Here is a 72,089-nt window from a genome sequence, read left to right on the forward strand (position 1 = left end):
CTTTTACGTGAGTGCACAGAGTTGAATGCCAGGGCTGATTTAGAGTTCCAGTCCGTCCCTGAGCACAGGCACACATAATTATTACCTCAGTCAATTGATTATAATTTACCATCTGTGCACAAGCATGGATAGCCTTAAAACCTGGACTGTTAAGGACTGATTCTGGGAAATCCTGGTTTAATCTCATTCAGATCGGAAAATTATTGGCCAGCATAATTACTTATTGCTGATGTGTTTTATTTTATGCAATTTAAATTCCTATATTAACAGCGGTGTCATCGGGTCTGGTGACACTCGGTCGCGCCTGATAAGGTCGAAGTGGCCTAAACTAAAAGGGAAGAATGTCACATTGCAGCACCCGGCTCCTGTCACTGCACAGAAGCCTCCATTTTGGTGTCACCCCCTCCGAGGCTGACACTCGGTGTGGCCCACACCCCCCTTATAATGCCACTGTATTATCAAATGTATTTTTACAATAAATTTAGATCACATGTAAGAAATTCCCCTCTCTATCACCCTCTCCGCATTTACTGAAGTACTAAACAGAAGAGGCAATGGGTGCATATCAGGGGCGTTTCTAGAGAGGAGGGGGCCCGTGTGCAGTCTCCGACACAGGCTCTCTCCTCTCTGTCCGGCGGCCGGCAGCGTACTGAGCTGTGCATGGCCAGTGCTGGAGTTATAGACTCTGGACACTAGAGTGCGCCAGAGTCTATAGAGGATGTGCTGGTCACCGGGAAAATGACCGTAGCGGCCATTTTCCCTGTACTGCTCATGTGCAAACGATGGGAAAATGGCTGCGGCGGCCATTTTCCAGTCGTTTTACATCGCCGGACCCCTGCGCCGACATGGGACTCCGGAGAGGTAAGTAATTCTATGGGCGCAGGGTGTGCAGTGCGGGGCTCCCCTGGACCCAGGGGCCCGTGTTCCCCGCACACCCTTCACCTATTATAGATACGCCCCTGGTGCAGATTCAGCGCTGCATTTTGGCTGTGTAATATATTATTACCACTATTGAATGAAATGAGATGTTTCTGTTTACCTGCTGAAATACAGCCCGGTTTAGCTTCACTCATGGTATAAATTAATGAGGAGAGTGAGGGGACATTGGTGGGGGGCACTGTCTTTATTACATTGGACACCTTTGTAATACGTCCCATTAAAAGTAAATGATAAGGTCTGATCTGGGCTAGTGCAAACCTTAGCGGGGGATGTATCCAGCCTCCTATAGAGTGCAGAAGTTACAAATAGCAACCAATCAGCTTCCACCTATCATTTTATAGAATGTCCTTGATGAATGACAGCTATGAGCTAATTGGTTGCTCTGGGCAACATCTCCACTTTTTGGGAGGTTTATTACATATACATTATAATATATATATATATATATATACATATATATATATATAATACCATGTCCTTTTTGCAGAATGGAAATGGCTGTGCAACAGGTTTGGAAGAATATAAAAACAGTTAAAAAAAACAACATTTTTTTTTCCAACCTTGGTTAGAAAACATTAAAACATGGTTACTCGCTGTTTCTAATACATAGCAAAGTTTCACAGTATTTAATATAATGCAGAATATTTTTTAATTAAAACATGAGTGAAAATAAAAGTGGTTTAAACAAAAAAAGGTGGTTTTTTTTTGTTGTTTTTTTTTAAATTTCCAACCCTGCCGTGTAACCTTCAGCAAAGCAGGGAACATCGGTATAGATAGGTTTTTGTTAGTGTCTCACTGTTCTAAAATTTGTTTTCTGCTATATCTAACATGTCTAGTTTACCTGACATTGTATTGTTTGTGTAGTATTTATGTAATGTACTATTTTATCAATCTGTCAATACAAAATTTGTTAAAAAAAAAAAAAAGCAGGGAGCATCCCTAAAAATGTGGCCTCTACACCCCTGTATCTCTTTTTAATAATTTTTCCCCTGCAAGGCGACGCTCGCACCAGTGCGCCGGCACCTACTCCGTACCGTTCCTCCCAACATTACTCATCGCCCGATGCAACTTTCTATCGCTTTACAAAGGCTGCCATCTTCCTGTGTAAGCCTTGGGTGGAAACCTAGACAGATTGCGCAAATTGAAGAACGCAGCGCTACCCACGAACATTTTAAAGTGCACCTTGGCCATAGTGAGCATCATATATGACCTCCACAGTATGCCCACTGTAGGTTCCCCAGGCTGATCGCAACCCGGAGTCACTAAATGTGTGGGTGTTTGGTAGTCACATCACTATCAAAGCTTCGCCTTATCTGGTCAGCATGTCTCTTCTCCCTCCCGCCCTTTTCTTCCTACAGGACAGGTGTCCTGCGGAGATTACATTCTCTGTCACTGATTCATTTACACATGGAAGCTGTGTCACACATAAAGCCAATACTCTATTTGGGACATTTACATGTCTAATAGAATTCAATGTGTTACATTGTATCTGAAGGGCAGGTTGCTATGGTTACCTGCTTATTAAAGGCTCTTGTCCATGAAGATTTATTTCTGAATGAACGATGAAAACTTAATCTGAGCTGGGATTAACACCTTTCCCATAATAGACTATCAGCATTTTTTTTTTTAGTGCTTACTAATATGAAGTTTAAAATTGCACCTGAAAACACAGCTTCTATATAATACATCATACAAGAAGTGAGCGCACGGCAGACGTCGCAGAGAGTCTTAAATCACCACAGGTCTCATCTGATTGGCTTGCAGCCTTCTAGGTATTGTACAGACTGGTGGGTTTAGACAGGGCAAGATCAAGGTTGAAGGAGGAACTTTATGGGAAAGTAGATATTGCCCCTAGCGCTGCCAGATTACACTTTTTGGGATATCCTTACTTTTTTGTACTCTACAGGTTACTCCGGAAGAGACGAAACGCGTTGATATCCTTATCCTGTGTATGGCGGTTAAGAAGCACTTGGAGTCTCTTATATTTCTGTTCAGATAAACTATATTTGAGTGTAACTATTGTATATTTGCATTTTTGTCTAGTGTAATAAATGGTATTTGCTCTACTGTACTGTACGTGGTGCGCCATGATTCCTGGTTTCCAGCTCTTTGAGATCATCTATTAGTTATCTGGAAATATTTAAATATTTTCATCTGCTGTCTCAGGAATTATCAGATAAGTACATTTATATTTATTTTTGGTACGGGGACACCCATATTTATCGCATATTTTTATTTCGTTCACATTGGTGTTTTTTTGGAAGATTTTCTGCACTAGGTGGCGCCAGTTTGTTAATGCTTTCTCCTTTCTAGCACTTGATTTCAGTACTGTTTACATTACTCGGGTAACGGGAAATTTGCACTTTAGCATATAGTTTGCGCACTCCCACTTATTGGGCCTGATTCTGAGTCACATGTAAAAGGCCACTCAGCGACTTTGTGCAAATGTTGCTACAAACTTCCTCCCTTGTGTCCATCAGTGCAGTCAATTGTGCAAGGTCTGAGACCCCCACATTTAGCGGTCATGCGCGCTGTAATACTGATTGGTGCTTCCTTATATGCCGACATAAGTCGCACCATCGAAACTTGTACCAACCGTATGAAGGTGCAGTTTCGCCATCAAGTACAGCCTACTATGTGAGCAGCTGACACACCCGCGAGACTCCCATAATATGCCCACTGAGCGGCCCATATTTGCGTGCAACTACTAGCCAACTCCCATCAGTGTTCCGCCACCTGTCAAAGATTTTCACGCATGGCACCTTCTAGAAGATAATGGCTAGAATCTGATTGGTTGCTATGGGCAACAACTCTGATGGTGACACAGCAATTTTTCACCCAACGCACAGTGCTTAGCCCTGTCCCCTTCTCTGATTATCCTGCACCATTCACGTGTCCCCAGCTAGTGATGCTCATTGATGGCTCAAACGATCAGTGATTTTGCATCAATGATTTCCCACCATCAAAGTAAAGTACCGATGGCTCCATCGATGGTGACCCATTCGATGGCTATCCCTAGCTCCAATTCCACTGCTCTATTTTAAATACAACAAATAAAACTGAGCGCTAAGAATAGGGATTGAGAGATACTGTAGATAAGAAAATTGCAGTATCTAGATTCATGGAGAAAAAGAAAAGAAATAGAGAGGTGAAGTGAAATAGATATGTCAAATAATCAGAACGATAAATAAAATAACTGAAAAAGAATAAAATGAATGTAAAATCAAAAAATGAAAAGTATAAATAAAATAAAAAAATATAAATAAGAATAATGATAAAATAAAAGTATGTAAATTAATCTACAGCCTAAGTGACTCTGCTAGTGAAATTGAAGCAATTAAAAACGATTTTGCACTTATAGTGCTGATGTATGTTTATAGCCTTTTAGCAATGTGGGGAGTGGGCTCCGGAAGATAGACAGGCAGTCCTGCAAGTAACAGCCGTTACATGTGAGTTCTGTCCCTATCTTACCCTGTTCCAGGTCTCTTCTTTAGTTGCCGCAGCCTCCGGACGATATGCTGAGCACGTGGCGCCGTGCCTAATGATGACATCAGACGGAGTGCGCCCGCTGTCGCGGGGGTCTCTCGGACTTGTTCTAGCTCCGGCTAGTGTCTCCGCTTGTAGCTCCACTCTAAACCCAACGCGTTTCGCACCGCTCAGTGTGCTTTGTGAAGGATAATACTTGTATGTGCTATTGCTCTTTAAATAGGGTAAAAACTTTATTGAAAACCGGAAGTTCAGTTCCGGAAATTGTCATTATAGAGCGGCAAGCACATGGATAAAAGTTATGTTTAAAAAAGGTATTGCTTCAATTATTGGTATAACTATAAATATTGATAGTAAGTTCAAGAATAAAAATGAGGTGATGATAGGACAAATAAAATTTGGAAATGAATATAAATAAATATAAAAATAATAAAAAAAAAGAAAAGAAAAAAATGGTGATAAAATAGATATAATGCGTGAGTGTCAAGACGGGGGAATAAGTAGTGTTGCGGAAAAGAGAGAGAAAAATGATACACTGACGCATTCACCCTCTGCTAACGTCACTGCCCTGGCTCCCTGCTGTCCATGTGATTGACAGTTGCTTGTGCTGTTGTACCACTGCACCCAGCCTACTATTTTTTTAAAGGTCCCTAAAGTAAGTACCACATCTTACAGTTCTCCTGTATTTAGGATTAACTATAGATGCTTCAACATGGCCCCTTATTATACTCAATTAAACTCAGCGGCTAATTGACAGCCAGGACCTATTGAAATAGGTCCTGCTTCCCCGAGCGTAACGCTGATTTTTCCTCACAGCCTCAGAAGCAGCGAGGAAAAGACACGTTAAATGCTGCGTCTGGGGTTTCACGTGCGGGGAAACCAATAGTTCCAACAGTATACTTGGAATCTATGAAAACCCGGAGCTATCCCCCTGGGGATGCGCCTAGCTGAATAAGCCCCTAAGAGGCTGATTCAGAATTGGACACAGCGGGGTATCAGCAATCGTTCTCACAAGCTCTGTCCCGGAATTGCAAATTTTAATGCATTCATGTGATATTTTCTAACATCGCAACAAGCACTTAGTCACATTTATCGCATCACAACCGCATCTGAAATCCATATTGTGATAAATAGGCCCCTTAATGTGTTAAGGTCAGAATTAGTTTATTAACTAGACCTCACGATATGAAACTTTACTTGAAAAAAAAGTCATAAATCTACGTATGAGGTATTTACTCATACATGTGTATAAATCACTGTGTTACACTGACTAGGTTACCTATCTCCGCCTCAGGGCCGGCAACAGAAATCTTGGGGCCCGTTACACAGATATTTCTGGGCCCCCAGTAGTAATGCCACCATATTATGCCCCAGTAGTAATGCCCCTGTAGTGCCCCCATATTATGTCCCCAGTAATAAGGCCCCTGTAATGCCCCCTGTAGTGCCCCCATATTATGTCACCAGTAGTAAGGCCCCTGTAATGCCCCCTGTAGTGCCCCCCAGTAGTAATGCCCCTGTAATGCCCCCATATTATGCCCCAGTAGTAAGGCCCCTGTAGTGCCCCTATATTATGTCCCCAGTAGTAAGGCCCCTGTAGTGCCCCCATATTATGTCCCCAGTAGTAAGGCCCCTGTAATGCCCCCTGTAGTGGTCCCATATTATGCCCCCTGTAGTAAGGCAGGCCCCTGTAGTGCCCCCATATTATGCCCCCCAGTAGTAAGCCCCCCACCGACATACACACACAAGAAAAAAATAATACTTACCCTAAACCCCGCTCCAGTGCCTGCTGCCGTCCGTCCCCGGCGCCCGCTCCTCGGAACTATGGGAGTGACGTGATGACGTCACTCCCATAGTGCACTGTGGGACCTGGAAGCCGGAGCTCAGGAGTGAGCTCCGTCCTCCGGCTGCCGCTGGTGCGGGAGAGAAGGAGCCGGGCGCCTTCTGGTAACACAATCTCAGCGGGCGCCCGGCAAATGGAGGTTGCAAGTGGTGCGATCGCTGGGCCGGCGAGCCCCTTAAGCCGCCAGGCCCCATAGCAACCGCACACCCTGCACCCTCCGTAGTTACGCCACTGCCCTGAGCTCTCAGGGCCTCTCAGAACCTCCGGGCCCGGCACAGGTGTGCCCCTAGTCCCCCCCTGTCGCCGGGCCTGCTCCGCCTATCTGGTATCAGCAGACTCTGAGTGGGTGCTATGTTCCTTATATAACCTACTAAGAGCTAGAGAAGATTGCTCTGATTACCTGCGCTGTAATAGTGTAACCTATAAGCATTAATGGAAGTACACAACGTTTAGCTGTAACACATATTGTGTCTCATTCACAATCTTCTCTAGCTAATGCCTCTGCCACAAGTGTGTTCTCAGATGCTCTGCAAAAATATACAAATGTCGCAGACACCGGGCGATGTGTTGACCCCCCCCTTGCGGCTTTGCAAATCCGTGCATCTGCGCAGAATGGGGCAACATCCGCGTACAAAGATGCAGCATCGTGCGCAGAACAATGATCCCGCAAAATGGCCGCGGGAATTTAGACACCGGAGCTGTATTTCTTGCGTGCAGGATGTATTGCGCCCCTGAAACGGTTGCGACACTCCTGCATCCATTACCGCCACTTCCTGTTGCCTCCCCCAAATGCTCCCTGACTGTCAATCGCACTGTGAGTAAAAAGTCACTTCGAGCCACCATGGCAATGTACACTGACGCATGCGCATTGTGGCTTATATGCATGCGCAGTTTACTGTTAATCGCTCAACTCCATAAACACCATTATTCTGTAAAAAATAAATAAATAACATATATATATATATATATATATATAGTGATCTATGCAGGGTTGCCGACTTTTGATTTCTCCTCCCCGGGAGAAGCCTGGGGGGAGGAGAAGCAGGTGGGCGGAGTTGGGGCGGGGCTAGCCGGATCATCTCATTAAGCCCCGCGACCGCCGGATATTTACAAGAGGGGGCAGGGCCTAATGACACGATTCTCATAGAACAGCGTAATTAGGCCCCGCCCCCAAGACGCAGACCAGCCGATACACTGTAAAATTCGCTCCATTCTAGCCACTTCACTAGGAAGTGAACAGAAAGCGGGAGAAGTGCCTACCCTCCCGCGGTGCGGGGGGGTTACCAGAAAAATTGGGAGCCTCCCACGACTTCCGAGGGGGGGTGCTAGTCAAGTTTGGATTGATGTTGTAATTGTCCATCATTATAGTGGAAAAGTTATGATAACACTGTTTATCCTGCTCTATGACATATCTATCTGTTCGGGGTGTAAGTTCCTCTGCATCACAAGAACAACAGTTAATTAGGTCATTAAGCGGCATCTTTCTGTATTCTAGCAGCAGAAGATGATGATGCTTGGTACCTAATGACAATAATTAGTAGAGATGTAATGCCTCCCATCATAACTCAGCTACTGCTAAACGTATTGCTATAGCAATGACGATTACCTCCTTCCACGCTCCCCCTGCACCCAGCCTCTCCTCAGGGGGATACAGGCTTGTTTTGTGATTGGGATTTTCACATGTGTTCAGTAAAATAATTGCCTAGACCTGGGGGAAGGACACTGAACTATCACACACAAGAGTTGGAGGGGCTGAGTCACTAGTGGTGGGAAGGGGATGCATTCGTATCAGCGTGAGAGAGGGTCTTTTCAAGAGGGCACATTCGGTGAGTGACGGTGATTCAACAGTGTTAGAGCAGCTCGGCGTGGGAGCCAGGAAAGGCCAGTGTGAAGGACACTTATAATAATACATCTGATTAAAAGAGAAAACCATCTCATGATAATGTCATCTGCTGGACGACATTATAACTCTGCACTGGACTTGGATTAAAAGTTTTAGGGGTCGATGTATCAATTATCCGGCCGTAAAGTAATAAGAAATTATTTTTCAGCGGAATGTACTAAGAGAAGTTCATCCAGAACAACAGTTGCGGAAAAGAGCTGTCACGGCGATGTCTGACTTGCAAAGCTGGGGAGAGCAGGGGAATAGGAGAGAGCCACAGGAGGGGTCTGAAATGATCCCCTCCTGCTGGACTCATGCTTTTCCCTGAGGTTTATACATTTTAACAATATTGAAAGAACCGTCGTGCGCTACGGTTCCGGCGATATTATGTGATTAATTACAGGTGTGATGCACACAGCGGTACTTAAATATCGTAAAGAAAATGCATCCAGCAAAGCATTCCGGAGCTTGGTAAATCTGGCAGCTTTTACATCCCCCATAGATACCTATGGGGGCTGCGTCTACTGCAGGAAACTGAGGGGGTCACAGCAGAAATTGGAATTATCTGTGCAGTCCCTCCTTCATTAGGAGGGACTAATGGTTCCTGGTATCCCTGCAAATATTATTTTATAAATAGACCCCTTTAAATTAACGACTAAAGGTGCGTACACACTAAAAGATTTTTTTAACGATTTAACTATAACGATGTCGTTATCGTTAAATCATTTTAAAAATCTTTAATTTTTGGGGGGTGAACAATGAACGATAATCATTCAAGAGCCCTCCCATTTGTAGTTTATCATCCATTCTGACTGTCCAACAGAACGATTTTGGTTCAGAAAATTGTTCAAGTTGTACAGAATGAACGATGTCCATTCACTGTATGCATGTTTATGTTTACGTTCATGAAAATCGTTGAAAAAAATCGCTCATTAATTTAGTAACCAAGGATTTTTCTAAACGATTTTCGTTCACTTTTTCAAGGGAAAATCTGAATGAAAATCGTTGTATATTAACATCGTTATGTGTGAATGCATCTTAAAAAATAACCATTCGGATATCTCCCAGCTCTGCCTGTTGTGTTGTCTGATATACAATTCAGCTGGTGGGGTGCGCACACTGGAAACATGATTATAAAATCTAGCTGCATGCAAAGGCTTAACTACAGTCATCGCAGCTCATGGGTCCCGGCAGCACAGAGGACCCTGTCCCAAGGGACCAAATGTGCCGTAATCTGCAAACTTCATAGGACTGGATGCAAAATTCATTCAGGCAACGATGAGTGGAAATTTTTATTGTTGCAAAAGTTTACTCCATCTCCATATACAGTATATGTATTGTTTACTTGATATATTCGATTTTTGAGAACTTTGTTTTATATTGCCTATTTATGGATTGTAATCTGAAGAGGTCAATATTTATTCTGAGCATGCACTGTTTTGCACATTGATTTTGGAGTGCAAGTTGGCGGTCCATTGATTTATCCGGAAGTGATGTGTCTACATTTTGGAACCCTTTGTGCATTCCACAGCGAGACCCACTGGAACCGGAAGTGACGGAGTATTTACATCCGGTCACAGAAGAGAGACCAGTGGTGTCTCATCATCTTCAAGATGGGTTAGATTAAATTTGAGTTATTCCCCACTGAGAAAGGGGATCTAGGTTAATCCCCTGTTGGGTAAATGGGACATATTGAATCCTTTCCAGAATGGGTATTATATCGCGAAGCCAACCGGAAGTGACGTAAAGTCACAGTTTTTGTAGTGTTACACCGTACTTCAAGATTTATTTTAATTATGCAAGCGCTAATTTTAAAGGTAATAAATCTTGATCTCTTTTTGAAATATATATGTGTTGTATCATTAGAAGTATTAGAAGGTATTATAAATTTAATTAAGGACCCGCCTCCAAAGGCCTGGGATTGGCTAAAGGGGTTTCAATAGGGCCTCTCCACCATGTATTCATACACCTTGATAAAGACTGGACACAGTTGAAACGCGTCGGTGGAATAAGAAGACCACCATCATTGGGGACCCTTGGAAGGTTAACCATCTGAAGCCAGGAGGTGCTGTAAAACCCAGAATTTACCCCATCATGCTTTTTTTAACTGGTACGCGGTCATTTTTATTGGTGGAATTCAAATCTAGGTTTTAAATGTTGTCTAAGGCTCTGACCACAGCGCTCGCTCTGAATCAGGGCCCACCTCCATTAAAATGGAGCGTCCCCCTGGAAGCTCGTATAGCTGTGGTTCACCACCCACAGCATATACGAGCGTCCAACAAGATGGTCGCGATGGTCGTGACCATCGCGACCATCGGACTTGCGAGAGAAACCCTGTGGTCGGGTTTCTCAACCACAAGGCCAGGAGTGATTTTGGCTCTATCAGAGCCAAAATCACTCCCACTGACATCACTAGTGATGTCAGTGGGGCCGGCTTCAGACGGTAGGCGTTCCCATAGTAACGCCTCCGTCTGGGAGGCACGCCCACGGAACGCCCACCAAAGGAGGCGTGCTGTCAATCAACATCGACAGCACGCCCCCTTTGGTGCAAGACCCGGAGCGATGGAAAGTCCTTCGCTCGCCGGGTCTCGCGCATGCGAACGACGGAGCTCCCTCCGTCGTGCGCATGCGCAGTGGGGAACATCGACCCACTTGCGAGCGGACTGCCGCTCGCGAGTGGGTCTGAATGACCCCCTATGTGTATAAATTAAAAATACAGTTTTACACTATGGGAAGTTTCCATCTCTGATCTCTTTGAGGTTCAAGTGATGTTGGAACCGGTTTTCAAGGGCATATTCCTGAAGGAATGAAGATTTGCTTGATTTGGGATGAATACAAAGTCTGCTGATTTTCCGTCCAGTTTTCTGATTGTATATCCCAATATTGAGAGCGCTTATTCACTTACCTTTGTGTCGTATACTATTTATGGGGATGTTGCGGGATCCTTTCTGATTTTTAGCTACACCTGGGTCTTAGCACAGAAAATATTTATCTCTATAATGATATAATATGGACAATGATCTGATAAATTGGCTGTGTCTACCATTCAGCCTAACGCACCAGATTGCTATTAATGAGGGTGGTACTCTGCCCTGTTGGACACTGATTGAGGATGAATCAGAACTTTACGATGGCGCTCGCCTGCTAAATTTTGCCCTGGAACACAGACATTTTTTGGCTACGCCTCTGGCTGCCATAATGCATTTGTGCAAAATTGTACAGAACAAATAAAAAGGAATCTCTATATTTAACCCCTTCATTTTCAGCGAGTTTGCAGATTGATGGGGAATTCCTTTTAGTAAATGGGCCTTGGGTGAGGAAAAACAGGCAAAGGGGTAAATATAACAGCCTGCATGATGCCAGCATCGGTAAGTTCCCGGTGACTCAGTCTGATGTTTTAAAGGGGTAATAATTTCAATGGCAAAACCAAACTGGTTTTGCCGTTTAAATGATTGCCCCTTTAAAACATTGGGCAGGCTCACCAGAAACTTGCCTATGCCAGCAACTATCACATATACCCCAAAGTCACCAAAAATACTTCTATTGAATTCTTCTCATTAACACACTTTGCGCAGTCCCCAAAAAAAAGGAGTTACTACACCTCTTGTCATTTATTGCAAGTTTGCAAGCATTAAAAAATCACTTAAGCTGCATACACACGTAAAGATTTTCTGTCCAACCATCCAACTAGTTGATTGGTTGGAATGAAAATCTGGTAAGGAATGAAAGCAAATGACAATCAGCAATTTGCTCCCAAATGCCGGAAATGCCAGCGGTCAGAATCCCAATGCTGTCATCCTGACAGGGTTAGGCTACCGACACTAGTCAGTCAGTATCCTAACCCTCCCTCTCTCCCTACCCGTCCCCCTCTAGTGCCTAAACCTAAACTCCCCCTTTAGTGCCTAACACTAACCCTTGCCCCTAGTGCCTAACCCTAACCCCATCCCTCCTCCTAAGCCCGCTACTTACCATCAGGATGCCGGCGCTGGTATTCTGACAGGTGTCGGGATTCTGGCGCCAGCATCCTAAGCACTGGCATCCCGACTGTCGGGATTTTTAACGGATCCCTCCTCATCATGTCCCGCTTACTGAATTTGATTGTAACACAGCATTTTGAATTTTAAAAGGTGCATACACACACAACGATTTTTTTAACGATTCTCAATAACGATATCATTTATCGTTCAATCGTTGAAAAAATCATTCACTTTCTGAGTTAAAATGATGAACGATTATCGTTCATGCGCGTTCACGTTTGTAGTTCAGTCAGACTGACCAACTCAACGATTTTCAGTAAGGGAATATGCAAAAATCGTTTGTAGTTCAAAAAAAAAATCATTCATTACACTTTTAAAAAAATCTGACCGATAATCTGACAGAAAATCGTTCATAAAATCGTTGGTAACAAAAACATTGTGTGTGTATGCAGCTTAAATGTTCATCTTCAATAAATATCAATGTATGAAGCTGAAAAATTAGGACATTTCCATAACAAATATCTAAAATTTGAGCCCAATAGTTGAATGCATATATGTGACAATTGCTAAAAATTCTGTCCTATTTTTTTTTTTTCCATAACTTTCTAAGAAGTATAATTGGGGAGTTGGGGGGTCGGTTATCTAATCTGTGGGAACTCTGTTATTGTGGAGTACAAACTGCCATAGGTGGAGGTTGGGATTGTTTCAGCATTAGATCTTCACCTATTTAAACAGTGAATGCAGTAGCAATTGACGGAGGACGGACTTTGTGTTTAAAAAAACAAAACAAAAATCTCAAACATAAGCCACTAGCTCCAATAACTCGGGTTTTTGCACGTGAGGGCGCAGTAACCCAGGTCATTTTGCTGTGTGAAAGGGCAGGGTTGAAATAAGCCAACATGTCAACCCTGGTCACGGGAAGGGTTGAACGCGAGTCGATCCCGGCTCGTGAAGTCGATGCAACCCGGGTACCGTTCTCTGCATAGGAAGAGCCGGCCGGCGCTTGGAGATGAGATCATCTTGGAGAGGAGATCATCTCCAAGCGTCGGCTCATCACGCGATGCCGATGGAGTCATCGACCCAGCAATAGTGCCAAGTCGGGTCGCCTGTCTGGCAGGGGTCTCAGCCGGGTGGTGTCCGGGTTGGAAGCGTGAACATAATTCATTGTGCGACCAGGCAATCTAGTGGAAAAGGGGTACTAGATAGGTATCTCCCCTAACAACCAATACACAGAGGCACTGATTCAGAGCAAAAAGCAAGCGCTCGCTCTAAATCAGGGTGGGCGCCTGTTTTTTAACTTGCGGCCTCCTGGCCGCTCACATAGCTGTGGATGACCACCCGCATCGCGACCATCGGGCTTGCGACAAAACCCTTGCGGTAAGGTCTTGTGGCCGCAAGCCCCAGTGGACTTCCTGCTCTAATAGAGCAGGAAGTCCACCTATTGACATCACGAGTGATGTCAGTAGGGCCGCCCACAAATGTTTGCCCACCCACCCCGCCTACAAAACGGGAAGAGCTGTCGAGCAACATCGACAGCCACCCCGTTTGTTGCGAGTGCTTTTTGCGCTCACGCGTGCGCACTGGCCAACCATCGACCCGTTTGCGAGCGGGTCTGAAGCAGGCCCAGAGTTCTGAGCAGGATTTATGATGAAATGATGGTTTGAGAACAATGTAGGGGGTATGACAACCCCAACTATAAACCTGACAAAAGGACATTTGCACCCACAACAAACAAGGGAAATAATTCTTTATTTCCAGTAAAATTCGCTCTAGCAACACAATGTATAGCTTAACCCCTATACAGTCTGCTGCCAGCATTTACAGTTATAGCACATAGAATGAGTGTCTGAAACATTTAATTATTCTCAATTTCATATTAAAAAGGATGATGAAGCAAAACAGGGCGAGTTAAACCACGAACATAGCACAACAAATATATAAAACAAAAAAAACACAAGCATTTAAAATCAGTACAAAGAAAATCAAAAACATAAAAAAAAGTTGAACACATAAATAAGTTTAAATTACAGCAGCATCTCATTTCCTAGATTCCAAATACCCCGGCAGGCAAATGTGACACAGACACCACAGATCTGTGTAGTTTGCAGTCAAAGGTGCCCCAACACGTTTCATATCACGGATACAGGAATGGTCCAAAACCGGTTCCATTTGTGTTTGCGCTAGCTTTCAGACGCACAAATGATTGAAGATGACCAACTGCTAAATGACGTTGCACATAGATGTGGATAGCTTGTCTTCTAATCTTATATGATGGCTGGACATGGTTGTTATAGTAACCATAATACCACAGAAATCTGGCGCGGCTTCCCGACAATGTATCCTGACCTAAAAGTTCAGACTTTCTTAGACATTTAAAATAGAAGGTATTAATTTGCCTCATGCCGTGGTGCGAGTCCATTAGTCCGAGGTCATCCTACATTATAGAGCATTTGCCCTTCAGCTTCTCTGTCTTTTTCTGCTGTTTGGACTTTTTCCCGGCCACCTGAAGACTAACAGTTCTCCTCTTCTCCAAGTGTAGAAGTTCTTGGAACAGTTCCTGTACATTGTAGTTAAGTTTGGCAGAGGTTTCCATGAACGAACACTTCCACTTGTTGGCCAAACTGTTGCCTTCGCTGGTCTGGACCTCCCTCAAGGACTCGTCGCTCTTGTTGCCGACCAGCATGATTGGAATGTTTTGTGTGTCCCCTTTAATCTGGCAAATCTGCTCATATATTGGCTGAAGTTCCTCCATGGACTGTCTGCTTGTCACCGAGTAGACCAAGATGAACGCGTGGCCTTTGGAGATGGACAACCTTTGCATGGCAGGAAACTGGTGACTTCCGGTAGTGTCTGTGATCTGTAACGTGCAGACGTTCTTATCGCAGCTGATGACCTGTCTGTAGGTATCTTCTATAGTAGGGATATAGGTTTCCCTAAAAGTTCCCCGTACAAAACGAAGAACCAGGGAACTTTTCCCAACTCCTGCAGCACCGAACACCACCACCTGGTAGTGATTGCTTTGCTCTGGCATATTGCTTTTCGGGGAAGTGGACCTTAAAGGTTTAGAGGGCTTCCGGCTTGAGGACAGGTATCAGCTGCCGTTACATGCCGAGAGGAGACGGGCACCTGTTGAGGAGTATGGAAAACAGTCAATACAATGCGGAGGAAACAAACTATTTTGCAAAGACTTAAAACACTACCGGTTATTAAATACATATAACTGCAACATCATTTTATCTTCATAATTACTGAATAATATTTAAGAACAGTCCTATGATACTCGTGTCCTTACACTGATAGCGTGTTGCAAAGTGCTTGGAAGTGCTGGAGCTCGGATGTGACTGGTCCAGATGACCAGCTAGCTACATGCTTTGCTCAGAGCTCCATCTGTCAGTCTCAGCAGCATCTTCCTGAAAGGACTTGCAAAATGCACAAGTACAGGGATCCTACCTTGCCTGGGTACTCTGTCTTCTCCCAACGCTTCCTGCGGTCTGGAGGAGGTTTAATTGCTACAGCTCTCACAGACAGCTCAGCCGGATGAAATATAGAGCCCCCTCCCATTCCTCTGTGTTTTTTTCCTTCCATTATTGGTTTTGTATGACATCAGCAAGATTAGATTATTTGTGCCATCTAGTGGATGCCCAAAACTTTGTCTGCTCGTTCCTCTACTCCAGTTAACTGATTTTCGGAAGAAGCTGTTTTACAGCTTCTTGACTAGGACCCCCGACTACTGAGGAGTCCCCAGGGCCAGGATTTCCCAGACCTCTAGCGGACAATCAATACGGTGTTACATTATTACTAATACGGTTTTAGGCCAGTAATTGTGGAAAGGCCACATAGGTTTGACTCTACGGTGAGATCAAATCACATTGCACATAATTGTTTTCATGTTCACTGTCTGTATTAAAATGTGATTGTGTATATAAAACATGGGCTTAATTTTGACTAAATAATATCCAGATATTTTATTTATTTGTATTTTACAAATATGAGAACTTTTTTTTTCTTTTCTTTAGAAGTCAATTAACCTCGCAGTATGTTTTTGTGGTGTGTTGGGGAAGTCAGTGCTCCCAGAAGAAACCACGTAAACTTTGAGAGAAAATACAAACTCCACACATAAAATGCCTTGCTCAGGAATTGAACTCAGGGCTGCGAGGCTATCCGCTATGCCAACCGTGCAGTCCATATTTATACTTTCAGTGGCACGCCACAACCATAAGACGCAGCGTCCGAATGGCCACTCGCGGGAGGGTTCGTTTTAGGCTGCAGGTGGGGCCGATTAGGTTTAGGCACTGAGGGGGTGGGTTAGTTAGGAATAGGGTTAAATTGCAGGAAAAGAAAAAACGTCACGACTGTTTTTGTGTAGACCATTTGAACTTTTCGACCTTTTGTCTGTCGACTTTCTGTACTGTGGACCATCTGGTGTTGACCCATGACTGTCGAAACTTTATATCACACCCAATCTGCAGATCTTTACAATCGAAAAAATTAACAAAATATTGAACCAGGACTAGGTACTAACAAACACATGAGGAGGTAAGAGAGTGCTGCTTAGTATGTACATTTTCCTTATCGGTCGGTGGCTGCTACTGTGAACGGTTCTCTCTTTTCACCTGCATCCCACGATTAATAATATGGCTTTATAGCTCACCAACAACATATAAGGCTGGTACACACAGACATCAAAATACAATGATTGTACAAGAAGGCAAAACCTTGTACTTTTCTCCTGGCTTTTAATAGAGCAATGAAGGTGTGTTCTGCAAGCTCCCCTGCGGCATGACCATACCTCCATATCTGTCCCCATCCTTAAGGAATTGTCCCGATTCATAGACCTTGAAAGAGGCAGATTTTACTCAAAACTGGTGGTTCCTGGGCAGACGGGGCAGTTTGCTTGGATGCAGGGCACGGCTCATTTTATCCAAGCCTCATGTGCCCGTATGTTGGGGAGAGGTGTATAATATACTATGAATTTAGCAAGTTCACCCGTACAACTTCATACCTTTGTACCCAGCCTTAACGCTTGTGAATTTTGCAAAGTTAAAACGGATACAAAGTGAAGTGAGCAATTGTCATGAAGTTTTTGTTTACAGGTTAATTCGCCTAAAAGGGCTTTTTTCTTTATTTTTTAACCCCCCTTGTGGAGAACACTTAGTACATTTGATAGTGGAACGACAATTGCAGCTTCTAGTAGGGATGCATGTTCATCGACACATGCACTATACTAGTTATGGACTAAGAGTTTGATTCAGATCTGCACGCAACCGTCAATATTTACACAGATTGAGCGATTGTTAGCCATTACGCACACACACAGATTGTTATGCAAACAAGCTCGCACAGAGTGATTGACAGGGAGTCAGTGTTTGGGGGGGAGGTAATGGGGGGGTGGTTAAGCAAATGTAGACGTGTGACCATTTACACACGTTCTTGCTCGCAGTAGGAGAGCTCTCTGTGTCTGGAAAGCTGCCATTTGCATGCAGATCTGAATCAGGACCTCTGGGCAGTCGCCGATTACAGGCACTGTGCTAGTTCCTGGCTCTGGGCAGTCGCCGATTACAGGCACTGTGCTAGTGCCTGGCTCTGGGCAGTCGCCGATTACAGGCACTGTGCTAGTGCCTGGCTCTGGGCAGCCGCCGATTACAGGCACTGTGCTAGTGCCTGGCTCTGGGCAGCCGCCGATTACAGGCACTGTGCTAGTGCCTGGCTCTGGGCAGCCGCCGATTACAGGCACTGTGCTAGTGCCTGGCTCTGGGCAGTCGCCGATTACAGGCACTGTGCTAGTGCCTGGCTCTGGGCAGTCGCCGATTACAGGCACTGTGCTAGTGCCTGGCTCTGGGCAGTCGCCGATTACAGGCACTGTGCTAGTTCCTGGCTCTAGGCAGTCGGTGATTACCAGTCCAGGTGCTAGTTGCTGGCTCTGGGCAGTCGCTGATTACAGGCACTGTGCTAGTTCCTGGCTCTGGGCAGTCGCTGATTACAGGCACTGTGCTAGTTTTTGGCTCTGGGCAGTCGCTGATTACAGGCACTGTGCTAGTTTTTGGCTCTGGGCAGTCGCTGATTACAGGCACTGTGCTAGTTCCTGGCTCTGGGCAGTCGCTGATTACAGGCACTGTGCTAGTTCCTGGCTCTGGGCAGTCGCTGATTACAGGCACTGTGCTAGTTCCTGGCTCTGGGCAGTCGCTGATTACAGGCACTGTGCTAGTTCCTGGCTCTGGGCAGTCGCTGATTACAGGCACTGTGCTAGTTCCTGGCTCTGGGCAGTCGCTGATTACAGGCACTGTGCTAGTTCCTGGCTCTGGGCAGTCGCTGATTACCAGTCCAGGTGCTAGTTCCTGGCTCTGGGAAGTCGCTGATTACAGGCACTGTGCTAGTTCCTGGCTCTGGGCAGTCGCTGATTACCAGTCCAGGTGCTAGTTCCTGGCTCTGGGAAGTCACTGATTACAGGCACTGTGCTAGTTTCTGGCTCTGGGCAGTCGCTGATTACAGGCACTGTGCTAGTTCCTGGCTCTGGGCAGTCGCTGATTACAGGCACTGTGCTAGTTCCTGGCTCTGGGCAGTCGCTGATTACAGGCACTGTGCTAGTTCCTGGCTCTGGGCAGTCGCCGATTACAGGCACTGTGCTAGTTCCTGGCTCTGGGCAGTCGCTGATTACCAGTCCAGGTGCTAGCTGCTGGCTCTGGGCAGTTGCTGATTACAGGCATTGAGCTAGTTCCTGGCTCTGGGCAGTTGCTGATTACAGGCACTGTACTAGTTCCTGGCTCTGGACAGTCGGTGATTACCAGTCCAGGTGCTAGTTGCTGGCTCTGGGCAGTTGCTGATTACAGGCACTGTGCTAGTTCCTGGCTCTAAGCAGGCAGTCAGTGATTGCTGGCTCCAGGCAAAATTAATATATAAAAAACAAACAAAACTGTAGCCCTGTTTGCCAGTAAAGTTCTCCTGTAGTGATCAGGACAGGTAAGGGTATGTGAGGCCAAATAATCTTTATAATCTCACTTGTTATAGGTGAGCTGAAGTCTCCAACTCTGAAGTTCATAAATTAGAAACATAGAATTTACATATCCAGAAAAATGTAGATGAAAACTTAAGAACAATAATACTTTGAAGCAACAAATAATAATGGATGGGAAGACTATGGCTAAATGAAAACAAGACTATAAAAAGAAAAAAAAAAAAAAGTACAGTAATATTTCAAATTAAATCAAGCTAAGTTACAATGCAATACAAACAGTATAAAATTCTCCACACTAGCCAATGGGAAGAAGTGATAATCAGTGTAAAATAAAAATAGAGGAACTAATTCAGTGGGCGATTCAATTTTTTCTAGCTCCTGACTAAACTGCACAGGAGCTATTCAATGGTTTACGCGAACAGTCCCTTTCTGGTGCGAGAATGCACTGAATTAGCCGCGTTAAGTAGCCTTTCCCGTGCTAAGTGCTGGTCCGGCCGCAGTTACGGCACTCGCGACCAGCCTGAAAGCTCTACTTAATGCGCATTTTAATTTTACGCAGCAGTTTATAATGGACATAGAGCATGCCCGCCCTCCATGACCCCAAATACATGGTACATATAAAAGGTACAGAATTCAGACTTCTACGTGGATAATTTTCAAACTTCTAGAGAGGAGTAACCATGTACCGATAATAAAATAAGCCCTTAAATATATGTAGAAATTAAATATCTAGGCCGTTGAGAAAAAATATCTATGCATCAAATTCAATAGTCAAGTTCTTATCGCAGATGCAAACATGACATCAATGTAAGGATACCAACAATGGCAACAGAATGAGGACAAACAGGGCCGGATTAACAATGGGGCGACTTGGGCTGCAACTACAGGCCCCACGTGAAAATAGGCCCACAGCCCACAGGAGGCAGAATTTTTATTTTTTTTATTGTGTGTAATATAATATAATATAATATAAATATCACTTTCACTGCAACATAACAACAATATAATATACATAATTGAAAAGAGGTGAAGGACATACTTAACACCTCCCTGATTTCCAACTTCCTTTTAAATCCCCGGTCTATAGCTGGTGACCCCTTCATCGCTGAGGACTGATCTAGCCACTCTTAAATAATACAATCTCCATCTTTGCTGACACAACAAGAATCTAGTGCCCGCGGTTGTGCAGGGAACCAAACTTCAGCAGAACTCAGAGAGTGGCCCTGTGCACAAACCACACAGCTACACTACAGCAATTCTGAATCTACTCAGATTAATGAAAAAATAGAAAAACTCTGCCCCCAAAAATGAGATCAGTTCACCTTTCTTGGGAAAGCACAGGGCTCAGAATTAGTCTTCTAGACCAGAAATGCAATTTAAAATAGGAAAAGACATTTTGAAAACTGTATAAGCACTTTGTACAGACCCTTTATGCTAACAAGTGTAAGTTGTGACTGTATAAGCACTTGTACAGACCCCTTTTTGCTAACAAGTGTAAGTTGGAACTGTGTAAGCACTTGTACAGACCCCTTTTTGCTGGCAGGTGTAAGTTGTAGGCTTTTTCCAGAGCAGGCACTACCTATCAGGATTGTTAAATAATGTATGTAGTGTTTGCAGAGTATGTATAAACTATATACAGACAACATTCAAAGTGAAAGTGGAAAACCCCTTTAAGCGGGATGTAGTAAAAATACAGACGCCCGGGATGCCGTCTGCCGGAATCTAAATCCCGATTTAAGACTACAAGCTGCATACACACTCAACGATTTTTTGAACGATTATCGTTAAACAATATCATTTAATGATAATCGTTTGAAAAAAAAATCGTTCACTTTCTGAGTCAAACGATGAACGATTATCGTTCATGCGCGTTCACGTTTGTAATTCAGTCAGACTTGTCAACCCAACGATTTTCATTGAGTTAATATGCAAAAATCGTTTGTAGTTCAAAAAAATCGTTCATTACACTTTAAAAAAAATCTGACAGATAATCGTTAATAAAATCGTTGTGTGTGTATGCCGCTTAAAGATAGGAGTCCAAATCCCGAGCGCCTATCTTTAGCCCAACGCCGGAAGCCCGACAGACGGCTCCCAGAACGAAGGTAACCGGGGACAGGGTTGGCGTTAGCCGCGAGGGGGGGGGGGGGTGGAGGGTTAGGTTTAGGCACCCCCCGGGGAGGGTTAGGTGGTTAGGTTTAGAGTGCGGGAAGGATGGGGGGGGGGGGGGGGGGGAGATAGGTTTGGGCATCACCCCAGGAGTTTTAGGGTTGGGGGGGGGATGGAGAGGGGTATGGATAGGGTACTTAGCTCGATTCTTCCTGTTCGGGGCTTCCGGCGTCAGCATTTCACCCAGTAGCTATTCAGGCGCTGGGATTTCATACCCAACCCCTTTAAACATCACAGTAATGACTGAGTGACTATCCACATGTTGTTAGAAGTTAACTGAAAGTGATGGTACAATGTATGTGAGCAGGTGTAGCGGCTGTATGTGCAGTTTTATGTACCCCAATTCTGTGCCTAGGGTTGGCAGAGACAGCTACTCCCCTGCAAAGTCAAACAATTGTCATGTTACCAGCAATAATAATACAGGGAGTTATGATAATAAACTAAAGTGAGACTATATGGGAGGAGGATAGTTTCACCTTATTTGCATCCAAGCTGTGAATGTTTGATGGAATACAGGCTGCTAGTGCATCCAAGCTGCTGAATGTTTGGTGCAATACAGGGTGCTAGTGGATCCAAGCTGCTGTTTGATGGAATACAGGGTGATAGTGGATCCAAGCTGTTGAATGTTTGATGGAATACAGGGTGATAGTGGATCCAAGCTGCTGAATGTTTGATGGAATACAGGGTGATAGTGGATCCAAGCTGCTGAATGTTTAATGGAATACAGGGTGCTAGTGGATCCAAGCTGTGAATGTTTGATGGAATACAGGGTGCTAGTGGATCCAAGCTGTTGAATGTTTGATGGAATACAGGGTGCTAGTGTATCCAAGCTGCTGAAAGTTTGATGGAATACAGGGTGCTAGTGTATCCAAGCTGCTGAAAGTTTGATGGAATACAGGGTGCTAGTGGATCCAAGCTGCTGAATGTTTGATGGAATACAGGGTGCTAGTGGATCCAAGCTGCTGAATGTTTGATGGAATACAGGGTGATAGTGGATCCAAGCTGCTGAATGTTTGATGGAATACGGGGTGATAGTGGATCCAAGCTGCTGAATGTTTAATGGAATACAGGGTGATAGTGGATCCAAGCTGTGAATGTTTGATGGAATACAGGGTGCTAGTGGATCCAAGCTGCTGAATGTTTAATGGAATACAGGGTGGTAGTGGATCCAAGCTGTTGAATATTTGATGGAATACAGGGTGCTAGTGTATCCAAGCTGCTGAAAGTTTGATGGAATACAGGGTGATAGTGGATCCAAGCTGCTGAATGTTTGATGGAATACAGGGTGATAGTGGATCCAAGCTGCTGAATGTTTGATGGAATACAGGGTGATAGTGGATCCAAGCTGTTGAATAGTTGATGGAATACAGGGTGCTAGTGTATCCAAGCTGCTGAATGTTTGATGGAATACGGGGTGCTAGTGGATCCAAGCTGCTGAATGTTTGATGGAATACCGGGTGATAGTGGATCCAAGCTGCTGAATGTTTGATGGAATACGGGGTGCTAGTGGATCCAAGCTGTGAATGTTTGATGGAATACGGAGTGCTAGTGGATCCAAGCTGTGAATGTTTGATGGAATACGGAGTGCAAGTGGATCCAAGCTGCTGAATGTTTGATGGAATACGGGGTGCTAGTGGATCCAAGCTGTGAATGTTTGATGGAATACAGGGTGCTAGTGGATCCAAGCTGTGAATGTTTGATGCAATACAGGGTGCTAGTGGATCCAAGCTGCTGAATGTTTGATGGAATACGGGGTGCTAGTGGATCCAAGCTGCTGAATGTTTGATGGAATACGGGGTGATAGTGGATCCAAGCTGCTGAATGTTTGATGGAATACGGGGTGCTAGTGGATCCAAACTGTGAATGTTTGATGGAATACGGGGTGCTAGTGGATCCAAGCTGCTGAATGTTTGATGGAATACAGGGTGCTAGTGGATCCAAGCTGTGAATGTTTGATGGAATACAGGGTGCTAGTGGATCCAAGCTGCTGAATGTTTGATGCAATACAGGGTGCTAGTGGATGGTGCCGAGTTTAGGGAACCAATGATGTAGTAGCCAGCCCTGCACACCCCACTGCTACCATCCACGTTTGGTTAATGGAAAGACACATTCGTCCAGAAGGGAGAAAATTAGTGAATTACAGGTCTTAAAGAATCACAGTTTTTACTTTAATTTAAAGCGGAGTGTAAGCTCTTGGGTATACAAGAACTACGAGTCGCTCAGTAGGAGATATTCCTTGTGGAGCACAGAGGGTTGAGCACCTTCTTTTTACATAACACTTTAAGTAGAAGGAGGGAGTCGATTGCAGACGATGGCCCCTGAGCACTATCGGAATTGCGGCACTTTGCGACCACCAACGTTGGCAATTTTACCCCCCTTTTACAATAGCAGCAATAACCCGCAATAATTATTGAACGCGAGCGTGCAGCAACCCGGGTTACAGTGCAGTGTGAAAGGGACAGGTTGAAATATGTTGGGTCGAGCGACCTGGCATTTCAACCCTGGTCATGATGCTGTGTGAACGGGTAACCCGGGTCCCGTTCACTGCATAGGAAGAGCCGGCACTTGGAGAAGATCTCACCTCCTCGCGCCGGCTCACCACGTAATGGAAGTGGTGTCATCGACCCGGCATTAGTGCCGGTTCCGGCTGCCTGTGTCTGTAAGGGGTCTCTGCCGGGTCAGACCCAGGATGAGCGTGTGAACATAATCCCAGTCAAATATAAAAGAGGTATATGTGTCAGCGAGATACATAAGAGGCAATTGTTGCAAATAATAAACACAAATTAAAGCTAGATACCCAATGTGCAATAATCTGCTGGTCGGTGCCTGTGAGCCGATGAGCAGCAAATACAGTGTGTACACGATCGGCCCGACAACATGCATTTAAAAGTGTCACATCAACATTTATCATTCGGATAGGAATTACTTTGTGTGTATACAGGACATTGGAGGCCATAGGATCAATTTCCGCCATCAGAATTTTTTTATTTTTTTTATTTTAAATTGTGGATCGTTCCTCTTATCTGTCTGGTGTGCACCTAGCTCACTTCTCATTTCTAAATGTTCTGAGTCCCTGTTCACAATGCATGCTCTCCGTACAGCGGGCCTGTCAGCTTCCAGAAAGCGTACATTTGACATAGTTGACATTGTGTACTATGGGCCTGATTCAGATTCGTTCTGAATCAGGGCGGATTTAAAAAAAAAAAAAAAAATGTGCCTCCAGGCCGCTCGCATAGCTGTGGGTGACCACCCACAGCTATTGCGAGTGGCCTGGCGATGGTCTTGAATATCGCGACCATCGGGCTTGCGACGAGACCCATGTGGTAGGGTCTCAGTTCCCGCAAGCCCGAGTGAACGTCCTGCTCTAATAGAGCAGGAAGCTCACTACTGACATCACGAATGATGTCAGAAGGGCCGCCCACAAACGGCAGGCGTTCCTTCGGGAACACCTCTGTTTGTCCAGCCACCCCCCCTCCCCACCTACAAAACGGGGCGAGCTGTCGATCAACATCGACAGCCGCCCCGTTTTCTAGTGAGCCCCGGAGTGAGTGAAGTGCTCACTGGCCGACCATCGACCCACTTGCGAGCGGGTCTCAATCAGGCCCTATCTACAAGCTTAAAAAAACCAAAAAAAACAGCCTAGTACAAGGCTCGCAACCGGGTAGATGGGCCGCACTGCGCGTGCGCAAGCCCTGGAGCGAGAGAGAAACTCTCTTGCTCCAGAGCTAGTTACAAAAGGGGCGGCCGTTTTGTAGGCGGGCCGGGGGGGGGGGGGTGGTTTCCAAAATGGAGGCGTTCCTTAACGCCTACCGTTTTGTGGGCGGCCGCACTGACATCATCAGTGATGTCAGTGGGGAGCTTCCTGCTCGATCAGAGCAGGAAGCTCCCTGGGGCTTGCGAGTGCCCAGACCTAACCTTATTGTCTGGTCGCAAGCCCCGATGATCACGCAAGCCCCGCATCACCCTGGTCGCTAGCTAAGCTGTGGTGGTAACCCACAGCTTAGCTTGCAACCGGGAGGCCGCACAAAAAAAAAAAAAAAAAAAAAAAGAGTCCGCCCTCATTCAGAGAGAGCGATCGCTTCTTGCGACCACCTCTGAATGAGGTCCACAGTCCTCAAGGCTCCCCAACAGTTCAGGTTTTAGAGATATCCATGGTTGAGCACAGGTGGTTAAATCAAATTGACTGAGATACTAATTAAGTCATCTGCGGTCAAGCATGGATATCCTTAATACCTGGACTGTTAGGGTGCCTTGAACTTGAGTTTGGGAACTTGTAGCATAATATATCATTGCTCCATATATGCAAATGAAACACTTGTTTTAAAGTCACACTCATGCAGAGTTCCTCCTGTGTCACATCGAGCAGGAGGGGGCTGTAAGTAACCCCATGGGATGAGCATCATCCTGACTTTGGCAGAGTGGGGGGTAAACTTACATTTTTTTTAAGCACATACTTTGTGCAGAAGGATTTATGTAATACCCGTATTCGCTAACCCACAGGTTCTCAAACTCGGTCCTCAGGACCCCAAACAGTGCATGTTTTCCAGGTCTCCTCACAGAATCGCAAGTGAAATTATCATATTCACCTGTGCATCTTTTAAAATGTGTCAGTAAGTTAAGGGCCCCATATATCTGCGACGGATTGCTGCGATCCTGCGCCCCGGCATCGCAGGATCGCAGAAATCCAACATGTTGGATTTCACAGATATGACAATCGACAATCACGATCAAAAAATGATGATTGTCAAATTGGTGAAATTTAACATGTGAAACTTCAGCGATCCTGCGACAGATCACTGAACATCGATGGTCCCCGGACAGCATTTCCGACCGGCGGATCGACGTTTCACATCTGATTGCAGGATTGCGATGATCCATCACAGATGTATGGGTACCTTAATGAATAAAACTGTGCACCTGCTAGATGACCTGGAAAACCTGACCTGTGTGGGGTCCTGAGGACCGAGTTTGAAAACCCCTGCACTAACCTGACAGGTCCTGACCACCTGAGGCTTAGCCAACTGTTGCCTCTCACTCTGAGCCCGATCCACTAAGGAACGCAATATAGCGTACGCACGCAGTTCAACTGCGATAGTATGCTAATCCACAGAGATCGCAATGCAAACTCAACACGACATAAGGACGCCCACTTCACCTACACGCACATCCGTAATGGTTAACAAGACTGTGAAAACATCGGTACAATGGAGTACCATCGGATCCAAACGCAAATTTAAGGTAGGTAAGAACTCATTCACGAATTACTAACTTCAGCGCACACTATGAGGCTCAGGCTGCGTATGGCATCGCAATGGATAATTTATGCACGCCCATGCAACGGCATTGAAACGCATTGACACGCCTGCACTTGCCCGACCCCTTCCCTCGTCACCACCCACAAACGGCACTTCTGGTCAATCACCCTGCGATGGGTCTGCAGACTCGGTCACAGTGGCTGGTTCGCTCACTGCGATGTGTACGCATGCACAGTACGCAACAATGGCCCGACTGCGTGCGTACTAGCAAGTGCGTTTTTGCTGAATCAGGCCCTCTGATGCAGGACTACATGCTGATACTTATTGTTCCACAGCAGCTGTGGAGGAACCAATTGGCGAATTTAAGAACCTCAAATGCAGAGCCTGAGCGCATAATAGGACTTCTAATGTAGTTCATGCTGACTGCCTCTGCTCTAGACTCCTCCAATAAGAGCCCAAGGTTGCCTATGGAGACGTGTATGTGCAGTACACTATATGACATAAAGGATGATGGTAATAATAATAATAATAATAGCAACAATAATAATAATTTGCATTTACATAGAAACATATAATTTGATGGCAGATAAGAACCACTTCGCCCATCTAGTCTGGACCCTTTTTAACCTAAAAGGTAACCTCAAACCCTATTTGATCCTTAGTAAGAATATCCTTAGATCTATCCCAAACATATTTAAATTGCTCTCCTGTATTAGCCTCTGCCAGCTCTGATGGGAGCCTGTTCCACTTATCCACTACCATGTGAAGTCATTTGTCCTCCCCGCATTATACTAAGAACTGAATGCATGACTGATAATGAATGCATGACAGATAATGAATGCATGACTTCCAGTAGTGTGACATGACCCTCCCTGGAGAGAGGCCAGAGACAGTGTGTAATGAGGAGGGACCCCTGCAGCTCACATCTGCCTCTATCTCAGGGGCAGTCAGTGCCTGCTCCATGTGCTCCCCCTAAGCTACAAAGCTGCCCACCTTCCCAGCACTGCCCCTGCTGCTATCTCAGCTCATGTGAATTAACAGCAATAGCACCACTTACCTGGAGAGGTCGGTGGGACTGGAAAATACAAACTGCAAACTGCGGGGTTGTAGCTCACCCTGCAAAATCCAAGGACAGGGCAATTCCATTATGCATCCCTTGTAGAGGGGTTGCTGGATTGGGAATACCCAGCAGCGTCAGATAAACGCCCTTCCATTCGCTTTGCACATGACTCAGTGCACTGGCTCCCTCTCAGCTTGCTATTGTTATACTAAGAGCCAATGGCACCGCACCTGCGAACTCCAGCATGAAGTGGGCGTCAGAGACTGGACACCCCCCCACGTTTCATTCATGTTTTGCAGAAGTGGAACATCCCATTCATGCAGCTGATGCAGAGGGAGAGTGAGTGGGGTTAACTCCTTGCGCGCTGGAGAGATGTGTGGAGCACATGGTGGGTTGTGCTGGTTTTCTGGCTGCCTGCATCACTCAGGGGGTTAATGGTGTTGGTGTAAAAAAACCTCGGGCTGTTTATTATTCATGTGTCATTGCCAATGTGTTCATCATGGAGGGGGGCAGTTTTAAGGACCTTATTTTTGGTCCAGGCCCCCTCACACCTGCACAAAGTGGGGGCTGGCACAATCAATTTTCCATGACCAATGTGCAGCCCATATGTGACCTTTGTGAGTAAGAGATGTTGGATGAGGCGGCACAATACAGTCATTACATGAATCAGATTAGTGATGAGTGGGTGAGTGGTCTGCAGCAATTATAGGGGGGGTGTGCAGGCTGGATGGATGCACTGACCGGCCCCTTCCCCTGATGAGGAGACTCTATTCTCTGCCTTGTGTTTGCATTTATTATCACTGGTGCAGATGTTCTCTGTGTAACACGCGTCCGTTATGACGTCATGAACATGCCCAGGTGCTGCTATATATAGCTGCATTGTATCTGCTCCTCGTCTCTCTGTAGGAAGTCATTGCGTGGTTGTTCGGTACATAAATACATATTAACTCAATTGGCAATATAATAAATCTGCACAGCACAGACATAATTGGCATATGAGAGAATGGAATTGACCAGGGAGACTGAAAAATCAGGGACACAAAGAAAAAAAAAAAAGTTGACAAATAAATATGTTTGGCTGTGAATTTATCCAGGCAGTGTGCGGGATGTGGTGAGCATCGCATCCGCAATGCGGTACATCCCGCCTCTCTTCGGGTACATACCGCGGTTGATTACCGCTGTACGTACCTAGAAATGCGGTGTACCTGAAGATGGCGTTACCCATCGGGGCGAAGCACCAGAATGCATCCCATTCCGGTGCTTAGTACATATGGGGTATGTGATAAAACCCTTGAAAACAGCATTTAGGGGGGTTTTACTGCATTTTCCCCCTTAGTACATCCCACCCAATGTAAGGAATGGCTTGGAAATGATGGCCGCCAACCCTCGACGTTCCCGATTCAGTAGAAATTTTTTTTTTCTATTCAATATGGGGTTTGCCATGGTTGCTGCTTACTATCACATGCTAGTTTTCGGCTATCCGATGGCTCATCCTGTCCATTCAGGCAACTAGACCAAGTCTGGCGCTAAACGAAGCACTAAAAGGAACAGGTGCAGCTGGTTAACAGGAGAGGTTGTGCAATACCTTTTAGATAAACCCATGCCCGGAGATCACCGCTCCTGAGGAAAGTTTCATGTGACACAGAAACGCATTGAGCGCCTGTAGCCAAATCAAGCGTTCAGTGTCCAGTGTGAACTGCCCGGTCCACATTCAGAGCTCCGGGGCCAGGGAAGGCATCAGGGGGAGCCGCACCCTGCACAGGACGGGACTTAGGCACCTGTTACCTGTGCATAGGCCATGCCCCCTAAATGACGTTATTTGGGGGAGTGCCCGTATATGGCACGCCTTCCGTTAACGTCAGGCTGGGGGCGAGCCCAGCACGAGACATAAGTAGCTGGGTTTCCCCCAGCCCACTTCCTGCACTGAATGGATGCTGCGTGCAGTTTAATTGGCTGATTACTTAAAGTACCCTAGTGTGTGCGTGTCAGTGTGTGTTAGGGAATTTACAGGGCTGTATAACTGGTGGAATGATCTAAATAAATAATGATAAAAATAATAAAGTACCATGTTCCCAAACAGAAAGGGCTACCTGGATTAAATGACTCTCTCCATTCTCTGAATTACCCACCTCAACTAATCCACATCTCTCACATAATTATGCATCTGCCAAACTTACCTTATCTATTTAGTCCAATCACTTTCACCACACTTCTCTCCAAACTTCTCTCCAGCATTTTATATCTCCCTCTCCCACCTTTGAACTGTTCTGCTGCCTGCACCGACCTCACTCACCTAATTACACCTGCAAAATAATCGTATGCTCCTCGCTATCCTTTCTCTCACACCCCCCACTCCTTCTCATGTGCTGCCTGCACTGACCTCACTCACCTGACTACACTTTCCTTTCTCTCACCCCCCCACTCCTTCTCATGTGCTGCCTGCACTGACCCCACTCACCTATCTACACTGTTCTCTCTCTCTCACCCCCCCCCACTCCTCATGTACTGCCTGCACCGACCCCACTCACCTATCTACACTGTTCTCTCTCTCACCCCCCCCCCCCCCACTCCTCATGTGCTGCCTGCACGACCTTACTCTCCTAACTACACTGTTCTCTCTCTCACGCCCCCCCCACACTCCTCATGTCCACACTCCTCATGTGATGTCTGCACCGTCCTCACTCACCTAACTACAGCCATGGCCAACAGTAAAGCATCCTGAGACCATTCATGTGTGGGGTTGCTTCTCAGCCAAGGGATTGGGATCACTCACAATTTTACCTAGGAACACAGCCATGAATAAAGAATGGCACCAAAACATCCTCCAAGAGCAACTTCTCCCAACCGTCCAAGAACAGTTTGCTGAGGAACAATGCCTTTTCCAGCATGATGGAGCACCTTGCATAAGGCAAAAGTGGTAACTAAATGGTTCGGGGAACAAAATATTGAAATTTTGGGTCCATGGCCAGGAAACTCCCCAGACCTTAATCCCATTGAGAACTTGTGGTCAATCCTCAAGAGGCAGCAGAACAAACAAACCCACAAATTCTAACAAATTCCAAGCATTGATTAGGCAAGAATGGGCGGCCATCAGTCAGTATGTGGCCCAGAAGATGAGTGACAGCATGCCAGGGCGAATTACAGAGGTCTTGAGAAAGAAGGGTCAATGCTGCAAATATTGACTCTTTGCATAAACTTAATGTAATTGTCAATAAAAGCCTTTGACGCTTATGAAATGCCTGTAATGTTACTTCAGTATACCATAGTAACATCTGACACTTATGTAATGCTGTAATGTTACCTCAGTATACCATAGTAACATCTGACACTTATGTAATGCTGTAATGTTACCTCAGTATACCATAGTAACATCTGACACTTATGTAATGCTGTAATGTTACCTCAGTATACCATAGTAACATCTGACACTTATGTAATGCTACCTCAGTATACCATAGTAACATCTGACACTTATGTAATGCTACCTCAGTATACCATAGTAACATCTGACACTTATGTAATGCTGTAATGTTACCTCAGTATACCGTAATAACATCTGACACTTATGTAATGCTGTAAATTACCTCAGTATACCATAGTAACATCTGACACTTATGTAATGCTGTAATGTTACCTCAGTATACCATAGTAACATATGACACTTATGTAATGCTGTAATGTTACCTCAGTATACCATAGTAACATCTGACACTTATGTAATGCTGTAACGTTACCTCAGTATACCATAGTAACATCTGACAAAAAGGTCTAAATACACTGAAGCAGCACACTTTGTGAAAACCAATACTTGTGTCATTTTCAATACTTTTGCCCATGGTTGAACACATCCCATGCTCCTCGCTGTCCTCTCTCTCCCTGCTCCTTCTCTTGGCTGCTGCCTGCACCGTCCTCACTCACCTAACTACACATCTCATGCTCCTCGCTGTCCTCTCTCTCTCTGCTCCTTCTCATGGCTGCTGCCTGCACCGTCCTCACTCACCTAACTACACATCTCATGCTCCTCGCTGTCCTCTCTCTCCCTGCTCCTTCTCTTGGATGCTGCCTGCACCGTCCTCACTCACCTAACTACACATCTCATGCTCCTCGCTGTCCTCTCTCTCCCTGCTCCTTCTCTTGGATGCTGCCTGCACCGTCCTCACTCACCTAACTACACATCTCATGCTCCTCGCTGTCCTCTCTCTCCCTGCTCCTTCTTATGGCTGCTGCCTGCACCGTCCTCACTCATCTAACTACACATCTCATGCTCCTCGCTGTCCTCTCTCTCCCTACTCCTTCTCTTGGCTGCTGCCTGCACCGTCCTCACTCACCTAACTACACATCTCATGCTCCTCGCTGTCCTCTCTCTCCCTGCTCCTTCTTATGGCTGCTGCCTGCACCGTCCTCACTCACCTAACTACACATCTCATGCTCCTCGCTGTCATCTCTCTCTGCTCCTTCTCATAGCTGCTGCCTGCACCGTCCTCACTCACCTAACTACACATCTCATGCTCCTCGCTGTCCTCTCTCTCCCTTCTCCTTCTCATAGCTGCTGCCTGCACTGTCCTCACTCACCTAACTACACATCTCATGCTTCTCGCTGTCCTCTCTCTCCCTGCTCCTTCTCATGGCTGCTGCCTGCACCGTCCTCACTCACCTAACTACACATCTCATGCTCCTCGCTGTCCTCTCTCTCCCTGCTCCTTCTCATAGCTGCTGCCTGCACCGTCCTCACTCACCTAACTACACATCTCATGCTCCTCGCTGTCCTCTCTCTCCCTGCTCCTTCTCATAGCTGCTGCCTGCACCGTCCTCACTCACCTAACTACACATCTCATGCTCCTCGCTGTCCTCTCTCTCCCTGCTCCTTCTCATAGCTGCTGCCTGCACCGTCCTCACTCACCTAACTACACATCTCATGCTCCTCGTTGTCCTCTCTCTCCCTGCTCCTTCTCCTAGCTGCTGCCTGCACCGTCCTCACTCACCTAACTACACATCTCATGCTCCTCGCTGTCCTCTGTCTCCCTGCTCCTTCTCATAGCTGCTGCCTCCACTGTCCTCACTCACCTAACTACACATCTCATGCTCCTCGCTGTCCTCTCTCTCTCACCACACTCCTTCCCATAGCTGCTGCCTGTACCGTCCTCACTCACCTAAGTACACATCTCATGCTCCTCGCTGTCCTCTCTCTCCCTGCTCCTTCTCATGGCTGCTGCCTGCTCCGTCCTCACTCACCTAACTACACATCTCATGCTCCTCGCTGTCCTCTCTCTCCATGCTCCTTCTCATGGCTGCTGCCTGCACCGTCCTCACTCACCTAACTACACATCTCATGCTCCTCGCTGTCCTCTCTCTCCCTGCTCCTTCTCATGGCTGCTGCCTGCACCATCATCACTCACCTAACTACACATCTCATGCTCCTCGCTGTCCTCTCTCTCCCTGCTCCTTCTCCTAGCTGCTGCCTGCACCATCCTCACTCACCTAACTACACATCTCATGCTCCTCGCAGTCCTCTCTCTCCCACCACACTCCTTCTCCTAGCTGCTGCCTGCACCATCCTCACTCACCTAACTACACATCTCATGGTCCTCGCTGTCCTCTCTCTCCCTGCTCCTTCTTATGGCTGCTGCCTGCACCGTCCTCACTCACCTAACTACACATCTCATGCTCCTCGCTGTCCTCTCTCTCTGCTCCTTCTCATAGCTGCTGCCTGCACCGTCCTCACTCACCTAACTACACATCTCATGCTCCTCGCTGTCCTCTCTCTCCCTGCTCCTTCTCATGGCTGCTGCCTGCACCGTCCTCACTCACCTAACTACACATCTCATGCTCCTCGCTGTCCTCTCTCTCCCTGCTCCTTCTCATGGCTGCTGCCTGCACCGTCCTCACTCACCTAACTACACATCTCATGCTCCTCGCTGTCCTCTCTCTCCCTTGTCCTTCTCATAGCTGCTGCCTGCACCGTCCTCACTCACCTAACTACACATCTCATGCTTCTCGCTGTCCTCTCTCTCCCTGCTCCTTCTCATGGCTGCTGCCTGCACCGTCCTCACTCACCTAACTACACATCTCATGCTCCTCGCTGTCCTCTCTCTCCCTGCTCCTTCTCATAGCTGCTGCCTGCACCGTCCTCACTCACCTAACTACACATCTCATGCTCCTCGCTGTCCTCTCTCTCCCTGCTCCTTCTCATAGCTGCTGCCTGCACCGTCCTCTCTCACCTAACTACACATCTCATGCTCCTCGCTGTCCTCTCTCTCCCTGTTCCTTCTCATAGCTGCTGCCTGCACCGTCCTCACTCACCTAACTACACATCTCATGCTCCTCGCTGTCCTCTCTCTCCCTGCTCCTTCTCCTAGCTGCTGCCTGCACCGTCCTCACTCACCTAACTACACATCTCATGCTCCTCGCTGTCCTCTCTCTCCCTGCTCCTTCTCATAGCTGCTGCCTCCACTGTCCTCACTCACCTAACTACACATCTCATGCTCCTCGCTGTCCTCTCTCTCTCACCACACTCCTTCTCATAGCTGCTGCCTGTACCGTCCTCACTCACCTAAGTACACATCTCATGCTCCTCGCTGTCCTCTCTCTCCCTGCTCCTTCTCATGGCTGCTGCCTGCACCGTCCTCACTCACCTAACTACACATTTCATGCTCCTCGCTGTCCTCTCTCTCCATGCTCCTTCTCAAGGCTGCTGCCTGCACCGTCCTCACTCACCTAACTACACATCTCATGCTCCTCGCTGTCCTCTCTCTCCCTGCTCCTTCTCATGGCTGCTGCCTGCACCATCATCACTCACCTAACTACACATCTCATGCTCCTCGCTGTCCTCTCTCTCCCTGCTCCTTCTCATAGCTGCTGCCTGCACCGTCCTCACTCACCTAATTACACATCTCATGCTCCTCGCTGTCCTCTCTCTCCCTGCTCCTTCTCAGAGCTGCTGCCTGCACCGTCCTCACCTAAGTACACATCTCATTCTCCTCGCTATCCTCTCTCTCCCTGCTCCTTCTTATGGCTGCTGCCTGCACCGTCCTCACTCACCTAACTACACATCTCTTGCTCCTCGCAGTCCTCTCTCTCCCTGCTCCTTCTCCTAGCTGCTGCCTGCACCATCCTCACTCACCTAACTACACATCTCATGCTCTTCGCAGTCCTCTCTCTCCCACCACACTCCTTCTCATAGCTGCTGCCTGCACCATCCTCACTCACCTAACTACACATCTCAGGCTCCTCGCTGTCCTCTCTCTCCCACCACACTCCTTCTCATAGCTGCTGCCTGCACCATCCTCACTCACCTAACTACACATCTCATGCTCCTCGCAGTCCTCTCTCCCTGCTCCTTCTCATAGCTGATGCCTGCACCGTCCTCACTCACCTAACTACACATCTCATGCTCCTCGCTGTCCTCTCTCTCCCTGCTCCTTCTCATAGCTGCTGCCTGCACCATCCTCACTCACCTAACTACACATCTCATGCTCCTCGCTGTCCTCTCTCTCCCTGCTCCTTCTCATGGCTGCTGCCTGCACCGTTCTCACTCACCTAAGTACACATCTCAGGGTCCTCGCTGTCCTCTCTCTCCCCCCACACTCCTTCTCATAGCTGCTGCCTGCACCATCCTCACTCACCTAACTACACATCTCATGCTCCACGCAGTCCTCTCCCTCCCTGCTCCTTCTCATAGCTGCTGCCTGCACCGTCCTCACTCACCTAACTACACATCTCATGCTCCTCGCAGTCCTCTCTATCACTGCTCTTTCTCCTTGCTGCTGCCTGCACCGTCCTCACTCACCTAACTACACATCTCATGCTCCTCGCTGTCCTCTCTCTCTCTGCTCCTTCTCATGGCTGCTGCCTGCACCGTCCTCACTCACCTAACTACACATCCCATGCTCCTCGCTGTCCGCTCTCTCCCTGCTCCTTCTCATGGCTGCTGCCTGCACCGTCCTCACTCACCTAACTACACATCTCATGCTCCTCGCTGTCCTCTCTCTCCCTGCTCCTTCTCATACCTGCTGCCTGCACCGTCCTCACTCACCTAACTACACATCTCATGCTCCTTGCTGTCCTCTCTCTCCCTGCTCCTTCTCAGGGCTGCTGCCTGCACCGTCCTCACTCACCTAAGTACACATCTCATGCTCCTCGCTGTCCTGTCTCTCTCTCACCACACTCCTTCTCATAGCTGCTGCCTGCAACGTCCTCACTCACCTAACTACACATCTCATGCTCCTCGCTGTCTTCTCTCTCCATGCTCCTTCTCATAGCGGCTGCCTGCACCGTCCTCACTCACCTAAGTACACATCTCATGCTCCTCGCTGTCCTCTCTCTCTGCTCCTTCTCTTGGCTGCTGCCTGCACCGTCCTCACTCACCTAACTACACATCTCATGCTCCTCGCTGTCCTCTCTCTCCCTGCTCCTTCTCATGGCTGCTGCCTGCACCGTCCTCACTCACCTAACTACACATCTCATGCTCCTCGCAGTCCTCTCTCTCCCTGCTCCTTCTCATAGCTGCTGCCTGCACCGTCCTCACTCACCTAACTACACATCTCATGCTCCTCGCTGTCCTCTCTCTCCCAACACACTCCTTCTCATGGCTGCTGCCTGCACCGTCCTCATTCACCTAACTACACATCTCATGCTCCTCGCTGTCCTCTCTCTCCATGCTCCTTCTCATAGCTTCTGCCTGCACCGTCCTCACTCACCTAAGTACACATCTCATGCTCCTCGCTGTCCTCTCTCTCTCTCACCACACTCCTTCTCATGACTGCTGCCTGCACTGTCCTCACTCACCTAACTACACGTGTCTTGCTCCTCGCTCTCCTCTCTCTCCCTGCTCCTTCTCATGGCTGCTGACTGCGCCGTCCTCACTCACCTAACTACACATCTCATTCTCCTCGCTGTCCTCTCTCTCCCTGCTCCTTCTCATAGCTGCTGCCTGCACCGTCTTCACTCACCTAACTACACATCTCATGCTCCTCGCTTTCCTCTCTCTCCATGCTCCTTCTCATAGCTGCTGCCTGCACCGTCCTCACTCACCTAACTACACATCTCATGCTCCTCGCTGTCCTCTCTCTCCATGCTCCTTCTCATAGCTGCTGCCTGCACCGTCCTCACTCACCTAACTACACATCTCATGCTCCTCGCTGTCCTCTCTCTCCCTGCTCCTTCTCATGGCTGCTGCCTGCACCATTCTCACTCACCTAAGTACACATCTCATGCTCCTCGCTGTCCTCTCTCTCCCACCACACTCCTTCTCATAGATGCTGCCTGCACCATCCTCACTCACCTAACTACACATCTCATGCTCCTCGCAGTCCTCTCTCTCCCTGCTCCTTCTCATAGCTGCTGCCTGCACCATCCTCACTCACCTAAGTACACATCTCATGCTCCTCGCTGTCCTCTCTCTCCCACCACACTCCTTCTCATAGCTGCTGCCTGCACCGTCCTCACTCACCTAACTACACATCTCATGCTCCTCGCAGTCCTCTCTATCCCTGCTCCTTCTCCTAGCTGCTGCCTGCACCGTCCTCACTCACCTAACTACACATCTCATGCTCCTCGCTGTCCTCTCTCTCCCTGCTCCTTCTCATAGCTGCTGCCTGCACTGTCCTCACTCACCTAACTACACATCTCATGCTCCTCGCTGTCCTCTCTCTCTCACCACACTCCTTCTCATAGCTGCTGCCTGTACCGTCCTCACTCACCTAAGTACACATCTCATGCTCCTCGCTGTCCTCTCTCTCCCTGCTCCTTCTCATGGCTGCTGCCTGCACCGTCCTCACTCACCTAACTACACATCTCATGCTCCTCGCTGTCCTCTCTCTCCATGCTCCTTCTCATGGCTGCTGCCTGCACCGTCCTCACTCACCTAACTACACATCTCATGCTCCTCGCTGTCCACTCTCTCCCTGCTCCTTCTCATGGCTGCTGCCTGCACCATCCTCACTCACCTAACTACACATCTCATGCTCCTCGCTGTCCTCTCTCTCCCTGCTCCTTCTCATAGCTGCTGCCTGCACCGTCCTCACTCACCTAATTACACATCTCATGCTCCTCGCTGTCCTCTCTCTCCCTGCTCCTTCTCATAGCTGCTGCCTGCACCGTCCTCACTCACCTAACTACACATCTCATGCTCCTCGCTGTCCTCTCTCTCCCTGCTCCTTCTCATAGCTGCTGCCTGCACTGTCCTCACTCACCTAACTACACATCTCATGCTCCTCGCTGTCCTCTCTCTCTCACCACACTCCTTCTCATAGCTGCTGCCTGTACCGTCCTCACTCACCTAAGTACACATCTCATGCTCCTCGCTGTCCTCTCTCTCCCTGCTCCTTCTCATGGCTGCTGCCTGCACCGTCCTCACTCACCTAACTACACATCTCATGCTCCTCGCTGTCCTCTCTCTCCATGCTCCTTCTCATGGCTGCTGCCTGCACCGTCCTCACTCACCTAACTACACATCTCATGCTCCTCGCTGTCCTCTCTCTCCCTGCTCCTTCTCATGGCTGCTGCCTGCACCATCCTCACTCACCTAACTACACATCTCATGCTCCTCGCTGTCCTCTCTCTCCCTGCTCCTTCTCATAGCTGCTGCCTGCACCGTCCTCACTCACCTAATTACACATCTCATGCTCCTCGCTGTCCTCTCTCTCCCTGCTCCTTCTCATGACTGCTGCCTGCACTGTCCTCACTCACCTAACTACACGTGTCTTGCTCCTCGCTGTCCTCTCTCTCCCTGCTCCTTCTCATGGCTCCTGACTGCGCCGTCCTCACTCACCTAACTACACATCTCATTCTCCTCGCTGTCCTCTCTCTCCCTGCTCCTTCTCATAGCTGCTGCCTGCACCGTCTTCACTCACCTAACTACACATCTCATGCTCCTCGCTGTCCTCTCTCTCCATGCTCCTTCTCATAGCTGCTGCCTGCACCGTCCTCACTCACCTAACTACACATCTCATGCTCCTCGCTGTCCTCTCTATCCATGCTCCTTCTCATAGCTGCTGCCTGCACCGTCCTCACTCACCTAACTACACATCTCATGCTCCTCGCTGTCCTCTCTCTCCCTGCTCCTTCTCATGGCTGCTGCCTGCACCATTCTCACTCACCTAAGTACACATCTCATGCTCCTCGCTGTCCTCTCTCTCCCACCACACTCCTTCTCATAGCTGCTGCCTGCACATCCTCACTCACCTAACTACACATCTCATGCTCCTCGCAGTCCTCTCTCTCCCTGCTCCTTCTCATAGCTGCTGCCTGCACGGTCCTCACTCACCTAACTGCACATCTCATGCTCCTCGCTGTCCTCTCTCTCCATGCTCCTTCTCATAGCTGCTGCCTGCACGGTCCTCACTCACCTAACTACACATCTCATGCTCCTCGCTGTCCTCTCTCTCCCTGCTAGTTCTCATAGCTGCTGCCTGCACCGTCCTCACTCACCTAACTACACATCTCATGCTCCTCGCTGTCCTCTCTCTCCCTGCTCCTTCTCATGGCTGCTGCCTGCACCATCCTCACTCACCTAAGTACACATCTCATGCTCCTCGCTGTCCTCTCTCTCCCACCACACTCCTTCTCATAGCTGCTGCCTGCACCATCCTCACTCACCTAACTACACATCTCATGCTCCTCGCAGTCCTCTCTCTCCCTGCTCCTTCTCATAGCTGCTGCCTGCACGGTCCTCACTCACCTAACTACACATCTCATGCTCCTCGCTGTCCTCTCTCTCCATGCTCCTTCTCATAGCTGCTGCCTGCACGGTCCTCACTCACCTAACTACACATCTCATGCTCCTCGCTGTCCTCTCTCTCCCTGCTAGTTCTCATAGCTGCTGCCTGCACCGTCCTCACTCATCTAACTACACATCTCATGCTCCTCGCTGTCCTCTCTCTCCCTGCTCCTTCTCATAGCTGCTGCCTTCAACGTCCTCACTCACCTAACTACACATCTCATGCTCCTCGCTGTCCTCTCTCTCCCTACTCCTTCTCATGGCTGCTGTCTGCACCGTCCTCACTCACCTAACTACACATCTCATGCTCCTCGCTGCCCTGCTCCTTCTCATGGCTGCTGCCTGCACCGTCCTCACTCACCTAACTACACATCTCATGCTCCCCGCTGTCCTCTCTCTCCCTGCTACTTCTCATAGCTGCTGCCTGCACCGTCCTCACTCACCAAACTACACATCTCATGCTCCTCGCTGTCGTCTCTCTCCCTCCACACTCATTCTCATGGCTGCTGCCTGCACCGTCCTCATTCACCTAACTACACATCTCATGCTCCTCGCTGTCCTCTCTCTCCATGCTCCTTCTCATAGCTGCTGCCTGCACCATCCTCACTCACCTAAGTACACATCTCATGCTCCTCGCTGTCCTTTCTCTCTCTCACCACACTCCTTCTCATGACTGCTGCCTGCACTGTCCTCACTCACCTAACTACACATCTCATGCTCCTCGCTGTCCTCTCTCTCCCTGCTCCTTCTCATAGCTGCTGCCTGCACCGTCCTCACTCACCTAACTACACATCTCATGCTCCTCGCAGTCCTCTCTATCCCTGCTCCTTCTCCTAGCTGCTGCCTGCACCGTCCTCACTCACCTAACTACACATCTCATGCTCCTCGCTGTCCTCCCTCTCTCTGCTCCTTCTCATGGCTGCTGCCTGCACCGTCCTCACTCACCTAACTACACATCCCATGCTCCTCGCTGTCCGCTCTCTCCCTGCTCCTTCTCATGGCTGCTGCCTGCACCGTCCTCACTCACCTAACTACACATCTCATGCTCCTCGCTGTCCTCTCTCTCCCTGCTCCTTCTCATAGCTGCTGCCTGCACAGTCCTCACTCACCTAACTACACATCTCATGCTCCTCGCTGTCCTCTCTCTCCCTGCTCCCTCTCATGGCTGCTGCCTGCACCGTCCTCACTCACCTAACTACACATCTCATGCTCCTCGCTGTCCTCTCTCTCCCACCACACTCCTTCTCATGGCTGCTGCCTGCACCGTCCTCATTCACCTAACTACACATCTCATTCTCCTCGCTGTCCTCTCTCTCCCTGCTCCTTCTCATAGCTGCTGCCTGCACCGTCTTCACTCACCTAACTACACATCTCATGCTCCTCGCTGTCCTCTCTCTCCATGCTCCTTCTCATAGCTGCTGCCTGCACCGTCCTCACTCACCTAACTACACATCTCATGCTCCTCGCTGTCCTCTCTATCCATGCTCCTTCTCATAGCTGCTGCCTGCACCGTCCTCACTCACCTAACTACACATCTCATGCTCCTCGCTGTCCTCTCTCTCCCTGCTCCTTCTCATGGCTGCTGCCTGCACCATTCTCACTCACCTAAGTACACATCTCATGCTCCTCGCTGTCCTCTCTCTCCCACCACACTCCTTCTCATAGCTGCTGCCTGCACCATCCTCACTCACCTAACTACACATCTCATGCTCCTCGCAGTCCTCTCTCTCCCTGCTCCTTCTCATAGCTGCTGCCTGCACGGTCCTCACTCACCTAACTACACATCTCATGCTCCTCGCTGTCCTCTCTCTCCATGCTCCTTCTCATAGCTGCTGCCTGCACGGTCCTCACTCACCTAACTACACATCTCATGCTCCTCGCTGTCCTCTCTCTCCCTGCTAGTTCTCATAGCTGCTGCCTGCACCGTCCTCACTCATCTAACTACACATCTCATGCTCCTCGCTGTCCTCTCTCTCCCTGCTCCTTCTCATAGCTGCTGCCTTCAACGTTCTCACTCACCTAACTACACATGTCATGCTTCTCGCTGTCCTCTCTCTCCATGCTCCTTCTCATGGCTGCTGCCTGCACCGTCCTCACTCACCTAAGTACACATCTCATGCTCCTCGCTGTCCTCTCTCTCCATGCTCCTTCTCATAGCTGCTGCCTGCACCGTCCTCACTCACCTAAGTACACATCTCATGCTCCTCGCTGTCCTCTCTCTCTCTCACCACACTCCTTCTCATGACTGCTGCCTGCACTGTCCTCACTCACCTAACTACACGTGTCTTGCTCCTCGCTGTCCTCTCTCTCCCTGCTCCTTCTCATGGCTGCTGACTGCGCCGTCCTCACTCACCTAACTACACATCTCATTCTCCTCGCTGTCCTCTCTCTCCCTGCTCCTTCTCATAGCTGCTGCCTGCACCGTCTTCACTCACCTAACTACACATCTCATGCTCCTCGCTGTCCTCTCTCTCCATGCTCCTTCTCATAGCTGCTGCCTGCACCGTCCTCACTCACCTAACTACACATCTCATGCTCCTCGCTGTCCTCTCTCTCCATGCTCCTTCTCATAGCTGCTGCCTGCACCGTCCTCACTCACCTAACTACACATCTCATGCTCCTCGCTGTCCTCTCTCTCCCTGCTCCTTCTCATGGCTGCTGCCTGCACCATCCTCACTCACCTAAGTACACATCTCATGCTCCTCGCTGTCCTCTCTCTCCCACCACACTCCTTCTCATAGCTGCTGCCTGCACCATCCTCACTCACCTAACTACACATCTCATGCTCCTCGCAGTCCCCTCTCTCCCTGCTCCTTCTCATAGCTGCTGCCTGCACGGTCCTCACTCACCTAACTACACATCTCATGCTCCTCGCTGTCCTCTCTCTCCATGCTCCTTCTCATAGCTGCTGCCTGCACGGTCCTCACTCACCTAACTACACATCTCATGCTCCTCGCTGTCCTCTCTCTCCCTGCTAGTTCTCATAGCTGCTGCCTGCACCGTCCTCACTCATCTAACTACACATCTCATGCTCCTCGCTGTCCTCTCTCTCCCTGCTCCTTCTCATAGCTGCTGCCTTCAACGTCCTCACTCACCTAACTACACATCTCATGCTCCTCGCTGTCCTCTCTCTCCCTACTCCTTCTCATGGCTGCTGTCTGCACCGTCCTCACTCACCTAACTACACATCTCATGCTCCTCGCTGCCCTGCTCCTTCTCATGGCTGCTGCCTGCACCGTCCTCACTCACCTAACTACACATCTCATGCTCCCCGCTGTCCTCTCTCTCCCTGCTCCTTCTCATAGCTGCTGCCTGCACCGTCCTCACTCACCAAACTACACATCTCATGCTCCTCGCTGTCCTCTCTCTCCCTGCTAGTTCTCATAGCTGCTGCCTGCACCGTCCTCACTCATCTAACTACACATCTCATGCTCCTCGCTGTCCTCTCTCTCACTGCTCCTTCTCATAGCTGCTGCCTTCAACGTCCTCACTCACCTAACTACACATGTCATGCTTCTCGCTGTCCTCTCTCTCCATGCTCCTTCTCATGGCTGCTGCCTGCACCGTCCTCACTCACCTAAGTACACATCTCATGCTCCTCGCTGTCCTCTCTCTCCATGCTCCTTCTCATAGCTGCTGCCTGCACCGTCCAAACTCACCTAAGTACACATCTCATGCTCCTCGCTGTCCTCTCTCTCTCTCACCACACTCCTTCTCATGACTGCTGCCTGCACTGTCCTCACTCACCTAACTACACGTGTCTTGCTCCTCGCTGTCCTCTCTCTCCCTGCTCCTTCTCATGGCTGCTGACTGCGCCGTCCTCACTCACCTAACTACACATCTCATTCTCCTCGCTGTCCTCTCTCTCCCTGCTCCTTCTCATAGCTGCTGCCTGCACCGTCTTCACTCACCTAACTACACATCTCATGCTCCTCGCTGTCCTCTCTCTCCATGCTCCTTCTCATAGCTGCTGCCTGCACCGTCCTCACTCACCTAACTACACATCTCATGCTCCTCGCTGTCCTCTCTCTCCATGCTCCTTCTCATAGCTGCTGCCTGCACCGTCCTCACTCACCTAACTACACATCTCATGCTCCTCACTGTCCTCTCTCTCCCTGCTCCTTCTCATGGCTGCTGCCTGCACCATCCTCACTCACCTAAGTACACATCTCATGCTCCTCGCTGTCCTCTCTCTCCCACCACACTCCTTCTCATAGCTGCTGCCTGCACCATCCTCACTCACCTAACTACACATCTCATGCTCTTCGCAGTCCTCTCTCTCCCTGCTCCTTCTCATAGCTGCTGCCTGCACGGTCCTCACTCACCTAACTACACATCTCATGCTCCTCGCTGTCCTCTCTCTCCATGCTCCTTCTCATAGCTGCTGCCTGCACGGTCCTCACTCACCTAACTACACATCTCATGCTCCTCGCTGTCCTCTCTCTCCCTGCTAGTTCTCATAGCTGCTGCCTGCACCGTCCTCACTCATCTAACTACACATCTCATGCTCCTCGCTGTCCTCTCTCTCCCTGCTCCTTCTCATAGCTGCTGCCTTCAATGTCCTCACTCACCTAACTACACATCTCATGCTCCTCGCTGTCCTCTCTCTCCCTACTCCTTCTCATGGCTGCTGTCTGCACCGTCCTCACTCACCTAACTACACATCTCATGCTCCTCGCTGCCCTGCTCCTTCTCATGGCTGCTGCCTGCACCGTCCTCACTCACCTAACTACACATCTCATGCTCCCCGCTGTCCTCTCTCTCCCTGCTCCTTCTCATAGCTGCTGCCTGCACCGTCCTCACTCACCAAACTACACATCTCATGCTCCTCGCTGTCGTCTCTCTCCCACCACACTCCTTCTCATGGCTGCTGCCTGCACCGTCCTCATTCACCTAACTACACATCTCATGCTCCTCGCTGTCCTCTCTCTCCATGCTCCTTCTCATAGCTGCTGCCTGCACCATCCTCACTCACCTAAGTACACATCTCATGCTCCTCGCTGTCCTCTCTCTCTCTCACCACACTCCTTCTCATGACTGCTGCCTGCACTGTCCTCACTCACCTAACTACACATCTCATGCTCCTCGCTGTCCTCTCTCTCCCTGCTCCTTCTCATAGCTGCTGCCTGCACCGTCCTCACTCACCTAACTACACATCTCATGCTCCTCGCAGTCCTCTCTATCCCTGCTCCTTCTCCTAGCTGCTGCCTGCACCGTCCTCACTCACCTAACTACACATCTCATGCTCCTCGCTGTCCTCCCTCTCTCTGCTCCTTCTCATGGCTGCTGCCTGCACCGTCCTCACTCACCTAACTACACATCCCATGCTCCTCGCTGTCCGCTCTCTCCCTGCTCCTTCTCATGGCTGCTGCCTGCACCGTCCTCACTCACCTAACTACACATCTCATGCTCCTCGCTGTCCTCTCTCTCCCTGCTCCTTCTCATAGCTGCTGCCTGCACAGTCCTCACTCACCTAACTACACATCTCATGCTCCTCGCTGTCCTCTCTCTCCCTGCTCCCTCTCATGGCTGCTGCCTGCACCGTCCTCACTCACCTAAGTACACATCTCATGCTCCTCGCTGTCCTCTCTCTCTCTCACCACACTCCTTCTCATAGCTGCTGCCTGCAACATCCTCACTCACCTAACTACACATCTCATGCTCCTCGCTGTCCTCTCTCTCCCTGCTCCTTCTCATAGCTGCTGCCTGCACCGTCCTCACTCACCTAACTACACATCTCATGCTCCTCGCTGTCCTCTCTCTCCCACCACACTCCTTCTCATGGCTGCTGCCTGCACCGTCCTCATTCACCTAACTACACATCTCATGCTCCTCGCTGTCCTCTCTCTCCATGCTCCTTCTCATAGCTGCTGCCTGCACCATCCTCACTCACCTAAGTACACATCTCATGCTCGTCGCTGTCCTCTCTCTCTCCCACCACACTCCTTCTCATGGCTGCTGCCTGCACCGTCCTCATTCACCTAACTACACATCTCATGCTGCTCGCTGTCCTCTCTCTCCCTGCTCCTTCTCATGGCTCCTGACTGCACCGTCCTCACTCACCTAACTACACATCTCATGCTCCTCACTGTCCTCTCTCTCCCTGCTCCTTCTCATAGCTGCTGCCTGCACCGTCCTCACTCACCTAACTACACATCTCATTCTCCTCGCTGTCCTCTCTCTCCATGCTCCTTCTCATCGCTGCTGCCTGCACCTTCCTCACTCACCTAACTACACATCTCATGCTCCTCGCTGTCCTCTCTCTCCATGCTCCTTCTCATAGCTGCTGCCTGCACCGTCCTCACTCACCTAACTACACATCTCATGCTCCTCGCTGTCCTCTCTCTCCCTGCTCCTTCTCATAGCTGCTGCCTGCACCGTCCTCACTCACCTAACTACACATCTCATGCTCCTCGCTGTCCTCTCTCTCCCTGCTCCTTCTCATAGCTGCTGCCTGCACCGTCCTCACTCACCTAACTACACATCTCATGCTCCTCGCTGTCCTCTCTCTCCATGCTCCTTCTCATAGCTGCTGCCTGCACCGTCCTCACTCACCTAACTACACATCTCATGCTCCTCGCTGTCCTCTCTCTCCATGCTCCTTCTCATAGCTGCTGCCTGCACCGTCCTCACTCACCTAACTACACATCTCATGCTCCTCGCTGTCCTCTCTCTCCCTGCTCCTTCTCATGGCTGCTGCCTGCACAATTCTCACTCACCTAAGTACACATCTCATGCTCCTCGCTGTCCTCTCTCTCCCACCACACTCCTTCTCATAGATGCTGCCTGCACCATCCTCACTCACCTAACTACACATCTCATGCTCCTCGCAGTCCTCTCTCTCCCTGCTCCTTCTCATAGCTGCTGCCTGCACCGTCCTCACTCACCTAACTACACATCTCATGCTCCTCGCTGTCCTCTCTCTCCATGCTCCTTCTCATAGCTGCTGCCTGCACCGTCCTCACTCACCTAACTACACATCTCATGCTCCTCGCTGTCCTCTCTCTCCCTGCTCCTTCTCTTAGCTGCTGCCTACACCGTCCTCACTCATCTAGCTACACATCTCATGCTCCTCGCTGTCCTCTCTCTCCATACTCCTTCTCTTGGCTGCTGTCTGCACCGTCCTCACTCACCTAACTACACATCTCATGCTCCTCGCTGTCCGCTCTCTCCCTGCTCCTTCTCATGGCTGTTGCCTGCACCGTCCTCACTCACCTAACTACACATCTCATGCTCCTCGCTGTCCTCTCTCTCCCTGCTCCTTCTCATAGCTGCTGCCTGCACTGTCCTCACTCACCTAACAACACATCTCATGCTCCTCGCTGTCCTCTCTCTCCCTGCTCCTTCTCATGGCTGCTGCCTGCACCGTCCTCACTCACCTAACTACACATCTCATGCTCCTCGCTGTCCTCTCTCTACCTGCTCCTTCTCATGGCTGCTGCCTGCACCGTCCTCACTCACCTAACTACACATCTCATGCTCCTCGCTGTCCTCTCTCTCCCTGCTCCTTCTCATGTCTGCTGCCTGCACCGTCCTCACTCACCCAACTACACATCTCATGCTCCTCGCTGTCCTCTCTCTACTTGCTCCTTCTCATAGCTGCTGCCTGCACCGTCCTCACTCACCTAACTACACATCTCATGCTCCTCGCTGTCCTCTCTCTACCTGCTCCTTCTCATAGCTGCTGCCTGCACCGTCCTCACTCACCTAACTACACATCTCATGCTCCTCGCTGTCCTCTCTCTACCTGCTCCTTCTCATAGCTGCTGCCTGCACCGTCCTCACTCACCTAACTACACATCTCATGCTCCTCGCTGTCCTCTCTCTCCCTGCTCCTTCTCATAGCTGCTTCCTGCACCGTCCTCACTCACCTAACTACACATCTCATGCTCCTCGCTGTCCTCTCTCTCCCTGCTAGTTCTCATAGCTGCTGCCTGCACCGTCCTCACTCATCTAACTACACATCTCATGCTCCTCGCTGTCCTCTCTCTCCCTGCTCCTTCTCATACCTGCTGCCTTCACCGTCCTCACTCACCTAACTACACATGTCATGCTTCTCGCTGTCCTCTCTCTCCATGCTCCTTCTCATGGCTGCTGCCTGCACCGTCCTCACTCACCTAAGTACACATCTCATGCTCCTCGCTGTCCTCTCTCTCCCTACTCCTTCTCATGGCTGCTGTCTGCACCATCCTCACTCACCTAACTACACATCTCATGCTCCTCGCTGCCCTGCTCCTTCTCATGGCTGCTGCCTGCACCGTCCTCACTCACCTAACTACACATCTCATGCTCCCCGCTGTCCTCTCTCTCCCTGCTCCTTCTCATAGCTGCTGCCTGCACCGTCCTCACTCACCAAACTACACATCTCATGCTCCTCGCTGTCGTCTCTCTCCCACCACACTCCTTCTCATGGCTGCTGCCTGCACCGTCCTCATTCACCTAACTACACATCTCATGCTCCTCGCTGTCCTCTCTCTCCATGCTCCTTCTCATAGCTGCTGCCTGCACCATCCTCACTCACCTATGTACACATCTCATGCTCCTCGCTGTCCTCTCTCTCTCTCACCACACTCCTTCTCATGACTGCTGCCTGCACTGTCCTCACTCACCTAACTACACGTGTCTTGCTCCTCGCTGTCCTCTCTCTCCCTGCTCCTTCTCATAGCTGCTGCCTGCACCGTCCTCACTCACCTAACTACACATCTCATGCTCCTCGCTGTCCTCTCTCTCCCTGCTCCCTCTCATGGCTGCTGCCTGCACCGTCCTCACTCACCTAAGTACACATCTCATGCTCCTCGCTGTCCTCTCTCTTTCTCACCACACTCCTTCTCATAGCTGCTGCCTGCAACATCCTCACTCACCTAACTACACATCTCATGCTCCTCGCTGTCCTCTCTCTCCCTGCTCCTTCTCATAGCTGCTGCCTGCACCATCCTCACTCACCTAACTACACATCTCATGCTCCTCGCTGTCCTCTCTCTCCCAGCTCCTTCTCATAGCTGCTGCCTGCACCGTCCTCACTCACCCAACTACACATCTCATGCTCCTCACTGTCCTCTCTCTCCCACCACACTCCTTCTCATGGCTGCTGCCTGCACCGTCCTCATTCACCTAACTACACATCTCATGCTCCTCGCTGTCCTCTCTCTCCCTGCTCCTTCTCTTGGCTGCTGCCTGCACCGTCCTCACTCACCTAACTACACATCTCATGCACCTCGCTGTCCTCTCTCTCCCTGCTCCTTCTCATGGCTGCTGCCTGCACCGTCCTCACTCACCTAACTACACATCTCATGCTCCTCGCTGTCCTCTCTCTCCCTGCTCCTTCTCATACCTGCTGCCTGCACCGTCCTCACTCACCTAACTACACATCTCATGCTCCTCGCTGTCCTCTCTCTCCCACCACACTCCTTCTCGTGGCTGCTGCCTGCACCGTCCTCATTCACCTAACTACACATCTCATGCTCCTCGCTGTCCTCTCTCTCCCTGCTCATTCTCATGGCTCCTGACTGCACCGTCCTCACTCACCTAACTACACATCTCATGCTCCTCACTGTCCTCTCTCTCCCTGCTCCTTCTCATAGCTGCTGCCTGCACCGTCCTCACTCACCTAACTACACATCTCATTCTCCTCACTGTCCTCCCTCTCCATGCTCCTTCTCATAGCTGCTGCCTGCACCGTCCTCACTCACCTAACTACACATCTCATGCTCCTCGCTGTCCTCTCTCTCCATGCTCCTTCTCATAGCTGCTGCCTGCACCGTCCTCACTCACCTAACTACACATCTAATTCTCCTCGCTGTCCTCTCTCTCCCTGCTCCTTCTCATAGCTGCTGCCTGCACTGTCCTCACTCACCTAACTACACATCTCATGCTCCTCGCTGTCCTCTCTCTCCCTGCTCCTTCTCATAGCTGCTGCCTGCACCGTCCTCACTCACCTAACTACACATCTCATGCTCCTCGCTGTCCTCTCTCTCCATGCTCCTTCTCATAGCTGCTGCCTGCACCGTCCTCACTCACCTAACTACACATCTCATGCTCCTCGCTGTCCTCTCTCTCCATGCTCCTACTCATAGCTGCTGCCTGCACCGTCCTCACTCACCTAACTACACATCTCATGCTCCTCGCTGTCCTCTCTCTCCCTGCTCCTTCTCATGGCTGCTGCCTGCACCATTCTCACTCACCTAAGTACACATCTCATGCTCCTCGCTGTCCTCTCTCTCCCACCACACTCCTTCTCATAGATGCTGCCTGCACCATCCTCACTCACCTAACTACACATCTCATGCTCCTCGCAGTCCTCTCTCTCCCTGCTCCATCTCATAGTTGCTGCCTGCACCGTCCTTACTCACCTAAGTACACATCTCATGCTCCTCGCTGTCCTCTCTCTCCCACCACACTCCTTCTCATAGCTGCTGCCTGCACCATCCTCACTCACCTAACTACACATCTCATGCTCCTCGCAGTCCTCTCTCTCCCTGCTCCTTCTCATAGCTGCTGCCTGCACGGTCCTCACTCACCTAACTACACATCTCATGCTCCTCGCTGTCCTCTCTCTCCATGCTTCATCTCATAGCTGCTGCCTGCACCGTCCTCACTCACCTAACTACACATCTCATGCTCCTCGCTGTCCTCTCTCTCCCTGCTCCTTCTCTTAGCTGCTGCCTGCACCGTCCTCACTCATCTAGCTACACATCTCATGCTCCTCGCTGTCCTCTCTCTCCCTGCTCCTTCTCATAGCTGCTGCCTTCACCGTCCTCACTCACCTAACTACACATCTCATGCTTCTCGCTGTCCTCTCTCTCCATGCTCCTTCTCATAGCTGCTGCCTGCACCGACCTCACTCACCTAAGTACACATCTCATGCTCCTCGCTGTCCTCTCTCTCCCTGCTCCTTCTCTTGGCTGCTGTCTGCATCGTCCTCACTCACCTAACTACACATCTCATGCTCCTCGCTGTCCGCTCTCTCCCTGCTCCTTCTCATGGCTGTTGCCTGCACCGTCCTCACTCACCTAACTACACATCTCATGCTCCTCGCTGTCCTCTCTCTCCCTGCTCCTTCTCATAGCTGCTGCCTGCACCGTCCTCACTCACCTAACTACACATCTCATGCTCCTCGCTGTCCTCTCTCTCCCTGCTCTTTCTCATGGCTGCTGCCTACACCGTCCTCACTCACCTAACTACACATCTCATGCTCCTCGCTGTCCTCTCTCTACCTGCTCCTTCTCATGGCTGCTGCCTGCACCGTCCTCACTCACCTAACTACACATCTCATGCTCCTCGCTGTCCTCTCTCTCCCTGCTCCTTCTCATGGCTGCTGCCTGCACCGTCCTCACTCACCTAACTACACATCTCATGCTCCTCGCTGTCCTCTCTCTCCCTGCTCCTTCTCATGACTGCTGCCTGCACTGTCCTCACTCACCTAACTACACATCTCATGCTCCTCGCTGTCCGCTCTCTCCCTGCTCCTTCTCATAGCTGCTGCCTGCACCGTCCTCACTCACCTAACTACACATCTCATGCTCCTCGCTGTCCTCTCTCTCCCTGCTCCTTCTCATAGCTGCTGCCTGCACAGTCCTCACTCACCTAACTACACATCTCATGCTCCTCGCTGTCCTCTCTCTCCCTGCTCCCTCTCATGGCTGCTGCCTGCACCGTCCTCACTCACCTAAGTACACATCTCATGCTCCTCGCTGTCCTCTCTCTCTCTCACCACACTCCTTCTCATAGCTGCTGCCTGCAACATCCTCACTCACCTAACTACACATCTCATGCTCCTCGCTGTCCTCTCTCTCCCTGCTCCTTCTCATAGCTGCTGCCTGCACCGTCCTCACTCACCTAACTACACATCTCATGCTCCTCGCTGTCCTCTCTCTCCCACCACACTCCTTCTCATGGCTGCTGCCTGCACCGTCCTCATTCACCTAACTACACATCTCATTCTCCTCGCTGTCCTCTCTCTCCCTGCTCCTTCTCATAGCTGCTGCCTGCACCGTCTTCACTCACCTAACTACACATCTCATGCTCCTCGCTGTCCTCTCTCTCCATGCTCCCTCTCATGGCTGCTGCCTGCACCGTCCTCACTCACCTAAGTACACATCTCATGCTCCTCGCTGTCCTCTCTCTCTCTCACCACACTCCTTCTCATAGCTGCTGCCTGCAACATCCTCACTCACCTAACTACACATCTCATGCTCCTCGCTGTCCTCTCTCTCCCTGCTCCTTCTCATAGCTGCTGCCTGCACCGTCCTCACTCACCTAACTACACATCTCATGCTCCTCGCTGTCCTCTCTCTCCCACCACACTCCTTCTCATGGCTGCTGCCTGCACCGTCCTCATTCACCTAACTACACATCTCATTCTCCTCGCTGTCCTCTCTCTCCCTGCTCCTTCTCATAGCTGCTGCCTGCACCATCCTCACTCACCTAACTACACATCTCATGCTCCTCGCTGTCCTCTCTCTCCCAGCTCCTTCTCATAGCTGCTGCCTGCACCGTCCTCACTCACCCAACTACACATCTCATGCTCCTCACTGTCCTCTCTCTCCCACCACACTCCTTCTCATGGCTGCTGCCTGCACCGTCCTCATTCACCTAACTACACATCTCATGCTCCTCGCTGTCCTCTCTCTCCCTGCTCCTTCTCTTGGCTGCTGCCTGCACCGTCCTCACTCACCTAACTACACATCTCATGCACCTCGCTGTTCTCTCTCTCCCTGCTCCTTCTCATGGCTGCTGCCTGCACCGTCCTCACTCACCTAACTACACATCTCATGCTCCTCGCTGTCCTCTCTCTCCCTGCTCCTTCTCATAGCTGCTGCCTGCACCGTCCTCACTCACCTAACTACACATCTCATGCTCCTCGCTGTCCTCTCTCTCCCACCACACTCCTTCTCATGGCTGCTGCCTGCACCGTCCTCATTCACCTAACTACACATCTCATGCTCCTCGCTGTCCTCTCTCTCCATGCTCCTTCTCATAGCTGCTGCCTGCACCGTCCTCACTCACCTAACTACACATCTCATGCTCCTCGCTGTCCTCTCTCTCCCACCACACTCCTTCTCATGGCTGCTGCCTGCACCGTCCTCATTCACCTAACTACACATCTCATGCTCCTCGCTGTCCTCTCTCTCCATGCTCCTTCTCATAGCTGCTGCCTGCACCATCCTCACTCACCTAAGTACACATCTCATGCTCGTCGCTGTCCTCTCTCTCTCCCACCACACTCCTTCTCATGGCTGCTGCCTGCACAGTCCTCATTCACCTAACTACACATCTCATGCTGCTCGCTGTCCTCTCTCTCCCTGCTCCTTCTCATGGCTCCTGACTGCACCGTCCTCACTCACCTAACTACACATCTCATGCTCCTCACTGTCCTCTCTCTCCCTGCTCCTTCTCATAGCTGCTGCCTGCACCGTCCTCACTCACCTAACTACACATCTCATTCTCCTCGCTGTCCTCTCTCTCCATGCTCCTTCTCATCGCTGCTGCCTGCACCTTCCTCACTCACCTAACTACACATCTCATGCTCCTCGCTGTCCTCTCTCTCCATGCTCCTTCTCATAGCTGCTGCCTGCACCGTCCTCACTCACCTAACTACACATCTCATGCTCCTCGCTGTCCTCTCTCTCCCTGCTCCTTCTCATAGCTGCTGCCTGCACCGTCCTCACTCACCTAACTACACATCTCATGCTCCTCGCTGTCCTCTCTCTCCCTGCTCCTTCTCATAGCTGCTGCCTGCACCGTCCTCACTCACCTAACTACACATCTCATGCTCCTCGCTGTCCTCTCTCTCCATGCTCCTTCTCATAGCTGCTGCCTGCACCGTCCTCACTCACCTAACTACACATCTCATGCTCCTCGCTGTCCTCTCTCTCCATGCTCCTTCTCATAGCTGCTGCCTGCACCGTCCTCACTCACCTAACTACACATCTCATTCTCCTCGCTGTCCTCTCTCTCCCTGCTCCTTCTCATGGCTGCTGCCTGCACCATTCTCACTCACCTAAGTACACATCTCATGCTCCTCGCTGTCCTCTCTCTCCCACCACACTCCTTCTCATAGATGCTGCCTGCACCATCCTCACTCACCTAACTACACATCTCATGCTCCTCGCAGTCCTCTCTCTCCCTGCTCCTTCTCATAGCTGCTGCCTGCACCGTCCTCACTCACCTAAGTACACATCTCATGCTCCTCGCTGTCCTCTCTCTCCCACCACACTCGTTCTCATAGCTACTGCCTGCACCATCCTCACTCACCTAACTACACATCTCATGCTCCTCGCAGTCCTCTCTCTCCCTGCTCCTTCTCATAGCTGCTGCCTGCACGGTCCTCACTCACCTAACTACACATCTCATGCTCCTCGCTGTCCTCTCTCTCCATGCTCCTTCTCATAGCTGCTGCCTGCACCGTCCTCACTCACCTAACTACACATCTCATGCTCCTCGCTGTCCTCTCTCTCCCTGCTCCTTCTCTTAGCTGCTGCCTACACCGTCCTCACTCATCTAGCTACACATCTCATGCTTATCGCTGTCCTCTCTCTCCCTGCTCCTTCTCATAGCTGCTGCCTTCACCGTCCACACTGACCTAACTGCACATCTCATGCTTCTCGCTGTCCTCTCTCTCCATGCTCCTTCTCATAGCTGCTGCCTGCACCGACCTCACTCACCTAAGTACACATCTCATGCTCCTCGCTGTCCTCTCTCTCCCTGCTCCTTCTCTTGGCTGCTGTCTGCACCGTCCTCACTCACCTAACTACACATCTCATGCTCCTCGCTGTCCGCTCTCTCCCTGCTCCTTCTCATGGCTGTTGCCTGCACCGTCCTCACTCACCTAACTACACATCTCATGCTCCTCGCTGTCCTCTCTCTCCCTGCTCCTTCTCATAGCTGCTGCCTGCACTGTCCTCACTCACCTAACAACACATCTCATGCTCCTCGCTGTCCTCTCTCTCCCTGCTCCTTCTCATGGCTGCTGCCTGCACCGTCCTCACTCACCTAACTACACATCTCATGCTCCTCGCTGTCCTCTCTCTACCTGCTCCTTCTCATGGCTGCTGCCTGCACCGTCCTCACTCACCTAACTACACATCTCATGCTCCTCGCTGTCCTCTCTCTCCCTGCTCCTTCTCATGTCTGCTGCCTGCACCGTCCTCACTCACCCAACTACACATCTCATGCTCCTCGCTGTCCTCTCTCTACTTGCTCCTTCTCATAGCTGCTGCCTGCACTGTCCTCACTCACCTAACTACACATCTCATGCTCCTCGCTGTCCTCTCTCTACCTGCTCCTTCTCATAGCTGCTGCCTGCACCGTCCTCACTCACCTAACTACACATCTCATGCTCCTCGCTGTCCTCTCTCTACCTGCTCCTTCTCATAGCTGCTGCCTGCACCGTCCTCACTCACCTAACTACACATCTCATGCTCCTCGCTGTCCTCTCTCTCCCTGCTCCTTCTCATAGCTGCTTCCTGCACCGTCCTCACTCACCTAACTACACATCTCATGCTCCTCGCTGTCCTCTCTCTCCCTGCTAGTTCTCATAGCTGCTGCCTGCACCGTCCTCACTCATCTAACTACACATCTCATGCTCCTCGCTGTCCTCTCTCTCCCTGCTCCTTCTCATAGCTGCTGCCTTCACCGTCCTCACTCACCTAACTACACATGTCATGCTTCTCGCTGTCCTCTCTCTCCATGCTCCTTCTCATGGCTGCTGCCTGCACCGTCCTCACTCACCTAAGTACACATCTCATGCTCCTCGCTGTCCTCTCTCTCCCTACTCCTTCTCATGGCTGCTGTCTGCACCGTCCTCACTCACCTAACTACACATCTCATGCTCCTCGCTGCCCTGCTCCTTCTCATGGCTGCTGCCTGCACCGTCCTCACTCACCTAACTACACATCTCATGCTCCCCGCTGTCCTCTCTCTCCCTGCTCCTTCTCATAGCTGCTGCCTGCACCGTCCTCACTCACCAAACTACACATCTCATGCTCCTCGCTGTCGTCTCTCTCCCACCACACTCCTTCTCATGGCTGCTGCCTGCACCGTCCTCATTCACCTAACTACACATCTCATGCTCCTCGCTGTCCTCTCTCTCCATGCTCCTTCTCATAGCTGCTGCCTGCACCATCCTCACTCACCTATGTACACATCTCATGCTCCTCGCTGTCCTCTCTCTCTCTCACCACACTCCTTCTCATGACTGCTGCCTGCACTGTCCTCACTCACCTAACTACACGTGTCTTGCTCCTCGCTGTCCTCTCTCTCCCTGCTCCTTCTCATAGCTGCTGCCTGCACCGTCCTCACTCACCTAACTACACATCTCATGCTCCTCGCTGTCCTCTCTCTCCCTGCTCCCTCTCATGGCTGCTGCCTGCACCGTCCTCACTCACCTAAGTACACATCTCATGCTCCTCGCTGTCCTCTCTCTCTCTCACCACACTCCTTCTCATAGCTGCTGCCTGCAACATCCTCACACACCTAACTACACATCTCATGCTCCTCGCTGTCCTCTCTCTCCCTGCTCCTTCTCATAGCTGCTGCCTGCACCATCCTCACTCACCTAACTACACATCTCATGCTCCTCGCTGTCCTCTCTCTCCCAGCTCCTTCTCATAGCTGCTGCCTGCACCGTCCTCACTCACCCAACTACACATCTCATGCTCCTCACTGTCCTCTCTCTCCCACCACACTCCTTCTCATGGCTGCTGCCTGCACCGTCCTCATTCACCTAACTACACATCTCATGCTCCTCGCTGTCCTCTCTCTCCCTGCTCCTTCTCTTGGCTGCTGCCTGCACCGTCCTCACTCACCTAACTACACATCTCATGCACCTCGCTGTCCTCTCTCTCCCTGCTCCTTCTCATGGCTGCTGCCTGCACCGTCCTCACTCACCTAACTACACATCTCATGCTCCTCGCTGTCCTCTCTCTCCCTGCTCCTTCTCATAGCTGCTGCCTGCACCGTCCTCACTCACCTAACTACACATCTCATGCTCCTCGCTGTCCTCTCTCTCCCACCACACTCCTTCTCGTGGCTGCTGCCTGCACCGTCCTCATTCACCTACCTACACATCTCATGCTCCTCGCTGTCCTCTCTCTCCCTGCTCATTCTCATGGCTCCTGACTGCACCGTCCTCACTCACCTAACTACACATCTCATGCTCCTCACTGTCCTCTCTCTCCCTGCTCCTTCTCATAGCTGCTGCCTGCACCGTCCTCACTCACCTAACTACACATCTCATTCTCCTCACTGTCCTCTCTCTCCATGCTCCTTCTCATAGCTGCTGCCTGCACCGTCCTCACTCACCTAACTACACATCTCATGCTCCTCGCTGTCCTCTCTCTCCATGCTCCTTCTCATAGATGCTGCCTGCACCGTCCTCACTCACCTAACTACACATCTAATTCTCCTCGCTGTCCTCTCTCTCCCTGCTCCTTCTCATAGCTGCTGCCTGCACCGTCCTCACTCACCTAACTACACATCTCATGCTCCTCGCTGTCCTCTCTCTCCCTGCTCCTTCTCATAGATGCTGCCTGCACCGTCCTCACTCACCTAACTACACATCTCATGCTCCTCGCTGTCCTCTCTCTCCATGCTCCTTCTCATAGCTGCTGCCTGCACCGTCCTCACTCACCTAACTACACATCTCATGCTCCTCGCTGTCCTCTCTCTCCATGCTCCTACTCATAGCTGCTGCCTGCACCGTCCTCACTCACCTAACTACACATCTCATGCTCCTCGCTGTCCTCTCTCTCCCTGCTCCTTCTCATGGCTGCTGCCTGCACCATTCTCACTCACCTAAGTACACATCTCATGCTCCTCGCTGTCCTCTCTCTCCCACCACACTCCTTCTCATAGATGCTGCCTGCACCATCCTCACTCACCTAACTACACATCTCATGCTCCTCGCAGTCCTCTCTCTCCCTGCTCCATCTCATAGCTGCTGCCTGCACCGTCCTTACTCACCTAAGTACACATCTCATGCTCCTCGCTGTCCTCTCTCTCCCACCACACTCCTTCTCATAGCTGCTGCCTGCACCATCCTCACTCACCTAACTACACATCTCATGCTCCTCGCAGTCCTCTCTCTCCCTGCTCCTTCTCATAGCTGCTGCCTGCACGGTCCTCACTCACCTAACTACACATCTCATGCTCCTCGCTGTCCTCCCTCTCTCTGCTCCTTCTCATAGCTGCTGCCTGCACCGTCCTCACTCACCTAACTACACATCTCATGCTCCTCACTGTCCTCTCTCTCCCTGCTCCTTCTCTTAGCTGCTGCCTGCACCGTCCTCACTCATCTAGCTACACATCTCATGCTCCTCGCTGTCCTCTCTCTCCCTGCTCCTTCTCATAGCTGCTGCCTTCACCGTCCTCACTCACCTAACTACACATCTCATGCTTCTCGCTGTCCTCTCTCTCCATGCTCCTTCTCATAGCTGCTGCCTGCACCGACCTCACTCACCTAAGTACACATCTCATGCTCCTCGCTGTCCTCTCTCTCCCTGCTCCTTCTCTTGGCTGCTGTCTGCATCGTCCTCACTCACCTAACTACACATCTCATGCTCGTCGCTGTCCGCTCTCTCCCTGCTCCTTCTCATGGCTGTTGCCTGCACCGTCCTCACTCACCTAACTACACATCTCATGCTCCTCGCTGTCCTCTCTCTCCCTGCTCCTTCTCATAGCTGCTGCCTGCACCGTCCTCACTCACCTAACTACACATCTCATGCTCCTCGCTGTCCTCTCTCTCCCTGCTCCTTCTCATGGCTGCTGCCTGCACCGTCCTCACTCACCTAACTACACATCTCATGCTCCTCGCTGTCCTCTCTCTACCTGCTCCTTCTCATGGCTGCTGCCTGCACCGTCCTCACTCACCTAACTACACATCTCATGCTCCTCGCTGTCCTCTCTCTCCCTGCTCCTTCTCATGGCTGCTGCCTGCACCGTCCTCACTCACCTAACTACACATCTCATGCTCCTCGCTGTCCTCTCTCTACCTGCTCCTTCTCATAGCTGCTGCCTGCACCGTCCTCACTCACCTAACTACACATCTCATGCTCCTCGCTGTCCTCTCTCTACCTGCTCCTTCTCATAGCTGCTGCCTGCACCGTCCTCACCCACCTAACTACACATCTCATGCTCCTCACTGTCCTCTCTCTCCCTGCTCCTTCTCATAGCTGCTTCCTGCACCGTCCTCACTCACCTAGCTACACATCTCATGCTCCTCGCTGTCCTCTCTCTCCCTGCTCCTTCTCATGGCTGCTGCCTGCACCGTCCAAACTCACCTAACTACACATCTCATGCTCCTCGCTGTCCTCTCTCTCCCTGCTCCTTCTCATAGCTGCTGCCTGCACCATCCTCACTCACCTAACTACACATCTCATGCTCCTCGCTGTCCTCTCTCTACCTGCTCCTTCTCATAGCTGCTGCCTGCACCGTCCTCACTCACCTAAGTACACATCTCATGCTCCTCGCTGTCCTCTCTCTCCCACCACACTTCTTCTCATAGCTGCTGCCTGCACCGTCCTCACTCACCTAACTACACATCTCATGCTCCTCGCAGTCCTCTCTCTCCCTGCTCCTTCTCATAGCTGCTGCCTGCACCATCCTCACTCATCTAAGTACACATCTCATGCTCCTCGCTGTCCTCTCTCTCCCTGCTCCTTCTCTTGGCCGCTGTCTGCATCGTCCTCACTCACCTAACTACACATCTCATGCTCGTCGCTGTCCGCTCTCTCCCTGCTCCTTCTCATGGCTGTTGCCTGCACCGTCCTCACTCACCTAACTACACATCTCATGCTCCTCGCTGTCCTCTCTCTCCCTGCTCCTTCTCATAGCTGCTGCCTGCACCGTCCTCACTCACCTAACTACACATCTCATGCTCCTCGCTGTCCTCTCTCTCCCTGCTCCTTGTCATGGCTGCTGCCTGCACCGTCCTCACTCACCTAACTACACATCTCATGCTCCTCGCTGTCCTCTCTCTACCTGCTCCTTCTCATGGCTGCTGCCTGCACCGTCCTCACTCACCTAACTACACATCTCATGCTCCTCGCTGTCCTCTCTCTCCCTGCTCCTTCTCATGGCTGCTGCCTGCACCGTCCTCACTCACCTAACTACACATCTCATGCTCCTCGCTGTCCTCTCTCTACCTGCTCCTTCTCATAGCTGCTGCCTGCACCGTCCTCACTCACCTAACTACACATCTCATGCTCCTCGCTGTCCTCTCTCTACCTGCTCCTTCTCATAGCTGCTGCCTGCACCGTCCTCACTCACCTAACTACACATCTCATGCTCCTCACTGTCCTCTCTCTCCCTGCTCCTTCTCATAGCTGCTTCCTGCACCGTCCTCACTCACCTAGCTACACATCTCATGCTCCTCGCTGTCCTCTCTCTCCCTGCTCCTTCTCATGGCTGCTGCCTGCACCGTCCTCACTCACCTAACTACACATCTCATGCTCCTCGCTGTCCTCTCTCTCCCTGCTCCTTCTCATAGCTGCTGCCTGCACCGTCCTCACTCACCTAACTACACATCTCATGCTCCTCGCTGTCCTCTCTCTACCTGCTCCTTCTCATAGCTGCTGCCTGCACCGTCCTCACTCACCTAAATACACATCTCATGCTCCTCGCTGTCCTCTCTCTCCCACCACACTTCTTCTCATAGCTGCTGCCTGCACCGTCCTCACTCACCTAACTACACATCTCATGCTCCTCGCAGTCCTCTCTCTCCCTGCTCCTTCTCATAGCTGCTGCCTGCACCATCCTCACTCACCTAACTACACATCTCATGCTCCTCGCAGTCCTCTCTCTCCCTGCTCCTTCTCATAGCTGCTGCCTGCACCATCCTCACTCACCTAAGTACACATCTCATGCTCCTCGCTGTCCTCTCTCTCCCTGCTCCTTCTGATAGCTGCTGTCTGCACCGTCCTCACTCACCTAACTACACGTCTCATGCTCCTCGCTGTCCTCTCTCTCCATGCTCCGTCTCATAGCTGTTGCCTGCACCGTCCTCACTCACCTAAGTACACATCTCATGCTCCTCGCTGTCCTCTCTCTCCATGCTCCTTCTCATAGCTGCTGCCTGCACCGTCCTCACTCACCTAAGTACACATCTCATGCTCCTCGCAGTCCTCTCTCTCCCTGCTCCTTCTCTTGGCTGCTGTCTGCACCGTCCTCACTCACCTAACTACACATCCCATGCTCCTCGCTGTCCTCTCTCTCCCTGCTCCTTCTCATAGCTGCTGCCTGCACCGTCCTCACTCACCTATCTACACATCTGAGGCTCCTCGCTGTCCTCTCTCTCCCTGCTCCTTCTCATAGCTGCTGCCTGCACCGTCCTCACTCACCTAACTACACAAATCATGCTCCTCGCTGTCCTCTCTCTCCCTGCTCCTTCTCATGGCTGCTGTCTGCACCGTCCTCACTCACCTAACTACACATCTCATGCTCCTCGCTGTCCTCTCTCTCCCTGTTCCTTCTCATAGCTGCTGCGTGCACCGTCCTCACCTAACTACACATCTCATGCTCCTCGCTGTCCTCTCTCTACCTGCTCCTTCTCATAGCTGCTGCCTGCACCGTCCTCACTCACCTAAGTACACATCTCATGCTCCTCGCAGTCCTCTCTCTCCCTGCTCCTTCTCATGGCTGCTGTCTGCACCGTCCTCACTTACCTAACTACACATCTCATGCTCCTCGCTGTCCTCTCTCTCCCTGCTCCTTCTCATAGCTGCTGTCTGCACTGTCCTCACTCACCTAAGTACACATCTCATGCTCCTCGCTGTCCTCTCTCTCCCACCACACTGCTTCTCATAGCTGCTGCCTGCACCATCCTCACTCACCTTACTACACATCTCATGCTCCTCGCAGTCCTCTCTCTCCATGCTCCTTCTCATAGCTGCTTCCTGCACCATCCTCACTCACCTAAGTACACATCTCATGCTCCTCGCAGTCCTCTCTCTCCCTGCTCCTTCTCATAGCTGCTGCGTGCACCATCCTCACTCACCTAAGTACACATCTCATGCTCCTCGCTGTCCTCTCTCTCCCTGCTCCTTCTCATGGCTGCTGCCTGCACCGTCCTCACTCACCTAACTACACATCTCATGCTCCTCGCTGTCCTCTCTCTCCCTGCTCCTTCTCATGGCTGCTGCCTGCACCGTCCTCACTCACCTAACTACACATCTCATGCTCCTCGCTGTCCTCTCTCTCCCTGCTCCTTCTCATAGCTGCTGCGTGCACCATCCTCACTCACCTAAGTACACATCTCATGCTCCTCGCTGTCCTCTCTCTCCCACCACACTCCTTCTCATAGATGCTGCCTGCACCATCCTCACTCACCTAACTACACATCTCATGCTCCTCGCTGTCCTCTCTCTCCCTGCTCCTTCTCATAGCTGCTGCCTGCACCGTCCTCACTCACCTAAGTACACATCTCATGCTCCTCGCTGTCCTCTCTCTCCCTGCTCCTTCTCATGGCTGCTGCCTGCACCATCCTCACTCACCTAACTACACATCTCATGCTCCTCGCTGTCCTCTCTCTCCCTGCTCCTTCTCATGGCTGCTGCCTGCACCGTCCTCACTCACCTAACTACACATCCCATGCTCCTCGCTGTCCTCTCTTTCCCTGCTCCTTCTCATAGCTGCTGCGTGCACCATCCTCACTCACCTAAGTACACATCTCATGCTCCTCGCTGTCCTCTCTCTCCCACCACACTCCTTCTCATAGATGCTGCCTGCACCATCCTCACTCACCTAACTACACATCTCATGCTCCTCGCTGTCCTCTTTCTCCCTGCTCCTTCTCATAGCTGCTGCCTGCACCGTCCTCACTCACCTAAGTACACATCTCATGCTCCTCGCTGTCCTCTCTCTCCCTGCTCCTTCTCATGGCTGCTGCCTGCACCGTCCTCACTCACCTAACTACACATCTCATGCTCCTCGCAGTCCTCTCTCTCCCTGCTCCTTCTCATGGCTGCTGCCTGCACCGTCCTCACTCACCTAACTACACATCTCATGCTCCTCGCTGTCCTCTCTCTCCCTGCTCCTTCTCATGGCTGCTGCCTGCACCGTCCTCACTCACCTAACTACACATCTCATGCTCCTCGCTGTCCTCTCTCTCCCTGCTCCTTCTCATGGCTGCTGCCTGCACCGTCCTCACTCACCTAACTACACATCTCATGCTCCTCGCTGTCCTCTCTCTCCCTGCTCCTTCTCATGGCTACTGCCTGCACCGTCCTCACTCACCTAACTACACATCTCATGCTCCTCGCTGTCCTCTCTCTCCCTGCTCCTTCTCATAGCTGCTGCGTGCACCATCCTCACTCACCTAAGTACACATCTCATGCTCCTCGCTGTCCTCTCTCTCCCACCACACTCCTTCTCATAGATGCTGCCTGCACCATCCTCACTCACCTAACTACACATCTCATGCTCCTCGCTGTCCTCTCTCTCCCTGCTCCTTCTCATAGCTGCTGCCTGCACCGTCCTCACTCACCTAAGTACACATCTCATGCTCCTCGCTGTCCTCTCTCTCCCTGCTCCTTCTCATGGCTGCTGCCTGCACCGTCCTCACTCACCTAACTACACATCTCATGCTCCTCGCTGTCCTCTCTCTCCCTGCTCCTTCTCATGGCTGCTGCCTGCACCGTCCTCACTCACCTAACTACACATCCCATGCTCCTCGCTGTCCTCTCTCTCCCTGCTTCTTCTCATAGCTGCTGCGTGCACCATCCTCACTCACCTAAGTACACATCTCATGCTCCTCGCTGTCCTCTCTCTCCCACCACACTCCTTCTCATAGATGCTGCCTGCACCGTCCTCACTCACCTAACTACACATCTCATGCTCCTCGCTGTCCTCTTTCTCCCTGCTCCTTCTCATAGCTGCTCCCTGCACCGTCCTCACTCACCTAACTACACATCTCATGCTCCTCGCAGTCCTCTCTCTCCCTGCTCCTTCTCATGGCTGCTGCCTGCACCGTCCTCACTCACCTAACTACACATCTCATGCTCCTCGCTGTCCTCTCTCTCCCTGCTCCTTCTCATGGCTGCTGCCTGCACCGTCCTCACTCACCTAACTACACATCTCATGCTCCTCGCTGTCCTCTCTCTCCCACCACACTCCTTCTCATAGATGCTGCCTGCACCGTCCTCACTCACCTAACTACACATCTCATGCTCCTCGCTGTCCTCTTTCTCCCTGCTCCTTCTCATGGCTGCTGCCTGCACCGTCCTCACTCACCTAACTACACATCTCATGCTCCTCGCAGTCCTCTCTCTCCCTGCTCCTTCTCATGGCTGCTGCCTGCACCGTCCTCACTCACCTAACTACACATCTCATGCTCCTCGCTGTCCTCTCTCTCCCTGCTCCTTCTCATGGCTGCTGCCTGCACCGTCCTCACTCACCTAACTACACATCTCATGCTCCTCGCTGTCCTCTCTCTCCCTGCTCCTTCTCATGGCTGCTGCCTGCACCGTCCTCACTCACCTAACTACACATCTCATGCTCCTCGCTGTCCTCTCTCTCCCTGCTCCTTCTCATGGCTGCTGCCTGCACCGTCCTCACTCACCTAACTACACATCCCATGCTCCTCGCTGTCCTCTCTCTCCCTGCTCCTTCTCATAGCTGCTGCCTGCACCGTCCTCACTCACCTAAGTACACATCTCATGCTCCTCGCTGTCCTCTCTCTCCCACCACACTCCTTCTCATAGATGCTGCCTGCACCATCCTCACTCACCTAACTACACATCTCATGCTCCTCGCTGTCCTCTCTCTCCCTGCTCCTTCTCATAGCTGCTGCGTGCACCATCCTCACTCACCTAAGTACACATCTCATGCTCCTCGCTGTCCTCTCTCTCCCACCACACTCCTTCTCATAGATGCTGCCTGCACCGTCCTCACTCACCTAACTACACATCTCATGCTCCTCGCTGTCCTCTTTCTCCCTGCTCCTTCTCATAGCTGCTGCCTGCACCGTCCTCACTCACCTAAGTACACATCTCATGCTCCTCGCTGTCCTCTCTCTCCCTGCTCCTTCTCATGGCTGCTGCCTGCACCGTCCTCACTCACCTAACTACACATCTCATGCTCCTCGCAGTCCTCTCTCTCCCTGCTCCTTCTCATGGCTGCTGCCTGCACCGTCCTCACTCACCTAACTACACATCTCATGCTCCTCGCTGTCCTCTCTCTCCCTGCTCCTTCTCATGGCTGCTGCCTGCACCGTCCTCACTCACCTAACTACACATCTCATGCTCCTCGCAGTCCTCTCTCTCCCTGCTCCTTCTCATAGCTGCTGCCTGCACCGTCCTCACTCACCTAACTACACATCTCATGCTCCTCGCTGTCCTCTCTCTCCCTGCTCCTTCTCATGGCTGCTGCCTGCACCGTCCTCACTCACCTAACTACACATCTCATGCTCCTCGCAGTCCTCTCTCTCCCTGCTCCTTCTCATAGCTGCTGCCTGCACCGTCCTCACTCACCTAACTACACATCTCATGCTCCTCGCTGTCCTCTCTCTCCCTGCTCCTTCTCATAGCTGTTGAAGACATTTCTCCCACCCCACTATCTTATCAATCTCTTATTTCTACCCCTTAATTTCCCATCCTCTATGTCCCAGTCCCTCTGAACCTATACACAGCTCTCCTCTGCCCTCTAGCCAGTTTTCCTGTGTACTCTGGAATGTGAGATATGCCTGAAACACCCTTGGTACTTTGATATATTTATTTAAAATCCCACAGCTGCTTTCCTGTTACAGAAACTTTAATTTAGCTCCTCTGAGACTACATCAACCTTATTTCTTTACTATCATTATCCCATACCTCCCAACTGTCCGACAATCCCGTTTTTCTGGGACTGTCCCGCTGCCCCACCCGCAAGCCGCAGTGTCCCGATGGGGGGGGGGAGAAGTTGGGGAGAGCACTTACCGCTGTTCTGCTTAGCAGAGCAGCGGGTGTGCAGAAGGTGAACAGATGCCGTGTAAGGAGAGCCTGGGGACTTCCCAGCATCTCAGAGAGTGTTGGGCACACCCCCTATAGGGACATAAACGGGGGTTGCTGCGAGGCCCCTCCCCATTTTCATTAGACCCTGCCCCCCTTCCTGCGAAGCCACACCCTTTTCGGGGGGTGCTCACGCATCCAGCACCCAAAATGTGTCCCTATTCTTGGCGCGCAAAAGTTGGGAGGTATGTTATTCTTTCTCTGTAAAGCGCTGCGGAATATTATTTATTATTTATTTATTATCAGTTATTTATATAGCGCACACATATTCCACAGCGCTTTACAGAGAATATCTTACCATTCACAACTGTCCCTGCCCCAGTGGAGCTTACAATCTATGTTCCCTATCACATGCTCACAAATATACACACTATGGTCAATTTTGTGGGGGGCCAATTAACCTACCAGTATATTTTTTTGGAGTGTGGGAGGAAACCGGAGTACCCGGAGTAAACCCACGCAAGCACAGGGAGAATATACAAACTCCACACAGGGTCGTGGTGGGAATCGAACCAATGACCTCAGTGCTGTGAGGCAGTAACGCTAACCATTACACCATCTGTGCTGCCCATATATGTGTGTGCTATATAAATAACTGGTAATAATTAAATAAATAAATAAAATCCTTTATATGGCACCACAAGGTTTCTGCAGCGCCTTACAAAGTACAAAAGCAAATGACCAAACAAGAAGCCAGTGACTTACAGTACAACATAATGCAGGACAAGGACATGGTCTATAAACATTGCTACATTAGCGACCGTTACACTCAACAAGCAGCAGGGAGTCAGCAACCTAGTGTTATCTGCCCTCGTGGGGAGTTAGGAGGGAGGGAAGGAGAATCACAATCACATGAGGGTAGAGGGCCCTGCTCATGAGAGCTTATATTCTAATGGGGAGGGGCAGACAAACAGGTGTGACACAGATGGGGTAGACAGTGAGGAAGAAGCATGGATCAGCAGGTTAGGATGTGAGCTGGCAGGCTTTGATGCAGTAGTAGGTCTTGAGAGCCCGTTTGAAGGTAAAGGGGCCTATTCATCATAACTAAAAAAATCGATGGAGGTAATTAGGTTTAGAACTGGCGTGGAGTTCTACCTAATTACCGGTGGAATTCATCATTCCTCCTCCCCATAACTATCTATTCCGAAAAGCTGTCATTTTTGCGATGACAGCTTTTCAGGAAATAGATACTTTTCCCTATTTACGCTAACTTACCGCAGCTGTAATCAGTGCTGCGCATGCGCCGTTACGTTCATAAAATCAGCGCATGAGCAGCACTGCCTACAGCTGCGGGAATTGTGACCCCCCCCTCCTCCTCCACTCCGCTAACCTCCCTGTCCCCCACCTACCTAGCCGCTGCAGCTGCGGACCCCGACCTCCCATCTGAAGAGGAGAAAACTGTATAGTTAAAAATAAAAAAAAGCTGGAGGAGGGACGAGGGAGTGAAGGAGGAGGACCTGCCCAGCTGACAGCAGGTAAGTATATCCCGCTATACACCACCTGACAGTGGCAGATAGTAACACCATCAAATTCCGAAAATACATAATTTTTGGAATTTGATGAATAGCCTAATTTCTACATCCCCATACTAATGTACTAATGTATGGGGAGGGTGGAAATTAACGCAGGCGGACTTAACACAGGAGATATCACTGATAAGGTTAAGTGTGTCAATGAATACTAAAATAATGGTAATTAAGGAAAATTTTATTAATACCATTAATTTAGTGTTGATGAATAGGCCCCTTATAGAGAAATCTTGGAGGCGGGAGTGGGAGGAAGTAATCTCGCGAGCGGGTCTGAATCAGGCCCTAAATCTTTTCATATTGACGTCAGGATGACTAATATCGTCTACAAGGCGATCTTATAGGACCTCGGTTAAAATTAGACTATCGCCGTAATTCAAAATTGCTACCGTGTGAAGGCACGGCGTGTCGCTAGTATTCCCTATAATCTGACTTACATCATTCTCATACTACTAATACCCCTTTTACACCGGAGCTAAAACCCGGATTTTTGAAGGGTTAACCCGGGCAGTCCCTGGTGTAAAAGGGCAGAGGGTTGGATCGCCGGGTCGAGTGACCCGGCAATCCAACCCAGGTAAATAGCAGGGTTTAACACGGGCGTAGCCCGTGAAACCCTGCTATGGGAACAGCGCACTCCGGGTCACGATGACCTGGAGTGCGCTGCTAGCCGGCCGATTCAGTGGCGCTTGGAGATGACGTCATCTCCAAGCGTCCACTTTCACTCCGCAAAAGCCGGGTCTATGCAGACCCGACTGCGGTGTGAGCGGCGCTGACTCGGGAATATCCCGAGTCAGCGCCGGCAAAATTCCGGGTCTGATCCGGATAGGAACTTTGTTCCAACTCCGGGTCAGACCCGGAATTTAGGTGGAAAAGGGGTATAAGAGACCTTAACTTAATAGTTCTACTGACAACCTCATTATCTCCTGCTCACTTCCTTCTTTGGTATCTTCCAGCAGATTCTTTCTCCCAACCGCTGATAAACACTCTGGGCAAAATTTACTAAGCGGCGTGTTCTAAACCCCGGCGGTTTGGTGGCGGGTTTTAAATCCCGGGGGCTTGGTGACGGTTTGAACATTTTCTGACATTATTTTAAATAAATGAAATCGTCCAAGTCTTACTTCAAACACAGTCGAAATCAGATATCGTTATCTGACATGCGGGCACGCGCCTCGTTGGACGATGCATGCCCAACATGTCAACGATATGAACGATTGAACGATTTTTACAATCGTTATCGTTCATATCTTTTTTGGTCACTGCTAAAGAATAGAAACAAACAAATTTGTCAAGTGGCGGGATTAAATATTCACCAAGAAAAAGCGTGAAAAACCATCAGACAAAAATTAGTTCCTTGTGACAGGCAAGACCAGCGCCTGGAGCAGTGCTACCCACCCCTCATCCTGTGATGTCATGCCAGGGGGCGTGGCCAGCAGCAGGAGAAGTGTGCAGACCTGCCCTTACTCTCTGGGCGGCCCTACCCACTGCAGGGTGCGTGCCCGGATTGTCCTTTGGACGCTCCTAGCAGCACTGAAGCTGAAACGTTCCAGGTACCCTGCTAGCCAGATGTAGGGCCGTGTGGCAGTGACAGTGCCACCCTAGCACTGCTCACACACCCTCCCCTAAGGCCCTGGGTGAGACAGCTCAAGTAGCATGCTCTTTGCACAATCTAGCCATATCAGGGGCGTATCTATAATGCATGCCTCCCAACAGTCCCGCATTCAGCGGGACAGTCCCGTTTTCCTGGGACTGTCCCGCTGTCCCACCCACAGGCCACAGTGTCCCGTGGTGGGGGGGGAAGTTGGGGAGAGCACACCCACTGCTGTGCATAGCAGAGCAGCGGGTGTGCAGAAGGTGAACAGATGCCGTGCGCATCGTACGGCATCCGTTCACTAGCGTAGGGAGAGCCTGGGGGGCTGCCCAGCATCTCGGAGAGTGCTGGGGACGCCCCCTATAGTGACTAAAACGGGGTGTTGCCGTGAGGCTCCACCCCTTTCTGGAAAGCTCCCCCCTTTTAAAGCTCCGCCCCCTTTTCGGGCACGTGAAGGGTCCTGCATCCCTCTCTTCAAAAGTTGGGAGGTATGATAATGGGTACAGGGTGTGCGGTGCCCACCGGGAACTGCGTCCAGAAGGGGCCCGCACCCCACACCCATATCATTTAAAACTTACCTCTCCGTGGTCCCGCGTCGGGTGTCAGGGCTGTACAAAAAGTTGGAAAAATGTCCACGGCGGCCATTTTCCCGGTGTTTTGCGCATGCGCAGCAGACCCCAGGCACACTCTAGTGCTCAGAGTATACTAATGCTCCGGTGACCGGCCAGCCTCGTCAGTCAGCTGCCGGGAAGAGAGGAGGGGGCCCTGGACGGGGAATGCACACGGGCCCCCTCCTCTCTAAAGATGCCTCTGAGCCATATAGAATGTAAAGGGGGCACAATACATTTACAATGTGAGCAATGAGCAATCATTATGTATTAATAAGGTACAGGTGATTTTAGAGGTGGGATGGGGACAGAGACACTGACGATTGTAATACATTTTGCAGAATACTCTTTTATAATGGGTATTATTAATATAAACACATTATTTCAGTCTAGTCGCTGTGTGAATATTACAATGTAATAAAATCTTCTACACCGTAGGAGAATTTCTCATTTGCACACACAAGGTGGACGGCGCTGTCACAATGTTGAACCGGCTTTATTAAGATTCTTTCAAGCAAGACGTCCCTAGATTGTCTGCTCTGGTGATTTGTAAGCAGATCAGGTTCCCTGCAAACCGCACAGATGGACAAGAACGACCAGTATTTGCCTAGACAACGACACCGAGATGAGAAATCCCCTCTAATCGTACTAATTATGTTTTCACATGTATTGAAACTGACAAAGCAAAGAATTTGCACAAAGTGATATGTTATAGTTATCTAGATTAATATCTGTCTATGTCAGAGCCGTAATTAGACATTTTGGTGCCATAAAGCGCTTTGGTCCCCCTCCCCTTCCTAGACAGGGAATGCCGCAGACGCGTGGGACAAAAAAGGGGCGTTGTCTCGTAGGGAAAGGGCATGGCCACACTATAGTACCCCCAATTCACATTATTGTGCCGCTCTCAGGCTGTGCCCAGCTATGAGCTCTCTCTGTATTTGTTACATGCCTCAGTATATACACGTGATGGGTAGCCCCGATGTTTCAGCTTCATTATTATTAGGTTATTTGGGTTAATGGACTGTTCTTGTCTTAAGCAATCATTAGGCCGTTCTTTCAATTCCCGACCCGGTTAATGTCATATCTTAAGATTGTGGGCCCGATTCAGAGGGCAGTATTCAATTGTTATAGCGCGCCCGATCTCCCGTCTAAAGTGACAGGAAATCGCGGGGCGCTATTCAATTGTTCACGCTGATCACGCCCATAGTGGTCGGGTTTAGCCGTGTAAAAGAGCTACCTCCGACCAAATTGCTGGGAGCAATTGTGAAAACTGCCATTTGGGCGCCCAAACAGGTCACTTTTCACCCATTTCAGCTCGCACCCCCCTGGCGCTGCGAGCCAAAATGGTGCGCCGGCAGCTGATCGCACCTGACAGGAGCAACAATTGAATAGCTTCTGTCGGGCGCATATGGGGGGGAGATACGATTGAATACCACTCAGAGATGGACGATATTGCAGAGCGCACAGACACAAATGTGCATGCCGTCCTACAAAATGTAAATGCAGCAAGCGGAAATAGATCTCTCCTTGCTGCATTTGAGAGATCCGAGAGCAGCGTCCGTAGACGCTGCCTCCAGCCACCATCATCGGTTGCCCTGACCCTGACCTCATCCCCCCCTCCCTAAACGCTGCAGCCTGTCATACAGGCTGCGGATGGGAGACACCGAGAGAACTCGCAGGTGCAGGGCTGCGCAGTATACATCCGGTGCATGCGCAGCCCGCCAACAATCGGAGATGTGCGGGTCAGTGTGCATCTCTCAATCAGGCCCCGTGTACGCACCTTCCAAAAATGAATGGTTTATGGGAATAATACAGTCCACATCGAAAGATCAGGTTTTATGTGCAGTTTAATTTTCATCAGATTTGATGGTCCAATAATCAGACAAAAAGCGCAGTCTGCACCTGATTCAGCGATGGACGCAATTCCCATGTTTTCGTAAAATTATGTTTTTTCTACTGAGCCGGAGCCGTACTCTGCCGCAATGATCTAGCGACGGCGGCCGCAGGGATGGTTTATTTGCGATCGACAGGGACCATTTGTGGGCAGTAACCAGGGCGGTGTGTGTCACAAACGCAGGCATGTTGCAACCGTTTTTGGGGGGCATGTCTGAGCCTGCTACTGCGATCCCGTAGGCAGTTGTGCAGACTCCGTTGGCTCAATTCCACCGACCATTCTGAGTAAGCCTAGGCTTACTCAGAAGTTCGATGATTAACCATCGTGTGACCAATGGTCGCGTCTTTGTATACAGTACAATCGCTTGGTTTTGTGAAGCCATCGGTGGGCGTCTCAATGCAGATCCAAGCGGCTTTAACATTTGCATACGCAGGAATCCGCACTTTGATAGATACTTCAAAACATAAGTGTAATCGAAAGTAAAATCACATGAAAAGCATGATTGTACAAGTGTGCACTCAATAATCTCCCGATCATGTCTGACGTGCAGCGACGCTGGTGTTTAACGCAACAGTGATATTAAGATTTCTCAATCAATAAATAAAATAAACATAATGTGGATGTGAAATAAAATAGTTATAGAGTCCAGTCTTTGCAAATCTTATTTATTGGGTGCATTAGGAGCCTGATTTCTGCGACATTCACTTTTCAGCTAGCGCTGGCCACATAACTGGCAATATCATTAAATAGAGTCGTAATGCTTTGCGCAGATTCATAATGATTGGCGAGCAGGCGTTACTATAGCACAGTACAGGTTGGTCGTTTCCCGCGAAAGCATTGTAAATCACTTGTAGCTTTTGGTGTAATCTCATCATCTCTATGGACGAGTGAGCCGCATCGATGCTCACCACTGATGTGGCCGTTGTTACAGCACGGACAGTCAGGGCCGTAGCTAGGGTAGTGCGGCCGGTGCCATCGCACAGAGCACCACAGGGCAGGGGGCGCTGTTTGGATCTGTCAAATATCTGTTTCTTATCTTTCTTGCTTGTAGCTTCCTCTTAGGTCATCCCCAGCATCTCCTGGCTTCTCCTATATCTTCCCTGGCCCTTCCCCATGAAGCCATGGCCCTTTTTTGAGTGCATTATGGGCCTGATTCAGACCCACTCGCGAGCGGCTGTCCGCTCGCAAGTGGGTCGATGTTCTGGACTGAGCATGCGCACG

The 72,089-nt window shown here is 50.3% G+C and overlaps 1 protein-coding gene across 2 annotated transcripts; it reads right to left on the reverse strand.

Annotated features, from left to right (window-relative positions):
• Positions 1-13,889: 13,889 nt before the first annotated feature.
• Positions 13,890-27,743, reverse strand: DIRAS3 (DIRAS family GTPase 3). 2 transcript variants are annotated; one of them, XM_088466539.1, is made up of 2 exons: positions 27,555-27,743; positions 13,890-15,250 (listed from the first exon to the last, which is right to left on the reverse strand). In XM_088466539.1, exon 2 carries the CDS (start codon positions 15,153-15,155, stop codon positions 14,559-14,561), a length of 597 nt encoding a protein of 198 aa, XP_088322665.1. In that variant the 5' UTR covers positions 15,156-15,250; positions 27,555-27,743; the 3' UTR covers positions 13,890-14,558. The 2 variants fall into 2 exon arrangements, with proteins under 2 accessions (XP_088322665.1, XP_088322666.1); XM_088466540.1 differs by lacking the exon at positions 27,555-27,743 and adding an exon at positions 15,575-15,655.
• Between the last annotated feature and the right edge of the window lie 44,346 nt (positions 27,744-72,089).

Source organism: Taudactylus pleione, unplaced genomic scaffold (genome assembly GCF_031769625.1).
Source record: "Taudactylus pleione unplaced genomic scaffold, aTauple2 ptg003505l, whole genome shotgun sequence".
NCBI classification, from domain to species: Eukaryota; Metazoa; Chordata; class Amphibia; order Anura; family Myobatrachidae; genus Taudactylus; species Taudactylus pleione.

Excerpts from the sequence above, each read along its gene's own strand:
- DIRAS3 (XM_088466539.1), bottom strand. The coding sequence starts at position 15,155 with ATGCCAGAGCAAAGCAATCACTACCAGGTGGTGGTGTTCGGTGCTGCA.